The following is a 60948-nucleotide window of genomic DNA, read 5'->3' as shown; positions in this document are numbered from 1 at the left end:
AAAAGGACCTCTTTAAGTTGGAATTAACATGGGGAGAAGCTGAAGCACTTGCCAAAAAAAGGAATTCATGGAGGAGCAGGGTGGCCGTATTCTATGGACTCCACAGTCCAAAAGAGAGACGCGCCTGAACTGAAATATTATATTAATTTTAGCGGCTCGTTGTAACTATATTCAAAGGGGTAGAGTATGGGAAGAAAATAGCTTAAAACCATCTCAAGCCTTAAATTTATTAAATAAAGTAGCATGAAATCATCACAGGACCTATGTAAAGCTTTCTTAAAATGAATTGGTCCTGTATTTATAAAGATCTTAATAAACAAAACAAAAAAACAAAGGATATTCTTGTAATATATATTTATTATACATAAGTTATTAAAATTTATGAGTTATTACAAAATATGACGCTTTACAATAATTAATAAAATAAAATTGTGCTGTCTTATTTATATATGTTTTAAGATTTTAGATAGATTTTGAGCTTTTGTTTAATGAATATTAGAAGTCAGCAATGACCAAAATTACAAACGCTATAACTAAGCAATACAGTTTTAATGATAAATATTAAAACTTTTTAGATATTCCATTTTTTTCATGATTTATTATTACTGTTTTTCATGATTAATAATTACTGTTTTTCATGATTAATATTACAGTTTTTTCATGATTCAGTATTACAGTTTTTTCATGACTTAATATTACAGTTTTTTATGATTTAATATTACAGTTTTTCATGATTTAGCATTACAGTTTTTTTATGATACGGATTTAGGTTTTTCATGATTAGGATTACAGTTTTTTCATGATTTAGTATTTTACATAATTAAGTAAAGCAAATGTTACATAATTTTATTGAAGCTTTTAAAAATTGTACTCAAATAATATAAAAGGCAGTTATTTTATGAAGAGTCCTTTAAATGTATGATTCCATTTTCTAATTGAGTTTCCATAATAGTTTTGGATAAAAATATAATAGAAATTTTTTTTCTTCTACGTTAAAAAACCGGTTTTATCAAACGGAAATAAATTGGATTTATAGCCGTTATGGAAAATTAATCATCTTCATTTTTGAAATATTTATCTGCCAATTTTTCAGCAAATCTGCATCTTATGGGAGGATCTGAATATTTACTCTCACACAGACTGCACGCCTAAAATAATAGTTTTTTTTGCCATATATAATCTTTTACTAACTTTTAAGGGGTCTAAATGTTCAATAGTCTGTATTTTACTATAGATCTCTAAAACAGCAAAATTGCACGACCTAATTATGCATGGTTGCGTTTGTTTGGGCTGAGGCATTATCCCTACTCTAACTATTAATGTGGCGCACCTGGCATAGCAGCACTAAGAATCATTTTCAATGTCTTTAGTTAAGTCATATTGTTGGTATGAACTTCGAAACTATCACCTTCCCGACAACGAGTGGATGCGCTTCGTATTTTGCCCTAGTCACCCGGATTATATGACAAACGTTGACAAAATGATTCCAGGTATGACTGAGCATGTTCAACCAGCTACCTTAAGTAATGGTTTACAACTTGAGCAGATGATGTGTCCCTCCTCGCATTGGTAGATCGGAGGCCGGGATATTTCTATAAAAAAAACAAGGACAATTATCTAGATAAGCAGTGGAGAAAATAGCAAGCTGACAACATTAGTGACAGGAGAAAGAAGTACGATTTTGGTATTGTGTTTGAAATATTTTAACAAGATTTTTAAAAAATTTCAAGGAAAAGTTTTACTTCATAATTTTTAATGATTTTGAAATATAAATTGAATTCCATAGAAACGGATGAAAATAAACAACATATTCAAGCATAAAAACAATACCCAGACAGACAGGACACTCTAATTCAGATTCTATTTCCGATCTTTCATCCTCCGGGAGGCAACTCTCCTTCTTGCTGGCGACACACAGCACAGAGTACTCAGAGCTCTTGTTCTGGATAGCGCGCAGCTCCTCCTTCAGCTCATCCAGCTTCGTCTGGTGCGTGCTGGTTACCTGGAATTAGTTGTTTTTTTTTAAATTAGGTGTTGATTTCCAATCATTATGAGAATAGCGTTACAAAGTAATGGTTTCTAATTACATTGCATAAAAATATAAGACTTTTTAATTGTGAGTTAATAAAATTGTTGCATTTTATTGTTGCATTTTACCCAATAAACACACTTCTTATAAATTGGTCAAGTTAATTAATATAGCTTTGGATGACTCTATCCGTATTGCTATAACTTATAAATCCCACATAAAATTGATTCAACAATACCTTTTCCATGTCTTCAGAAACCTTATCCTTCTTGATGCTGAGTACCAGAATTTCTTCCTGGAGTTTTGCTACCTGTGCCTGCTTACCACGGATAGAACCATCAAGTTCTGATGTCTCTGTGCTGGAATAAACATTTATCAATTATTTTTGGCTATCATTTAGAAATGCTTCTTACAAGTCACGGGGAGCAAGGACGTCAAAGCTTTTTTTGAGAAGGATAAAATGAAAATGAATAATCCCTAGAAGAAACTCCTCCTTTAAAGAAAATGTTAGTGAATGATAATATTACCTTGTCTCAGTTAGGTGGTGTTCATATTCCTGTTCAAGTTTGTTAACTCCTTTCTCCAGTTCCTCCATTCTGTCCCTCCAGATCTCCTGGAGGCGTACCTAAACATTACATAATTCTTATATCACATGTCTCTAGTACCTCCATTCTGGCCTTCCATATCTCCAGGAGGCGTACCTAAACATTATTACTATACTTGTTAGGTATATTACATAATTCTAATATCATATTTCTCTAGTACCTCCATTCTGTCCCTCCAGATCTCCTGGAGGCGTACCTAAACATTAAATACTTGTCATATTATATTTCTATAGTACCTCCATTCTGTCCCTCCAGACTCCTGGAGGCGTATCTAAACATTGAATACTTGTCATATCATAATTCTCAAGAGCCTCTATTCTGTCCCTCCATATCTCCTGGATGCGTACCTGAACATTACATACTTGTCATATCACATTTCTCTAGTACCTCCATTCTGGCCTTCCATATCTCCAGGAGGCGTACATTAACATTATTACTTTACTTGTTACATTATTTTTCTCTAGTACCTCCATTCTGTTATTCCAGTTTTCCAGGAGGCGTACCTTAAGATTACATACTTGTCATATTATATTTCTCAAGTACCTCCATTCTGTCCCTCCCCATCTCCTGGAGGTGTACCTAAACATTACATAAATGTCTTATCATATTTCTATAGTACCTTCATTCTGTCCCTCCAGAATCCTGGAGGCGTATCCAAACATTGAAATTTTAGAATAGGTTTCCATAGGTATGAATTTCAGTTTATATCCTAGAATCACCTCCCCCCCCCCCCCATCCTTAAAAACAGACAGACGGACAAAGTGAGTTAAACAGTAACTCTGCTACTAAGAAATAAACTTACCAGAACGTCCGTTTGTTCTACTTCAGTAATACCCCGAGAATTTAATCTCTGAAACAAAATGTTTTATTTTAATCTGAAATATTCTAAGGCCACTTTTCTAAAGTCTTGCAGTTTGTTTTGTCTAAAACAATTTATTTTTTTTTTCAAGCTAAAAATTGCAAATTTTGAACCTGCAATCAAGCCACTTAAAAAAACTCTGCCCATTGAAACTAACCATCTTTTAACCATGATTATTAATAGACAAACTTGAGTCACTAATAAATAATCAAGCCAATACCAAAATATAGTAGATCTAAGTATTTAAATTAAATAACATATAGCATATTTCCAAAATCGTTTAAAAAACAATTTTGATAATGTAAATGAGGTTTATTGATTAATAAGTTTTTTGAAAAGAGCAAAACTAAAGTGTGTTTTTTTTATGAGCACTTTTTTGAAAGCAATTTTACCCCACTTATAGTTATCAGAATTTAATGATTAATGGCTTATTTTCTTCGTTTTTTAAGGGAAATTATGAAACAACAAAACAGTACAGTAAAGTTGAAAATTAAAAACTTAGGTATCAACATATAAAAATGGTTTTAGCGCATTTTTCTTAAAAAAATGGATTTTCTGTAGTCGACTTTGGGGGGCCAGTACTCCCTCCCTGGTTGAGATATGACCTTCAAACTTTGATATGTTCTAGTACATGTCCCTAATAGTATCTGTATACATTTTTAGCTCTATATCTCAACTTTGAAGTGTTTAGCAGCAATTCTTGCAAAAGGTTGATTATTTGGGCATAAGAAAAATGCGCTAAAACCATTTTTAGATGTTGACACCTAAGTTTTTAATTTTCAACTTTACTGTACTTTTTCAACAAAAACTGTAATTTTTTTTGTTGTTTCATAATTTCCCTTAAAAAACGAAGAAAATAAGCCATTAATCATTAAATTCTGATAACTATAAGTGGGGTAAAATTGCTTTCAAAAAAGTGCTCATAAAAAAAACACACTGTATTTCAATATAAGGTACAGCTTTTTATTTGTGATTTCAGTATTTTTATCCGTTAAAAACAGTTTTTAACCTAAAAGGAAAATGTTTTTACTTTAAAAGAAATTTCTGCTTGATCGACTTTTTTGTTAAAGGAATGATTTTTCAGTTACTGTAAATTGATATTGTACCTATACATATATTAGCGGTTGCGCCCCAAGTCTTTAGGTAGTTTTTGACTCCAACTCTGAATTTTTTATATATGTTTTTTTTTGGGGGGGGGGGGGGGTTGATAATATTTGTAAAAAAATTCTAACATTGCTACGCAATTGGAAGCTTCCCTTATAAGACCAATAAAACACATATTAATCAAGCAAACAAAGTACAGCCAGAATAAATGAATTCAAATTTCTTAAGAGTTAAGTGAACCAAAATTTTTATAATGCAATGTATAATGTATATGTGGATTCGACAATGTTACTTCAACAAAATATAGAATCAAAAATACATTTTTTTCTTTCAAAAGGTTCGTTTTTTGTCCATAAGAGGGAAACCGGCAAATAATTATATAAAAGAGGAGTGTTTTTTTAACATATGTAAAATTTAATGTTTGCTAAAGTGAAAAAATACATTTTAGTAAGTATAAAGGCACACCATTAACCAAAACATGGGTTAAGCATCAACAGTTTTGCTCAGGTCTTTCTTTTATACATACAATTATTAAAGGCAAAGCTTTTCTATAACTAGGATCGGTCCGTCCGTACTTAATGGATAGCTCTAAAATTTTGACATGTTAGTGTTGTCCATCGATTTCAAACTTTGCTTAAAGATTTCTGTAACAGTTTGGAATATTTTAGAAAGCGTAGAAACTCTATAATTGTTGCTATTTAAAACATGCTGTTTTTAAAAACTTTTAAACAATAATTTTTTTGCATAATGTAAAGTTATCTTATGCATTGGATTTTGGTAATGATGATACTTAGGACAACAAGGTACAATATTATTAGCGAAGCAACTCTATTATCAAGTTCTAAAAATGTAAGAATGTCAAAAAGCGTGAACATCTAAGCGTTTTTTAGTAACTTATGTTGACAGACACATAGACGGACATACTAAAGTTATAGATTACCCAAGCTAAAAAAAATTACCAAAAGCAAGATTTTTTCCTCCTCAATCCTGGCAGTGTTTGGTTTGGCAAGCTGGGAGGAGATGTTATTGAATTTAAATCCCCTGGTATTCTCCAGCTTAAAGAACTCCGGGTTCTCTCTCATCTGCCTAACTTCCAGCAGGCGCTTTCGTATACTTTCTTCCTTAACAAGAATGACAACACTTATAAGTAGCGAGGCACTTAAAATAATTTTTTTTGACAAACGGACAAAGTGAATTTTGGAGCAGATGTTTAGTAGCAACAAAAAAGAAAGAAGAAAAAATTCCTCATTAATATAGAGAATCTTAAATGTAAGCCAAAAATCACATTTAGAATATAGTTAAAGCAAATAAAAGAATCCAGTGAAATGCTGAAATAATAACTGGCTGATGTCTTGCAATAAAAGCTTACCTCTGGTAAACTCATTAGAAATGCAGCTGTTTGTAGTTTCTGGGTCAACTCCTCCTCTTCAACCTAAGCATAAACGGGGATGAATAAGTTTTCTAATTTCCCATCATATTATTCTTTTCTAGAATTATAGTTGGTCCGCCCCATTCCGTTGCAGAAAGGTAAAAATACATTTAGGCATGTTAGTGTTGTCTTTTCAATTTTAAACATTGCATGATGATTCCTAAAATAGTTGGGTATAATTTAGATAGCGTAGCAACTCAATAATCGTTACCAAGTCTGAATGGCTGGTATTATAGATATTTTGACATCATTTTCACGTTATATGGTTTTCCTTTGTAATATATACTATTAACATGCACGATTGTCGATATCCAATGTGTTAAGGTTCGCTTTTATAAATGCTGCCATCATTATTTTCTAAAAAGATATAACTGGAATTTAATTTTTCTTTAATATTGTTTAAAATTAAAAACTCACCTCCAGAGGGTCTCTAGGAGGTTGTGATGATTGGGTGGTAGGATCTTGTCTACTATTGTTATTATCCTCATGATTATCATTATCATCACTAGACTCTTCATCACTTGTGTTGGCAGCTCTACCACGTCTACGGATCATCACAGCTCCCTGGGTCAAGTCACTTTTTTTCAAAACTTAATTTTTCATCTACAAATAAGCATCAAGTAAGATTACTAGATCTGTTGGTCTATCGGTGATGCTATAAAAAATAACAATATATACCCATATAAAGATTCTTTCTCTCTTTTTCATGAACAATATAACTCACTTTGTTCGTTTTCCAGCCATGTGCTTTGCTAATTTTGGATATTGTCATCATTGTTAGATAACGAAACTACACTACAACAAGAACAACCTTCTTAGTATAGCACTACAAATATTATTTGTTGTTTGGACATTTATGAATCATGCCTTAGCATGACTAACCCAACATAACCTCAAGTGAAAAGACAGTTAAAAAAATTGAGAGAGTTTACAATCCTAATGATAAAACAATACAGGGAAACTTTTCTATAAATGGTTTGTTGATAAAAAGTGATTTCCTGGTTCAATACCAGCATTCCAGGTTTCCTGCCATGACTCTGCCTGTCTGCCTCTGTCTCTGAATTCTTCATAATTCATAATATTTCTCTTCTCACATATTTGATTTAATAAAATAAAAAAAATCAATAGTTAATTCGAGGCAGAATTAAGATTGCGATAACTACTAAACCAATTGAATCCTATATTTTTTGGAAAGGTTCACTTAGGCACTAAGATTTCGACCGTGTTGCCTGGATATTTTTGTTATGCCCAAGATTTCTTAGATAATTTGTGATTTGTAAATATTTGTAAGGTTTCTAAATATGATAATTGTATGTGAAAATGGAACATCAAATGAAATTTTAATGAAGTGGTAATTTATATGATTATAAATTTATAAAAACTAATGAAAGCATTTAAGTTTATTTTGCTATGAAAATTTGCCTGATCATTTGCATTACCAGAACTCGAGGTTTGAGGAGATATTTGGTCTCTGTGTCGAGATATCTTTCTATCTGTGTCTTCTGATAAATATCTATAATCACGGAGATATGTAAAATAGAAATGCGTTGCTTTAAAATAAATCTAGATTTCATCACACAAAGCTTTAAAATAAAAAAACATTAAATAAGACTACTTTTGTTAAAAACCTATGGAGGTGGTTGTAAGTTGGGTCTGTTTTTTGGCTGAGGCATTGTGTCTATTCTTGTTTTGAATGTTGCGCATTAGATATAGAAGCAAAAACTCTTTAATTAAATTGAGGTTTGGGCCGAGATTCAAACTCTTCGCCACCCCTAAGACAGGCGGATAGACTACAGTCTTCTTGGGTCTTAGATAAATATCTTTTTTAAAATGTTTATTGACCTGTAACTTGCCAATGAGTGTGATGGATAGATCCGTCTTGATGAGGGTGGTGATGATACTCTTGTTGTTGTCGTTGGGGATGTCATTCCAGATCTTGATGAGAGTCCTGACCTGGAGTATCTGGAGGAATAACTGGGGCTGCTATATTCTTCATATCTCGTGTCTCGGGATGTATATCTAAAAACAATTGAAAAGTTTAAAGAAAAAGTGGAATCCCATAACCCTTTAAAGTTGAAAAGATTTTTAGTCCATATGGCTTAATGGAAATTTAATGCATTTTACAACTTACTTTAATTTTACCAATATGAACTGGTAATCATAAAAAATGAAGGGATATTAGTAAACACAAGAGATCCCATGATAATAAATAAAATTTCCTCCTGTGTTGATTTAAATTATTATTTAAAAAGTTTGTCACTTCTAGTTTGGAACGAACAACCACTTAAATTCAATAGAAATACAAAAAATCTTTGGGCCAATGAATAAGATAATACGGATATAAGACTTTGGGTACCGGTGTAATTTACAGTACAATATTTTGTTTTCCCTTCTATTTTCTTTTTACAAAAAAATGAAAATCAAGAGAGGAGGGAGAGGTATCCTCCAACTTTCCTCCCTAACGCTAAGGTTAAGCCTTTTCTAATTCAACAGAAGTTTTCACATAAAAAATTACCTGGAATAATCTGCAGGTGGAGAGTATCTGGAAGTGAGAGACAAGTTGCCCCCAGAACCTGGAGGTCCCCCTGTACCACCTCGCTCTCCCCTGGATCCTGTAAACAATGTCATCCAGTCTCCAGCTGTCCGCACAGAATTGGACATCTTTAACAAATACCAAATTAATTTTAAAAACAAAATAAACCCAATTTATAAAGCCGTTTTTGAGATTTTAAGGAGATCCTATCAGAACTAAAAATTTGGTTTTGAATTTCAGGTTTGCTTAAAAAAAGTATCAGTTAATAATCGTTTTTTTTCGGTATTAAAAAAACTACTTTTCTCTTAAAAGCTTTATTAACTATATTTTAATAAGATATTCTGGTTGAAAAAACTGACAAAACTTGGTTTTGGGTCAAAAACAATTAAATTTGGTATGTTCCTTTTTTCTATGAATTTCAAGTTCACAAGTTAACTAGGTATCAACTTAAATCACATAATTACAAATATTAGAAATATATTTTTTATAACTAAAATATATGTGACAAAATTTTTAACAACTTCTATGTACAAATACAAGCCCTGCCTTACTTACATAGCAAGTGCTTACAAATATACATATGTATACAAATACAAACATGCATCCATAAACCCGGTAACTTTGGATTCTAACATTCTTGTTGATTTTCATTTCTTTTAAATCCTTTCTTTTTTAAGGGACTAGGAAGTAACTTTTTAAAATTAAAATTCTGGATGGAAACACATTTTCATGGCTCCTTTAGCTATGTAGATCAACCAAAGACGTCCTATTAACAAAAATATGAAGCTTTAGTAGAATTATCTTTTGTTTTATCTTTTAGTTATTATGAATAAGATAATGTTAAGGTTTGACAATCAGATGAGAATTATTGTTCTCAGTCCCTTTAAGAAAAGTATAAGGCATTATAAAGACCAAAATATGTATGCATATATTCTGCTAGAAGTGCATATAATTCTCTTTTCGAACATATCTTATATACTTAACAATAAAGTTATTTTAGAGTTTTTGTTAAGTTTTTTTTCCTTTTCTAAGTTTCTGAAATTATCTACACTGTCTTTGATTTTTACTTTGAAAAAGACCTGACCTTTCCCATATAGACCCTGTAACAGCTGTTTTTCTGTATACCTAGAATTCCGGTCAGAGCGTTTGCTGTAAAAAAAAACATTGCTAGACTTAATACATGATAATTATACATACATTATTTTAAATGTTTGGTTGCGACTTTTAAAGGGTAGCATTTCTACAATTATTACTCTTACTTCATTTATCAGGAACTTACAGCTTTTTGGTCGATTAATATTTGAATGTCTCATTTGAAGCATTTTTTCCCCGTCAAATTATTTTAAGCAAAGTCCGCACATTTATTTTTAAAGCCTCTTGCTCTAATTTGTAGGTAAAAAATACGCAATAACCTCTAACAGTCTTAATTTAAATTTTTAAAACAAATCTCATTGTTGGGGTTAGTTAGGTTTTGTGGACTCCCATAGGGATATAAATATGTTTATAGAAGGGGGGGGGGGAAGCGGGGGGGATGTTGATGGTCAACTATCAAATAAAGTTATTCTATTGAATTTTGTTACAAGGAAAAAAACAAATCAATTTTAGAGAATTTACAGTTTTAAAAAATGAAAAGGTTAAAAAGGTAAATAAAGATAATAACATCCATCAGTTACGCAGCTTAGACGTTAAAAAAAGACATAAACAACCAAACAACCACATGTTTTCTAGTTATTGGAACCAGGCCGTATTGGAAGAAAGGCAATCAAAGTAATTTAAAGGGTAGATGCAATATAGGAATCTTCACTAAGAATTTCAGTAATCCATCTTTAATAGCAGCTAATTACTTCGCCTACGCAACATAACAGTCGGACATAACTATGTGCGTTTTTGGCTAGATACTTGATTGTCCTGGTAATTATCACCAAAATATTTGGATCAATATTTTGCAGGCAATAAAAATACGTTTCCATTTTTAGATTAAAGATACAGAAAGGTGGATACACGAACATATGGAATTACAGAGTAGCTTCACTATTAAATAAAAGCGTAACATTGAAGAGAGCCTATAAAATAAAATTAGAACTAGGCATGGGAAAATTTTTATAGACATCAAATACATACAAAGTAGATGATAGATAGATAGAGAGATGGATAGATAATATGATTGCGTGATGAAACCATTTTATGCAGATTTGTGGAAAGAAAAAGGTATAAATTATGGACATCAAAGTCTTCACATCTTCAACCTTGCCACATACATCATTGTCTAAATCACAAAACACAACATCACAAATTTTACCTTTTAAAACCCTAGGTTTTTCTTACATTTTGATGTTAAAATTTCTAGAACTTAAATTAACTTGATGTGGTTATAATCGCTATGTTATTTTCACGTATAAGAATAATATTGAACCATAAGATGAAAAGGAATATTTCTGGAATGAGATCCAGTTCTTAATATTAATTTTAAAAAGTCCATAGTTTTCATTTGTTATGTTATTAAATGACCTTTAAATTTACAAGGTATTGGCTGGGATAAATGTGATAAACCTTAGGATTCTGTCGTGAGTCTTGGGCTTATAGGTTGTACATTTTGCAAGAAAGGGTTTGTTTTTAAGGCGTAATTTAGAAGTTATATAGAGAGCGGGGATACTTTATCTAAAGGAAATAACTGACAAAAAAGTTTGTGGCAAAATGATTTGTTTTTACAATTAGGCCCAAAATTAGAAGGTAATCAGATTTCAAACATGAACCTTCTTACAATTTAGCTAATCAGTTTACTTACAGCCACTGGCGTGCACACGATTTAAGATAGTCATTGAGTGAAGGGGGGGGGGGGGGGAGACAAAAAACCTCAAAAAAAAATTTGAGAAATTTTCACCTACCTGTACGCTGACATTCCCTGGCAACAATATTACATCCAGGTTGACAATAAAAAAATGCGGGCAATAAAAAAATATGATTAATTCAAAGAAAATGGGACCATTACAAAAGTAATAAATGATATGTCTATAAATAATGCAATTTTTTTAAAGAAAAGTCAAATGCAGACGACATTTTCAATATCTGTAAGTTTCTTTACTTTTTACTTTTGATTTATACAATTTTCATTATCTTAGTTCAGATAGTTTATTGATAATTGCATTAAATGAATTAAAAGGATAGGACGTGTGAGCAAAGTACATAATGTAAAAGAAAAAAAAATATATGTAATCATTATATAGCAACTGTGCCCCTGACATCTAGGGGCTCTTTATTCGAAGGGGTGGGTATGGGCTAGAAAAATAGCCCAAAACCACATGGACCTATGTTAAGCTTCTTAAAAATATAGAACTCTTTATATATTTTTGTATATGTATTTTTCATCAATAATTAAATACATATATTCCTTCTCAATTAAAATAATAATTATGGTTATTATAAAATGCAATCAAAATTAAACTATTGTTACGGCGCTACTTTACAAGACTTTCGTATCGGTGTGTCTTCTTCAATAAACACGCTCTACTTTTCACTTCTTCTTTCCATAATTTTGTTTTCCTTTATACACACATACAACCAGAGGCGAGCAGAAGGAGTGTAAAGGGGGGTGTATCCAAACGCCTACACCATTCTACACCCCCCTTGACCTTAATACAACCCTCTAATAACACCAAAGGGGGTGTCAAGGTAAATAAAGCTATACCCTTCTTAAATTTAAATGGGGTTTTAATGAAATATCTTTATACTGGAAAACTTTCTTTTCCTTCAAGCTAGAGCGTGGACACCTGGTGTTTATCTTCCCCCCTAACACTAAAAATACACCTCTCTTGTTGGTAAAACACCAACCTAAAAGCTCATGCACCCCTCTTTAATGGGGGGTGTCAAAATTTTTGTTTGCGCTTCGCCTAAATCCTCTGCACGCCATTGCATAAATTGTTTAAAACAATATTTGAAAACAGCCTCGCTACTTTGGATGTAGCTATGCTTGTAATATTAGTTCTCATCCAAATCTCTCTCGTCCATATAAAGATGAAATAATGAGACTCGCTTGCCAAAAAATCAAAAACCAGAAGTCAAATTTGTAGGCTTTCATTTATCAAGAATATGTCTATGTAAAAGAGGTGTATTAAATGGTGGTTTGATAAATTGAACATGGATATTTTTTTCATGTTGTTTTGTTTCATGTTTAATTTGAATTGTTAAGTCTATGGGCGTTTAACTAATTTTTAATGGGTGAATTTTTAAAAGTGAAACTTTTTTGTAAATAGCGTCGGTTTGTACGTCCATCCTTACGTAAAGGATAGATCTTATTGTTTTCAAACTTTGTATGATGATTTCTTCAACAATTTGGTACGATTTAGAAGGCGTAGCAATTGTATAATCGTTCATACGTGCTGTCTTTTTTGACACTTTTGTTTAGACTTATAAATCAAGATTCTATTTTTTAAGTTTTGACACTCTACGAGTTTACTACCGTCTGATTTAAGACCTTCGCTTTCATAGACTTTGTCATCCTTATTTTGTATTGTTAGTGTTATTTGAATTACAAGAAATAAAGATTTTAACCATTTTTACAACGAGGTTCGAATTTATATTGCCATCCACTTTTCTGTTGAAAGAATAACATCAATAATATTAGAATGGGATAATGTATTGAATCTCATAATCATGCAGTTTAGTACCATACACAGTCAGGTAAAAGAAAAAGGGTTGGTTGTCTAAAAGATGTTAATATAAGGTGTACAGAAAATAATAATGGATTCTGTTTACTTCACTGAAACGCTGAATCCATTCCCTTACCATAAGGAACCTAGGTAAATCTTAGGCTATATTACAGCATAGCTATGGTATATGTTTATGAAGTTTAACCAAGATTGTATAAAACAGCTTTTAACTTGGATTATGAAGAGCTTTTTGGCAGCTGCATTAGAAATAAATCTTTCTTTTTAACTTTGGAATTTATTTTAGTAAAAGTTAATTTAGTGATCAAATATGTATTTTTTGGTTGTGAGCGTTTTCGTATGCAGACCAGTGTATTTCATGGAGTATATAATAAGTGTTTAATCAATTAAGCAAAATTATAATATCTGCAAATCTATGATTTTGCAGTTATTACAATTGAATACCACACCGTAGAACTAAATATTATTCACAATTAGGACTTCCAGATAAATGCATAGCATTCAAAGGGTTCTTTTGGGTGTTTAATTAAAAAACTTAGCTGCAGAACATTACAGTGTCAACACATAGGCAGCAGATTTGAATATACAGGTTATCACAAGGTTATCAGATTAGCGAAGTGTTGCAATTTTACTGTTGTGATAGCTTTTGCCAACTCGATCCAAAAAAATTTATTTAGCGCGCATGCATGGAGACCTATAATAATTGTAGCCAGCCATTGCGCGCGGGAATGTAAATAGGGTGTAAGGTCAAATCTTGGAATTCGGTTTAGGAAATCTCTCACCATAAATTTATCACTAGTATTTCTTTCTCACACACATAAACCATACAACACAAAATCCCCCCACCCCACCTCCTCACCATAAAAATAGATAAATCCCCCCTCCCCCCCTTCTTAATAAAATTCTTACCGCAACGCTTTTTATATTGGTCTCCGCCCTCTTCCCACCTTTACCTAACATTACCCCCCTTGAACCCCCTAAAAAAAATGTGGAACCTCCCCCTGGTATTTATTCTTCACTTCCCTTCTTGGTTACTCATTGGAGAGGGAAAAAAATTCTTAAAAGTAAAACAAGTCATCATAGGGTATTTACCATGGTTCGGGCATTCATGCCGTTTTGTTAGCAAACCGCTTCTAGTCCCCCAAAAATGCTAATCAGCCGAAATATAATTTTTGGATAATCTGCAGGATGATTCATGATTCATGCTTTTTTTTATCAATTGTCGTTCAGAACCGGTTTAGATCCAGTGGAAATTCATTAGATTCTCTGAAAAGTTAATATTTAAATATTCACAGAGTCAAAAAAGCTATTAGTTATTCTTAGTTTTAAACTTCAAAATTGTTATAAAACTTTTCTCTGTCCATTTTAAAAATTCTTACACATAATACTCACAAACACACAGACACAACAGTATTTTTGTGTGAAATGACTTAGGAAAGTTTTATTGGCGATTTGTCTTTTTTTCTGAAAAAAAGGGTTTGGTGAAAGGTTTATTTTTACACTTTTTAAATTTGTGTGGGAAGAAAAATAATATTGGTGTGAAGAAAATTATACTAACGATCACATAAATATGTGAAAACAAGGATGACAACAATCATTAAAGTGAAACTACATAAATCTGACAAAGAGACAAACGAACAGTAATAATTAATATCAATTATCAAACAATCTGGATAAAAAATATCTGGAGATTAAATTATGTTGTAAAATTACACAAAATTCAATATGTTTTATACTTTTGTGTCCTTGTAGAGATGCTACGACGCTTAGCAAATAGTGCCTAATCATCACAGTAATACACATATAATTACATGAAAGAAACAGAATGTCTGACATTAGGAAAACTTGATACTAATCGATGAACCAATATGGTTCTCCATAAGAAAGTGAAGCTTTTCCCAAAAGAAATCACATAAACATTTTTAAAGACTTTGAAGTGGAATGTAAACTTCGACCCCTCCCCTCTTCCCTCAAATGTCTTAAGATGCTTCTAGAGCGTGGCCGCTGGTAAAATATGAGCTTAATAGTATGTTCCTCTCAAATTAAATTTTTCGTCAAAATAGCAATTAATTAAAAGACAGAGGTAATCTTTTTAAAAAAATGAATATGAAATTATATGCTGTCCATATCATTGCAGCAATCATCATAAAGGTATCAAATCATTAGGACAATATTTACATTCTTAAATTTATTAAGAAAGCTATCCGTTACGCCGTAATTAATAAAACAATTTTTCGTATTCATTCGATAGGAACCGGTTCTCATCCATACGAAAAAACTATGTCTAGCATCATATTATATCTAGTTTTCTACGAATATAAAAATGTACAATCATAAGATTAAAACCAGTTTTTATAGACCGTGCCTTCGGCACCTCGGGTCTAAAAAAAACTGATTTTAATCTTATATTTGTACATTCTATATCCGCGGAAAGCTGTTTATAATACGATGCGAGAAATAACTATTACAAAATGTATAGAAAATCTATCTATTATTTTCTTCTTAAATAACCATAAATTGAAGAACGTTGTTTTTATGTACATAAATTTGAACTCCGACAGACAGGAAACAAAAAATAGGAAAGACGGTTGATGGTCTTTACTCTCAAGTGTCAAAGTTCAATATGCACTTTGGCCAATGATTGGACACAATTAAGATCATAACTATGGTCGATATTGGGAAATTTTTATATATATTCGACGGGATGCAGGGTCGACGTATCTTAATTCTATATATTAAGACAAGTTTCAGAACGCTACAAAATATTCATTAACAAGGATGAAACAGCTTTAAAAGCAAATTTCTAAAATTAGACGGGGGGACAATCGAACAAAAACAGAAGCAAAACATGAATTTGTACGTCAAAACAAAATTGTACAAAATTTTTTTGAAAACTTGAGTAAATACAGGATACAGTAAAAGGACGTACGGAACAACCCTAATTATAGAAAAACTTCGATTTAAAAATCTTGTAATTTCAAAATTTTATACAGGTTCAAAATTCAAAATAATCAAGGGATCATGTTACTTGTCGATGCAGCGCTGCACTTACAAGTAACATGTTTAACTTTGCTGCACTTACAAGTAACATGTTAAAGGGAGATTAAAAAAGGAGATAGGCAGACAATGTTAGTTATATTTTTTATTGAAAATAAGCTTTTTAGTCATTTCTAAAGTACTTCAAAACCCCAAACAACTTCCTTCATCTTGAACCTTCTTACAAAGTTATTTGGATGAATACATGTGGAGGGATCGCTATAATGATAATGTATTTTACAATTTGTGCAACCAGATTGCTATTCAATATCATGTGTAATTATTTAATAATATTTTTGCATATATTCAAAACCATTACTAATAAATGTTTAGCTAACGAATTAATCTTAATTGTTTCTATTTATAATTATATTAGCATCTCTACAGGGAATGGAGCGGGGATATTGCTGCATCAACAAGTAACATGTATGAGTTTGCTGCATCTACAAGTAACATGTGATAAGCGCTGCATCGACAAGTAACATGATCCTAATCAAGAATAATAAACGTCGTTATGCAAAAAAAAATTTTAATGGTCTTTTTTTCTATTTTGCAGTTTTTGTCCAAAAATGGAAAATGCATTGTTTTTATTCTGTTTATTTATTAGTCCCAGCCACACATAGGTTCCTGTCATATAAAAGGTCACAAAATTGCTTATTTTCCCCAGAAAAGTAATAAGGCACAGTGATAAAAAAATGGGTATTTAAAATATTGTTTTTTAATTTTTACCTTGTGGTCAAAGTTAAAAACCATCTATAATACAAAGTAGCTTGATGTCCGTCTGTCCCTAATGATCTCGGTAACGACTGAACCGATCGGATTCTACTCTTCAAAGAATATACTTACTGGTCCTGTGGTGGTTTTATGCTATTTTCATGAGGAGTGGGACACCCCTGTTTCGGTACGCATGCCTTGCCGTACACGAAATCTTAATCTCCAAGCCCTCCGAATGACCAACATGTGAATGTTTACAAATGTGTATTTATTACCATGAAAACGGTGAATCTAAAACAAAAATATAAAAATTAATTACATAGCATTAATGGTTTATTATTTTTGTATATCGAGGTTGCGTGATTTCAATTTAATTAAAAATATAAAATTTCTAAAAAACTTTAAATTGGCACGAAACATATTAAATAGCATCAGAAATTGATAATTTTAGATTCAAATGATCAATAAAATTAAGGAAAATATTCGTATGTCAAAAGTTAGCAGTTAAATGGTCTATTTGTTGAAAAATTAATGTTTTAAATTTCTTCGTAAAAATATACCATACTACACTTATTATTAAGAATTAAGATAAATTCTTACCACATTATGATGTCAAACTAAGCAGGAAGGCTTATTTGAGATCTTCCACGGATTAGAGCGCATGTATATCCATCCAATACATTATTTTTATTCACGTAGCTCTTCACATGGGAATCAACAAGGAAAAAATGTGCGCGCCTTTGTTTGTTTACAAGCGAAGCGCGGAGACAGTTAGGAATGCCGCGTAACACACTCATTCTCTGGTGTAAGGAAAAGGGAATTAATGGGTTCGAACTTGCCAGGGAATACAAGAAAATCATTCCAACACACACCCGTCTAGTCACTGGGAATCGAACACAATAACTCATCTTAACATCATGCGTGCAGACAGTGTCCACAAAATCACAATCTCATAACGCATAAATTACAAGAGTTTAAAATGGCATGGCCATCAGGCCTAAAATTAATTATGGTAACTTACGAACACCACAATAACTCAAACCGACTCCACTACCACATAAGGATAGGAATAAGGAATGGGAAAAGCATTCAACATTCATGAAATGCACATTTACCACTCACACATCTCATTAATCATGGCCTCATAATCTCAATTAAAGTTAGAATTACAGACCATGTAATTGCGAATACATGAATTAATAATCAATAGTACCTAAACTTTGATTAGGTACCTACATAATAATAGGCAAATGATTTTTATATTAAAAATCGCATCAATAATTAAATAATCAACTCAAACTTTTAATCAAAAGAAAGAAAGATTAAATAATGACATTTTTTCTACTAAATCTTTTTGCTAGAAAAGAAAAATAGAATTTTCATAAAAAACTTCTCAAAATTAAGCATTTCTCCAGCGGAAAAATACTCGGGCTTACATCTAGACATTCTTAGATAAAATAGGTAAATCCTTAAATCTAACATGTTTAATAAAAAAGATACTTAAATCTAAATAAAATATGACTGTGAAAAAATCATCAAACATCGGAAAATTAAAATCTCATAATTTTAAATCTTCGTGAATCAAAATTGCGTAAAATAAAATTGCAATTGAAATATGCAAATTAAATTACCAAAATAAAACAAAAGCTCAATTATAAGAAAAGAACTTCTCTAAATGCTGAGTTTGCAATTTCTCTCTGTTTTAAGAAGAAAGCAACTTGTACATATTCATACAGTCAAAATTAAGGCAATTTGGGGCCTCAGTTAGAATGAACCCCTCAAGATACAAACTAACCAATCTTTCAAATATTAATAATGCCATGTTCCAGCTATCCTGACGGACGTTATGTCTTTCCATCACAATTTTTTGATACTGCATAATTTCCGACAGGATTTCTGGCGCAGGGCTCCATCAACTGAAAATAAACATAATTAGTGATGTTTAAATCAAATCAAAAATTAAAAGAATCATGAATAATTCAAGAAACTTTAGAATCATCAATCAAAGCAATCAAAATAAAATTATCTTATGCTTTAGTTTTGCCGTTCTGTAGTATGTCTGGCCGAGGTAACAGAGCTAAGATACACTATAGAGCGGTCTTATTAAGCTTAAATCTTCGAACTCAAAGAATCTACTTAATTCAAGACGAAAAAAAATCTGCATTTTTCTTTAGGTACATCGGTTAAAAGGTAAATAGAAATAATTTTAATATATATGTAATATTAATTATCTATGTGATTATAATAAATCTTAAAGAAATATTTGTATGATGTAAAAAATTTCATTGTGTTACTTTTTATCATATCGAATTTCAATTAAACAAGGATAAAAATGTTCGTATTTGCGTAGGTACCTAGGAAAATTTCCGCGAAAAAAATCCCTGGTCCCGGAAAGACTTAAATCATTGAAAAAACTTGCGTAAACGTATAAATAACTTAAGTTTGCATTTCAAATGAAAAAATCTTGCGTCGATTTGAAAGTTTAAACGAAATTGAGTCAAAATTTGCGTTTTTTGTCTTTCGAAAAAAAATATCTGATAAATCTACCGTAAAAATAAATTTCAAAGTTAAACAAGAACGATACTTATACTAAACTTTGGGTAGATTGATCTTGAGCAGACGTCTTGCGGAAGTCTCGTTACTCGTGGCGGCTGCGTCATCTGATAATTTGAACTTGCAAACCACGGTCCTCCCACCTGGGCGCACTTCTTCCACACGCCCCAATCTGAACTTCTTCATCAAATTTGTGCTATCGTCGATCAGCACCACGTCTCCCGGCTCGAGCAGCACCTTGTTGCTGCGCCACTTGACGGACTTGAGTAGCTCAGGCATGAGCTGCTCCTTGTACACCTGATGGAACTGACGGGTCAACTCCTCCAAGTTCTCCAGCCTCCTGGTGATGGGCTCTTTACAACCTGTCTCAAAGGTGCAGATTGCATCGTTGGTCCTGCCGCCTAACAGATCAGCAGGTGAAATTATTCTCCAGCAATTGACGTCATCTCCTTGGGTGGCATAGGTCAATGGCTTAGAATTCAAGACTCTTGCAGTCTCAGCACACAACACCAATAAATCATTGAAGGTTACAGTAGCACCAGCCAACTTCTTGTTCAACACACGCTTGACCAGCCCAACCTGCCTCTCCACAGTACCCACGAACGAGTGTGCTGCGGTGGGCACCAGATGCCATTCAAAATGCATTCGGGTATCCTTCAAAAGTTCATCCATAATTCGCTTGGCACCGGCCATATTGGTGCCTCTGTCTGTGGTAACCCTTCTAGGCATGTTGTAAAACGCCTGAAGTTTTCTCAAGCCGACCAGCACGGCTTCAGTTGAATAATCAGTCAACACATCAACAAACACAGCCTGTGTAAATCTACAGGCCACAATCAACAACCAAACTTTGTACTTGGTCTTGGAACTCCTGGTGCCAACGCCAGGCTTCGTAACTTCGATCGGCCCCGCAAGGTCCATATGCACCTCCTTGAAGGGCACAGAGGGCTCGACACGATCTGGCAGAATATTAGCAATTGCGGGACTCGAACGCTTGGCATATTCAATGGAACATGCAGCACAACTCTTGACCACTTTCATAGCCTCCATGCGGCCATGTGTGATCCATGCATACCTGCGGCTTTGCGCCAACGTCTTACGATGGCCTCCATGCCCCAATTCATCGTGGGACTGTTGAAGGATGAGCCGCGCCAGCCTGTTGTGGCGGCTGAGCAAGACAACACCTGGGCTGTCCTTCATAATCTTCCTGGGGCCTCCAGCAGCGGCCTCAAGAGCCTCATCTCCTTTCCCGGACATTTTCAATATTGTAAATGTCCTAAGAGGATAACATCCATCATGACCCACAATGGGCCAACAAACCTGGACCTTGTGATGATACGGTTGAAGAGAGTCAAATTTCCCCTCGGCGTCCATGGTCATCTCCTCCTCTTGGTTGAAGGAAGTCAAAAACAGGTCACAAACAGAATCCATGTATGTATTTGTGAAACTATAGTTCTCATAATACTTAGAACTATCATTGTTGCTAACACCATCCTCATTTGCTGCAACGCCACGTTTCTTGATAAGCAGCGTTTTAAAGCAGTTGGCAGCCTTAAGAACTGCGGCCACAGTCCTCCTTGCCTGCCTGTAGGTCCTTCTTGCCAGAGACCTCCAAAAATTATTGTCCACTACCTGTGTGAACATTACCTTGAGCTTCGCCATCTTGGGATTTAGCTCGCTCTCGGGAATGGATGCATTTACCTCACCCGCCGTCTTAACGGGCCACTGGTCCTGTTCCAGGCGCAACCAGCTTGGACCTTCCTGGTATGTAGATCCAGGTTGTACATCCTCAATCGTACACAAACCACGCGTTGCCAGATCGGCAATGTTGTGCTGGGTTGGAACCCATCTCCAATCTTCAGGGCTCGTCAACTGTTGTATCTCGGAAACACGATGACTGTTAAAAACATTTAACATAACACTGTCACTGGATAGCTGAGCTAGGGCGCAGCTGCTATCACTAAAAAACACTTTGCCAGAAATGTTGAAAGGTAGGGCTCTGGCAACAGTATCCACAAGCCTTGCCAAAATTAGACAACTAAGCATTTCTAACCTTGGTATAGACTCAATCTTCACTGGTGCGACACGTGACTTGGCGCAACACAAAACTACATCATATCCTCCAGGAACTGGCCATCTCAGGTAGGTGATGGCTGCATAGGCCTGGTTAGATGCATCGCAGAAACCAACAAGCATTGGAAGCCCCAACGGCTTATCAGGAACCATCGAACGTCTGAACGACACATTTCCAAGTGCCGAACGGTCCTGGAGGCTGGACACGAGCTCCGACCTCAACTCTCCAGGTATAACATCATCCCAGTTGCATCCATGTATGCAAACTGAGCGTAGACAAAGCTTGGATTTAAGCAGCAATGGCGCTGCTAGACCCATTGGGTCATAAAGTTGTTGCACGATTCTCCAAACTTCACGTTTAGTTATCAACTCAGGTAGACTTCTCCAGAGGTCCTCCAGATCCAGATCCTCCAGTAACTTTCTACCCTTAATCTTCTCGCCGTGGTTGGCTCTGACAGGTAGGAACAACTTATCCTGTTTAGGGTCCCATACAAGGCCCAGAACTTTTACACTGTCAACATCATCTCCAGAATAAACAACAGATTTAAACTTGAAATTGCCAGGTGCAATCATATCCTCCAGCTCTTGGACCAGCTGGACAGCTTCAGGTTTGCTGTTATGACCGCTCAAACAGTCATCCACGTAAGTACAAGTCTCCAATTTGACCGATGGAGGATCTTGATACAAAATAAATTCGGAACTGAGTGGTTGCTGAACATCTCTCCACACATCCTGCTGGGCTACAACGTCACAACCTCTAATCTTCTCAGATCCATAAACATCTTGAACATCCTGCTGGGAACGTCCACCAAAAATACGACCAGTAAGTCTGAGGGCGGTCACGGCCATATCTCCAGCCAAGGCCTCACCAAAGTTGATGGTTTTGGTAAGGTAGACCTCTGGCTCTCCATCAACTGTATCAGCGAAAAAAACACGTTTCAGCTGAGAATCTTCATAGGTAGCTAATAATGAATTATAGAACTTCTGAATATCAGCCACGAATGCACACTTATAACTTCTGAACCGGATAAGATTGTGCATCAGAGTATATAATGGAACTGGTCCGTCCATCATAATACTATTGAGGCTTAGCCCCTTGCAGCAGAGGCTAGAATTGGCGCATATCCTTAAGGGCGTGGAAATAGACTCTTTATATGCGCAGACTAGGCTCGAATAATACACGGGCTTAGTATAAGCTAGGTCTTCTGGCGAAGCTTTCTGATACACTCCACGAGACACAGCTTCTTGAAACACTTGGCAGAAGGTGCTGTATTCACCTTTTTTAATCATTCTCTGCCGGTCACGTAAGCAGATCTTATAGGCCTGCTCTGAATTGTCAAATAACACACTTGGCGGCTGCTTGTAGGGATATGAGGCCGTCCAAATATGGTTTTCAAGATCTAATGTCAGACCTTCTTCAATCAGCTGCCGCTTACGCACGTCCAAGGCGGACTGCCCGGCGGCTATGGCGGCGCAATGACGGCAGTTCTTACAACCGCTGCACATTGATGGCGGCTGTATTCCCAAACTCTCAGTACTCAGGAACTCCATCTTGCTGACCTCCAACTTCACAGCTTTACAGGCGACAGGATTAGCAACAGTCCTGCCATCTGCAGACACAACTAAATAGCCTGTACCAAATAAGCTTCTGTACAGTCTAGAATCACCAACCATTTTATCTGCACACGGAAACATAGCTGGTGTTAAATGGCCGATTAAAACATCAATCTTGCCGTCGACCATAGAAAAATTATCAGGCTTCATGTTGAAAATATCGGCGGCGGCTGCAGGATCAATAGAACGCAACCCTTCTTCAGTACCAATGCTGGGCACTACCGCCGCCTCCAGAATATGTGAATTCCGGTTGCGGTCAACCAAACAAATCTTGACTGTAGGACACGCTTGGCTCTTTCCATCTGCCAGAGAAATAGTAGCTGTGCGACCAGTAGATGGCAACTCTAACTTCTTGGCAATACTTCTAGAAATCAACGTCAAATTTGCTCCACTGTCCCACATGGCATTGACGGTGACTTGACGTTTGTCAGCCGCCAACGCCGGGACCTGCTGCAACATCAGCATAAAATTGTTCTTGCTAAACAATTGTGATTCATACACTGCCGCAACTTGTCCACTAGCAACTGATTCATGTAATAATGAATTATGAGGCTGGTTGCAACTGTCAATGGTACAGCTGCCAAGCTTATCGGCTCTGGGACAATCGGCCACCCGATGCCCTTTTTGTAAGCAGAGCAAACAGGCGCCTATCTTCTTGATGAAGACTTTGCGTTCAGGAACAGACATATCCCTAAACTTGGAGCACTTAAACAACAGGTGATCAGAGTTACAACCTTCCGACGGGCAAGGCTGTTTCTTCTTGGTCTTAGCTGGAGACCCAGGTTTACCAACGGCTGTAGCTGCGGCCGCAGGATTACCTTTCTTCTTGGAGGGGGTGTCTACATCGATTGAACACCTCATCAAAATGGCGCCACGCTGTTCCTCTATAATCTTCAACAGCTTAGGAATATTTGGGGTATCCATCGAGCCCAACGCCAGGTTGAGCTTGTCCTGGAAATCACGTGGCAACTTTTTGGATAACATTTCCAAAAGAATAATGGTCAACCACTGGCTTGTGGTGACTTCCTCATCATCATCATCTTTAGTCAGCTGCTCGAGCTGGCTAACTGCACCACCAAACTCTGCTAAGACTGTCACAATCTGGTTGGAGTCCGACGGTTTAGGCTTCTTCTCCCATTGGTTGAAAAGGCAGAGCATCTGACGTGTTTTGGACTTAAAACGTGCGTCGAGGTAAGCCCATTGAGATTCATGTGATTGAATCTGAATTAACTGAAGTCTTAACTCTTTATTTTTGCAGACCTTTTCACTGCTCAACAATAACTGTAAATATGACGGGTCCTGTCCTACGGTAAGCTTTTTAAAATTGTCCTTGAAACTTACGTAGGCTGACTCTGAGCCGTCAAAGCTTGGAAGAAGACGTTCGTCGACACGATTCATATATCCTGGCGTGAACATAGAACCGGTGCCGAACTGTGGTGTGCCAAACGGCGACACAAATGGCGATGCTGTCGAAGCACCCGCCGTCGTTGTAGGCGGCTTCACAGGTTCAAGCTTAACCTCGGCCAGCCGTTTCATCAAAGCAGACAAAGTGTTTATAATTGGTTCTGGTAAGGGAAAGTATGACCCTTTAATAACCTTCACAATCTTTAAGCAACGATCATATAGTTCAGCCTTATGGTCAGGCAAATTATCACCAACTAAATCAACAACACTTTGAATGTCACTAAGCTCCTCCATAGCATCTAGAGCATCTTTCAGAGCGTTATAATCTTTTTGCACAGTAATTATATTAGAATAAATGTCACTAAACTCCTCAAGCTCTTGGATTCTCACACCAAGCTTGCTAAAACCGACCATAATGCTATCGAATGTCTCGAACTTGTCATGGACAAGGATTGACTCCTTAGTGAAATGTCTAACATCAAGCTCTGAAGATTCACTGACCAACTTCATCACTTTATCTAGTTCACTGGTTAGGGCCTCGACGGCTGGGCGCAGCCGTAGTCCCAGTTGAGCGCCTTTATTCTTTTTAGGACCCATGATTGTCACAATAATTAACTGTACTGATTACGATTATAATAGTGTGTGGTAAGGTATCACAACCAACACATTCACAAAACTTCACAGATATTTTCTTAGCCGCATCTGTTCTGTCTCGTTTTCATTGTTTCGGTACGCATGCCTTGCCGTACACGAAATCTTAATCTCCAAGCCCTCCGAATGACCAACATGTGAATGTTTACAAATGTGTATTTATTACCATGAAAACGGTGAATCTAAAACAAAAATATAAAAATTAATTACATAGCATTAATGGTTTATTATTTTTGTATATCGAGGTTGCGTGATTTCAATTTAATTAAAAATATAAAATTTCTAAAAAACTTTAAATTGGCACGAAACATATTAAATAGCATCAGAAATTGATAATTTTAGATTCAAATGATCAATAAAATTAAGGAAAATATTCGTATGTCAAAAGTTAGCAGTTAAATGGTCTATTTGTTGAAAAATTAATGTTTTAAATTTCTTCGTAAAAATATACCATACTACACTTATTATTAAGAATTAAGATAAATTCTTACCACATTATGATGTCAAACTAAGCAGGAAGGCTTATTTGAGATCTTCCACGGATTAGAGCGCATGTATATCCATCCAATACATTATTTTTATTCACGTAGCTCTTCACATGGGAATCAACAAGGAAAAAATGTGCGCGCCTTTGTTTGTTTACAAGCGAAGCGCGGAGACAGTTAGGAATGCCGCGTAACACACTCATTCTCTGGTGTAAGGAAAAGGGAATTAATGGGTTCGAACTTGCCAGGGAATACAAGAAAATCATTCCAACACAACCCCCAACCCCCCAAAACAGAAACTTCCATTTAAAAAAAAAATGTGGAGGTTGTTGCAACAGTGGTACTTCACCTATTGGGGCAAAGACCCCCCAAAATTGTTTGGGGGGGTAAATACCCCCTCCTAAATGGTTGGGGGTGCCTCTGGCACCCCCAACGTAGGGGTCAATTTTAAATGGGGGGGAGAAATGAAAAAAATTTTGGGGGTGCCTATGGCACCTCCAAAATCGTTTGGGGGGGGGTAATCGCCCCGTTACCCCCCCCCCCCTTGGACGTCTATGATTACATGAATATTTTATTTTAAATGAACAGAAATATATTACTGTGGTTGAGGAAACGAGGGTACAGGAAGGTCATATTACATATTATGTTCTCATAATTATGTATTATAAAAAATTTGCAAGGATCAATTGGTTTATAGGACACGTTTCACAGAAATTTATTTCAATAGCTGCGACAATTAAATTTTTATTTGACGAAGCCCAATTTGTCCCACTGTGAGGAAGACGATTCCTATATGACGTCATATAAAGGGAAAAGAAAAAGGGAAGGGGGGGGGGTGAAAGAAAATCTCTTCAAAAGAGATGAGAGAAAAGGGAATGGTCTTCCTCACAGTGGGACAGATTGGGCTTCGTCTTTATTTTTACTTTATAAAAAAATCTAATTCACTTACTTAATGTAAATATTAGGGTTGGGCCGGATACTTTTTTGGCCGGATACCGGATATCCGGCTGATTTCAAACGCCGGATATCCGGTAACCGACCGGATATCCGGCAAAAATCCGGTTATCCGGCCAAATTACCGGATAACCAGCCAAATTACCAGATACTAAAGTAGCAAAAAAAAATTTCTTCAGAAATCTAATTCACTTACTTAATGTAAATATTAGGGTTGGGCCGGATACTTTTTTGGCCGGATACCGGATATCCGGTAACCGACCGGATATCCGGCAAAAATCCGGTTATCCGGCCAAATTACCGGATAACCAGCCAAATTACCAGATACTAAAGTAGCAAAAAAAAATTTCTTCAGAAATCTTATATAAATTTACATAAAGTTAAACTTGTTCAGAAAAATGTTCTTCTAGCTTCAATAATAAGAAAATTATAGCCATTTAAAATTTTAAAAAGCAGAGATTTTTGGTGTAAAGTATAAAAAATTATAGAGCCGGATAGTTTCAATATCCGGCATCCGGCCCAACCCTAGTAAATATATGTTAAAAGTGCTGTTAGCTTGTTATTGTTGAGCAAATTTGGATAATGAAATTGATGATTCCTATAATAGTTAGGTACTATTTAGAAAACGTAGCAACTCTATGATCATTACCAAAAAGTCTGAACGTCCTTTTAAAACATGCTGATTTTTTTCCACATTTTTTTTGTATATGATTATCCTATTCATCTGATTTTTGTAATAATGATTCTTAGGACAAGTTATTAAAAGCGAGGAAATTCTATAATCAAATATTAAAAATTAAATTTACGCAATATTGCAACAATTCTATGTACAATTTCGTTTAGACTTAGAAATAAATGTTCTGGTTATACTTATTGCTCGTTTAACTTTCAATCAGATTTTAGAGCTTTATGGATGTTGTCATCATTGTTTAAAGCATATACAATTAGTGATTGTTTAAAAAAAGACCTAGTTAGGTCATAATTTTGAAAAATTAATAAACACAGAAGTATTAATTCTAAATTTATTTGACTGAATGTATTTTCAAAAATTATTTTGATCAGAATGAATATTAATGTAATGATAACTAAATATAATATAAAAATCAATATGGTGAGGGTTAAAAAAATATTTTTTGCTTTGAAAGCAATTCACTTTTGGAAATTGTCTGCTGATTATGAACTTGACATAACAGACTGGTGGTTACAGGATTACATCAAATCCAACAATGTCTATTTTGGACAGTTTCTGATGAATGTCATCAAAGAAAAGCTGGCAGAGAATGTGGCCATGTGAAGGGCTGTCCATCCGTCCCGCGAGGTGAGCCGCAGGTCAGCTCCATACTTGACAAGAACCTTGGCCACGGCCAGGGAGCCACCATCCTGACAAACTTGCTGGATTGGTGTCACTCCTTCTTCACTGTAGTAATTAATATCAACAAGCTTGCCGTTCTCCTCAAGAAACTCGTCCAGCTTATCGGCATTTCCTTCCTTGATAAGATCCAGCAACTTAATCTGGAAAGTATTATCACCTGAAGTCTTTGATCCTTGCTTTAACGGATGGGTATAGCTGCCGTTGTTGGCGGACGGTACAGGTAACGTTATCACTGGGCTTAACGGAGCCAGCCGTTCTTCATAGATAGTCCCAACATATTTAGGAACTTTAGCTGCTGGTGGACATATTAACGGAAAGGCAGAACAATCTCTTTCTTGGTCATGATCATCACAAACACTTTCATCCTCTGAATATTCAGAATCACCGGTAGAATCAAGAGCCACTGATTCAGGTGAGTCGGGATAAACTGATGTTGAATCTTCTAGCGCACTTGTGGTACTTGTGGGTGAGCTAGACAATCTTCTAATGCTCTGGGGTGAGCTGGACGGGCTGCTAAAGCCGCTACGATTGATAGCTGCCAATTCACGGTTATCACGACTTACATGGCAGCCGCTGGAAAATGATAGCTTGCGTTTTCTACTATTCTGATAAACACGTTGATGATGATGTTGATAGCCTAAATGTTGTTGATGATCAGTTGTGGGAGTGCTGGGTAAACAGTAAGAAGCCGGGTGCTGAACCCGAGGGTCCTGGGATAATTTATAAGATGCTACCATCATTGTAGAATTTGTATAACGATGACTGCTTGAATTTACAGAAGTATTGTATACCATACTTGGTATTTTTTAACAGTATATTAGAGCAGATTATCTGCTGTGAGTTTGCACGTCGGAAGTTTGTATTAAACTAACTTGCGGCATATTTTTGTGGCAGAATTTTCACATACGGGATTATGCGCCACTATTTCCCGTTCCCACACACACTCTCCGGTTCACTTACACCCCTACCAGGGGGATGGAGGGTAGTAAGGGAAGCAAGTATTGGGGGGAGGGGGGGGGGTTGGTATGTTGGGGAAGTGCTTTAGTTTCTTAAATAAAAGGGAGCGTCCTATTTCCTTCCCTAAATTTGTTATATCCCCAAATTATAATTTCCCCTCTTTCATTTGGAAAAGGACAAATCCATTTAAATATAATCTAAGGAATTTATGTAACCATATTAAATTAAGATTAATAATACATTTCTGCTAATGTTCAAAATTTATCACCAAAACAAATTAAATTACTAAAAATGAAATAATTATTAGAATAAACTGTATTGTTTCCTTATACCAGAAAATATGGAAACAAAATAATCTATTTCAAGGTGCAATATTCCAGCCCTACTCAAGTTCTTATTATTAAAAATTATTAATTTATAGCCTAAATAACAAGAAAAGCCTAGGTTTTTAAAAATTAAAATTATCAGTCTCTCTTCCTAAGGATAAAAACCTTAAACGACTGAAAACTGTTGACTTAAAATTGGCTTTTGTCTCAGCTGCGGCTGCCGAGCCCTGTTAAGATACTACACAAGTAAAATTATGTTACATCTATGTTTGGTAAAAATGGGTTTTAATTTTATGACCTGATGATAATTTTTAAAGGCTGCTAGTTGATTCGCCTCTATTTTTTATGGAAGGGCACAAAACCATCCAAAGATATCTAAAAAGCTTTCCTGAAAAATACAACTCGTTCGACGAGCATTTATATCTTAATCTTCAGACAAAAAAACCTTACTACCTTACCACTATCCTGAAGAAGAATCTGCCCCCACCCCCTGACCAACTTCACGCAGCACCTGGCAAAACCGTCTCTCTCATTGCTTACAAGATCAAGAAGAAGAATTTCAAGAAAGAAACATTTCTTACCCTGCCTCGACGGAACTTCTGGAGCTGCTGTATGTGGATATTTTTTTTTAAATATTATGTTCAAAAAATCTTCTAAAATATTTGTAGAAATCCTTTAAATTTAAATTTATTTTAAACTTTAGTTTTACATTGACATCTGAAGAGTGCAAACATGCACGAAACAATTTGTAATGTCTCAATAAATATGTAAAATTCATATTTTGTTTGTGAGTTAACCTATTTTACTTTATATTTAAATAGATTTTGAATTATTAAGGGACGGGCATTTGTACTTTAATATGATACCTATATATAAGTTTTATAATCACGCCTTTTAATTTGGAGGCGTTAAAGATTGGGTACTTTTATGAAAGCTTGATTGGTTGGTTCAAACCAATATTTATCATCCATTGTTATATCCCTAAAGATCCCTGGTTGAGTATTCAGTATTGTACTAAAATTATTTATTAGCTCCTTTCTTATAATTCAACAATACTAAACTTTTGGCGTCTGCAATTTTCTTTCACATCTTTTATTCACTTTTAGGGTTTACAGCAGCGTTGTCAGTAGCTTTAGAGGTGGATTTATAAATCTAAAACAATATTTGGAAACAATCAGTGGATTATTTTCAAAACTTGTCAAAATTTAAAAAAAGATAAGTAACTTAAACTTAAACTGCTGTATGCTTGTTTTTGCTGCGCTATTTGTAAGCATAATATTGTTTGTTCTTCAATTATTTACTGCTTAAAATAAAACATATTAAGTATACATATACTATTATATAATAAAGTAAGGTTTTCTACTTGTAGCTTAAGAATTCGATAACTCCTGAACCGATTGAATTTTTAATTTTAGGAAAGCATCATAAAAGGTCCAGGATGGTTTGAGGTTATTTTGTTTTTAGATTATGGTCTTATTATAGTTTCAGGCTATTTTTCTGTCCTTAAAAGAGGTCATTCAACATCAGACAAATTTAAAGCTTCCATAACAGTATATTAGTTAAAACAGACATCAACTCCGGCAATTTCCTATTGGACACAAAATTAAAATAATAGTCTTTCAAATTGTATTTATAAAATGGAAAGCCTAAAATGTGTCAAGAAGTATGTTTAATATTTTTAAACCACCAGAGAAAAATAATTAAGTAAGTAGACTTAAAATTAATCAAATATCAGGTAAAAGAAATAGCTTGGCCTATTAGTAAAACAGGTGTTTGTAAAATGGGTCAACTTCCCCCTGACAAACCCTGTGTGTGTCACTGAGAATAGTTTTTATAGCATTGTATTATAAACAGCTTTACGCAGATATGAAAATGTTTGTTTTTAATAATTTATTTCCAAGAAACAAATTAAACATGATTAATATTTGATATAATTATCATAATATGATAATACAATAGCAATATAATATCTAATTAATACGAAAAATTTGTACATTATTTTTACTAAGCAATATAAATTCAACAAATTTATCAATGAAGTTACAATCAATTCCTGTGTTAGTAAGCATTTTTGACGCAAATTGTGCAATAAATAGTGTTTGAGCAAAACAATTAAAATCATTATATTTCAATAAATGTTCATCCTTGCTTATTTTTAATGCCCTATCTTTGGCTACAAGTGTTAACATGCTAATTTGAATATACTCGTCATTTTGGTATACAGGAAAATGTATATTAAACAGATAGAAGTTTTCTTTCAAAAAAATAAAATCTGGCTTGCCATCATTGTAATAATGGTCTAGAAATAGAGCAAGACAATGCATAAAATACCTAGGGAAGTAGCATTCCATAATTGAGTGATCAGTAGCAGATATGAAAATGTGCAATTATATTGTTGGCCCCGAGATACAGGATTTTTTCGGTATAGCTTAGAACCGGTTCTAATCCAGCGAATATTAATCGGTTTCGAAGCCATACTTGAAATATTATTCATTAACCTGTATCTTTTTCCATGAAAATAATACACATTATATAGTATTGGACATAATAGATTTGACAATTTCTTAAACTTTTATCCATATCATCATACATCAACTTTACATTTATGTACAATTTTAATTGTGTTTTAACAATTTTTATTCAATACGTAGCAATTACTTCTTAACCCAATTGAGTTTTTTTAACCTAGTAAAAGTGTCTGACTCTGCTTATGACGTAAAAAAAAATTAGCCAATGAGAGGCCAGTATACACTGTAATTGACCAATGGTAAAATTTATAGTGGCCTCTCATATGCTATTTTTTTTACGTCATAATCAGAGTCAGACACTTTTACTAGGTTCTTTTTTAAAAAATAACAAGGTTGGATGCATCCATAAAAGCAAAGGTAAACAAACAGACGGTCAGACAAACGAACATCATTAAACATTACGTATATTTATATAACACAGCATCAATTAACTGCAGGTTTCTTAAAACGGACATACTTTATCTTAAGAATTAATTAAATAGATGGGTCACTTATAAATTATGCCTTATCGTTCTAAAAATAAAATAAATTTGATAATAATAATACCACGAACAAAATGTTTTCAAAACAGCTATAGTAAATCATCATGTTAAAGTGGACATGATTTTCTGTACCCAATAGTTATAGGAATTTTTGTAGATAGATCGAAAGAAAAGAAATAATATATTAATTTCAGCCCTATCTATAAAATGTATGTACATTATGACGTACAATTAGATAACCTGAAGATTTTGTTAAATTTCTGCTGGGATGGCTCAAGTTTCTTGTACATGAAACAAATTTTCAATAAAATCCTTTGAAAAGAAGGAATTTCAGATCATTTATATATTTGCTTGAATGCAATAATTTACTAGAAAGTGTGAGGAAGGCTAACCCATGTTAAACCTAAAATGTGTTGTTATGTCGACGGAAACCATAAAAAATTGTAATTCGCTAGAATTTTACCCACTAATTAGTGTAATTTAGGATATATTGAGTGGGGAAAATTTATCGTCAATTAGCCTGCTAATATGGATCTTCTTTATTGGTCAGTTAGTTCTTGCAGAAGGTGGGAAGGGGAATTGGGTAAAGTGGATGGATGTTTCATTATTTTAGCCAGCTGTGAGCATAAATCTATCAGAGTACATGAAAATCTGGTGCAACATCCATGTAATAATATATCGATTAATATCAAGCATTTCTTTTAAAAACTATAAAACTATTCTTGAAAATGATATTTTGTCGTCATAATAACAGGACTAAAGTTTTATAGGGTATGTAAAGATTTGACACTATAGTAAAAGTATAAATTATAGTTGTACAGACCTTTCAACATTTTCAAATTTTTAGTTAATCGCGCTTTTCCTTTTCAATTCTTAAAAATGCTATTATCCAAATTTATTTTGAAGCAAAGTTTTTCTAGATTTTTGTACAGGTGGGTTTACTAATATAGGATTTACTGGTCTGATATGCAAAGATAGGCATCGGATTTTTTTGTGTGAGTTTTCATAAAAAATGTTTTTTTTTGTATTTAATTTTCATATTATGATTTTATACAAGAGGCAAAGTTACAGATGTTGTTAATTTTTAAAAGCGAAGCTTTTCTATAATTAGGGTCGGTCCGTCCGTACGTCCGTCCGTCCGTCACAGAGAGTTAGCTCTTTTCGTTAATTTAAACAGGTTAGAATTGTCCTATCGATTCCAAACTTTGCATGATGATTCCTATAGTAGTTAGGTACAATTTAGAAAGCGTAGCAACTCTATGAACAATACCAGAATGTCCGTACGTCCATTTTAAACATGTCGATTTTTGACTTTTTTGTCAACAAATTTTTGTATGTTAAAATTATCCGATTATTCTAATTTTTTGAAAACTGATTCCTATTACAACAAGGTACAATGTTATAAGCGAAGCATCTCTATAAACAAGTCCCAAAAATGTAAGTATGTCCTTTAACAGTATCATCAATTTATGCAATTTTGCAACAAATTTTCTTCAAATATTGTTTGTACTGATGCATTAATATTCTGCTAATTCAGTTCTGACAATCTACAAGTGTTAATATTCATTTGTCCTTCCATTTCAGAGCTTCGCTTTTATGGATGTTGTCATCCTTGTTTTTATGGAAATACTTTACTATTCAGGTTTTTCACCTTAGAACTAAGAAATAAACACCTGCGTGAACAGAGATTTGCCAGAGGGGAATGGAGGGGGGGGGGGAAGGTGGATAATAGTTCTCCCGAAATTCTTTTCTGAGGAGGTGTTGAAATCATCTTGTAAAAACTTTTTTTTTCAAAACAACAACAACTGAAAAGTAGCTAATAAAATCATAACTTTTATCAAATACCCTATATAGTCAACATAAATCCAAATGTGTCTGACAAACGTATTGACGTACACGTATATATTTTAGAAAATCTTCCATGACAAAAAAAACCAGTAGAAATCCTTTTTCTTATCTAAGAACGTAAAAGGAAAAAAAACTCTTTAACTATGGATTTTCTCAGGCTCAGAGATTTCACACGATTCCACACATATTCCCACGACTACGAGCATTTTCCCACCACAAACCTGAGAAATACTACCAATCGAAATTGTACAATGGACAAACACACACACACAAACACAAACACACACACACACACACATAGTTTCCCCCCTGATAAGATTCCCATCATTAACTAAATATAAATGGAGATGGAGAGGGTTATAAAGGGGGGAAATAGATATAATTATAAAGCGATCAATAAATATTTATAAAATTTTATTTAATTTATTAAAATAATCCTTTTATTTGAAAAAAATATAAGATGTGAAATAATAACTTAAAAGTAACTTCTCAATAGCTGTATAATTAATTTCTAAATTTAGACTGACTCAGAATGGACGTATATTTTGTTATCTGAAACAGTAGCTTTGCTACTTGAATTTTTAGAAACCACTAATTATTTGATTTTGCTTTAATAACAATGGGACAATTCTTTCAGTTAAGAAAGTGAGAGATAGAGAGGGGAAAAATAAAGGGAAATATATGGGGAAAAAAGGATTGACTATTTTCCATATTGTGGTTGTTACATGTAATTGTACAGAGACAAGTATATTTAAATAATTGAACTATAAAAAAAAACAGAAAGCAATGTGTATCTTTTGACTTAGACAATACTAAGGGTTTATGTCGACTATATAACATTAAATAAAGGTGATCAAAATCTTGTTATTTATTGATATATCAACTTAGGAGCTAAAAAGTTAAACGTGGATAATGTTTTTGAACATGTTCTTCGTTCATGAAGGGAGGGGACATCTTAAAATGTAAATTACATTGTTTCTTTTCAATTTACTAAAAGGCTTGTAGTTTGAAATTTTAACTTCTGCATAAGAAAAAAGAAATTGAAAAATGCAAATAATCAACCCTTTGCATATAAGTCTTCTGTGAACAAGGATGACAACATCCATAAAAGCGAAGCACTGAAACGGTAGAACAAACGGACATTAACACTTATATATTGTCAGAACTAAATAATCAGAATATAAACATATAAGAGTCGAAGCAAAATTCTAAGTAAATGTTAAAAAAAATGCTTTATACAGGATAATGTTTATGGACATACCTACATTTTTAGGACTTGATTGCTTTGCTTTGCTTAAAACATTTTACTTTGTTCTCCTAGGAATAAATATACCAAAAATCAGATCAATCGGATGATTTGATCACATAAAAATTTGTTGTTAAAAAAGTAAAAAATCAACATGTTTAAAACGGACGTACGGACATTTTGGTAATGATTATAGAGTTGCTACGCTTTCTAAATCGTACCTAACTATTAAAGGAATCACCATGCAAAATTTGAAATCGATAGGACAATCCTAACATGCCTAAATTAACGAAAAAAGCTATCCGTTACGGACGTACGGACGTACGGACGGACGTACGGACGGACCGACCCTAATTATAGAAAAGCTTCGCTTTTAAAAACAAGTGCAACCATAACAATATACATATATGTCACGCACATGGATAGGATATCTCAACATTAAAAAATTCTTTTCCCTCAACTTTTCCATTAGTTATTTTTATTATTGATATCAATTACTGTGCGTGTCATTCAAATAAGCTAAATGTTATTACATATCTTCCTAGCGGCTACGCCCCCTAGAGGCCTCTAGGGGCACTTGAGGTGGGGTAGTTGAATTTGATAACCTATTATTTTATTTTAGATTTAAAAAGAAAAAAGAAAAAAATTTTGGTGAGGAATTTTTTTTCTAGGGACGATTTTTCTTGGGAGGGTGATGGTACCCTCCCCCAAAATAGCTATATACCTTCCCAGGACCTATGAGAAGCAATCCTGTAAAGAAGAACCATAACGGTTCAGCAGTTAGCGAGATCCTTTGGTACAAACAGACAGACAGACAAACAGACATTTTGTTACTTTATTATAAGGATTGAAGGATAAGGGTAATAAAAGATAAAAAAAATTAAATTTATCTTTTCCCAATTCAAAGCATTTTTTTTTACCGAGCTAAATCATGATTGGGAGGAGCCATAGATAATCTACTGTTGTACACTCCCTCCCTGAAAATAGTTTATTATTGTGCCATATCCCTGGTAACTATATATACGGATGTGTGTATGGGAAAGGAAATGGAATGGGAAGTAACCCCCCCCCCCTCAGGACTTGTGTTGAATTATGATGAGAAAATTTGGTGGGCCCTTGTGAACATTTAAACATTAACATTTTCACAATCACAAAATTTTTCATGCATTAACTTGGTTCCCAACCAAAATTTCACTAGGTTCACAATAGGCTTCACAATTTTCATATGTTAAAATTGATTTTGACTTGAAACAACAAAAAAACTAAATTATTTTTGTATAAAATGTATCTTTGATGCTTATCATCATTTATTGTGTTGGGTTGACCTATCCAACCAATTTTTAAAAGCAAAGCTTTTCTATAATTAGGGTCGGTCCGTTAGTACGTCCGTCCGTTACGGATAGCTTTTTTCATTAATTTAGGCAAGTTAAATTGTCCTTTCGATTTCAAGCTTTGCATGGTGAGTCCTTTAGTAGTACTATTTAGAAAGCGTAGAAACTCTATAATCATTACCAGAATGTACGTACGTCCATTTTAAACATATTCATTTTTACTTTTTTAACAACGAATGTTTATGTGATCTAATTATCCGATTGATCTGATTTTTGGTATATTGATTCCTGGGACAACAAAGTATAATGTTAAAAGCGAAGCAACTTTTCAATCAAGTCCTAAAAATGTAAGTATGTCCATAAACATTATCCTGTATCAAGCAGTTTTTCAACAAATTTACTTACAATTTTGCTTCGACTCTTATATGTACATCTATATTCTGATTTTCCAGTTCTGACACTATACAAGTGTTAATGTCCGTTTGTCCTACAGTTTCAGTGCTTTGCTTTTATGATTGTTGTCATCCTTATTTTCTAAATACTTAACACCCATTAACACAAACTAAATGATTCATTAAGGTGTTAGTTATTAAGATTTTGATGGACAATCTAAAATCAAGTCAACTAATACTTTTTATTTTGATTGTTGTCAGCAAAAACTATTTGACAAAAACAAATAAGGGTAATAAAAATTGCCATGTAGAGTCGCAGAAACGGCGGGGCTAATGTTTAATTTAAGATTAAATTAGGTTAGATTTAAAAAATTTACATTTCCGATATAAATATGGTTAGTCCTCTATGCATGGCGAGGGACATGAAAACGAAAGATACAGGATCAAAAAAGGTCCAAGAGGCTAGGAGCACAGCTACTAGGTAAATAAAGCAAATTATAATAATAAATTTGCTTTTATCGTGACAAGACCTTGATATATATTTTCTTCAAAATATTAGCTCAAAAATTATATTTGTGAAAATTATTGCCATAGAAAATTAAACTGAATAGGAGGATGTGAATAGTGCTAGCCGCTGCTCACCATAGAATAAATGATAGTAGAATACCTATCAGGTTTTGTGGTATGAAAATATTGTAAGTAGCACAGCAACTCCATAATTAGGTAAGCCGGAATATTTCTTGTTATTTTTCTGTTTGTTATTATACAATATGCTGGTAATATCCCGAAAGGGAAAAGACAATGGCCGATAAATTGATGTACATTCCAAATGATGATTTACAAAATTACCCCTTTTGTAGATTACAATTAATGATTAAAACGCTCGGACACTCAACCTAATGCACCAAACAATTAAAATTCTATAAAAGTCCCAAAAGTTGTTAAGACAACAAATAACAAAAAGTTATTACAAAACTTTAGGGACTTGTGTAATAAACAGCCCAATGACCCCTCCCTCTGATATGAAACTATTCTGTGATTGTATTGTACGCATCAACAAAAGATAGCACCTGCATTTCATACAAATATATACCAGCAGATATTTTATACTTAATTTTATTTTATTTTGCCGTTTGCAGTCTGCCAAATATCTCAGAATCTAGTCAATAAAATGTTTTATTAAGATTGAAATAAATAAAACATTTTTGTGCTATATTTTTTTTCTTCTGCGAAGAATTGAATAAATCTGCTAGAATAAAATTAACTTTTAAAACTTTTAGCATTAATACCTTAATTTTTTTCTCCCGTATGGCTTCGAAACCGATTCAGAACCAGTTCACAGCCTTTAGGCCCCTTAACAAAACTTGCTTTAATTTTATAATTTTTCATTTTAATATCCGCGGAAAGCTTTCTATAATACGATGCTATAAATAACAATTAATTGATTTATCTCAGATTTTAAGATTTAAAACATATTTAATAAGTGTAGGTATAATAGATGGTTATTGGAAAAATCAAAAGACTATTTTTATTTGAAGTTAAAAATCTTATAATAAAATAAAATTAAAGAATATCATTTGTATAATTGTCCAAACGGTTTTCATCATATATCATATTTTTTATACCTAGTCAAGTCATCAAAAGAATTTTTGTTAAAATTTTGGATCTACTGCAGTTCACGGTAAAATATTGCTGGTAAGCAATATTTCCAAAAATCTATTAATTTTAATGGCTGCTAGCTGCCAAACGGTTGAACGTACAGATCAGGCCCGCATACTGTTTTAAGCGGCATAAGAAGGCCTACAAATAATCTGGAATAGCCATGAATCAATAATGCATAATTATCTCGCAGTGCAGAGAAATGCGCGAAAAAGACCTATTTTACGCGTTTTTTTCAGTCAAGCTTTCCCTGTGTATCATTGGATCTTGGCTATTCCAGATTATTTGTAGGACTTCCTATGCCGCTTAAAATGGTGTGCGGGTATGGTCTGTACGTTCAGCCGTTTGGCAGCTAGCAGCCTTTAAAATTAATAGATTTTTGGAAATATTGCTTACCAGCAATATTTTACCGTGAATTGCAGTAGATCCAAAATTTTATATTTGTCAATCTTTTTTTTGTGTGTTTGTGTGTGTATGTGTGTGTGTGAGGAAATCATTGTATACGCTTTTAATGTGTGTATTCATTTATTGCCCGTCTTACCATATGTTATACCACACACACACTCACACACACACAGAATTTAATAAGCATGAGTATCAGAGTATGCATGTATTGATTTTCAAAACTGAGCACATTTTATGCTTTACACTATTTTAAAATTAGGATGGGCCGATTTTACACAAAAATTTTGATACACAAACACATATGATAACTTTGCGAAATTAGTTTTTTTTATAAATATTCATCTAAAAATCATACAGAGGGCAGTCTGAAATCTGCACATAAACATTATATCTGAAAATGACTAGTACATATGAACGTCCTCAGTTATAGATCAGCTTGAATCTTAATAATGTATCTATTACAAATTTTTAGTCAATTTATATTTCAAGTGTATGTCATTTAAAATTAGTAAATTAGAAACAAAACTATTCCAATTGTATGAAATCAAATCAAAACATATTCTTTCCTGAATGGTAACTATTTTTGTGGGTCCTAGATTTCCAGCTAGAACACCACCCTCATTCCATCAACCATAAGCTAACAGAATAGGGGGTATAAATATTAAATAACCCCCTTAAAATTGAAATTAGGAAAATCTACCCTTCCCTTTTCTTGACCCCCAAAAGCTGCCTTCCTCTGATAAATTCTGAGCAAGCCACTATTCCTAATCCATACGTTAAAATATAGATATAACAACGATACTGGGATTTTATAGTCATTCTTCAAAATTGTATCGGGTTAAGAATAAATATGTTTTTGTCATGAGACCTTGAAAAATCGATGTCCCCTAAAGTATGAGATCTTGGGTAGAGCGTGAGACCTGAAAATCTATGGGAAAGACGGTTAAACACAAAACACACACAGAAAGAAAGATAGAAAGAGAGAGAGAAAGAGAGAGAGAGAGAGAGAGAGAGAGAGAGAGAGAGAGAGAGAGAGAGAGAGAGAGAGAGAGATGGAATAAGATGCATTACAAAAGAGGAAAATGTAAAGCTAAGAAAGAAACTATATAAAGATAGAATGACTTTCTCATATAAAAATATACTTTTTAGAATTTTCATCATTGTAATGGAATATGACAAAAAAGTAAAATGTTGTATTTGTGGCTTGTCTACTCTAAGGGATCGTTCGTCCGTCCGACCGTAACGGATAGCTGTAATCAAAATTCAGAGACATGTAAGGATTACAAACTTTGCACGTTGCATGTTAATTCTCGTAACAACAAGGTACAATTCTTAAAAAATTTAAAATTCATAACCAGGAGTCCTGTACGTTCGTTCTTAAAATGTTGATTGTTAGCGATGTTTAGACTGATGATCTTAGGACGATAAGGCACAAAATATACAAAGTCTAGTCTTGTCAATGTAAGTTTGTCCCTATTTTACTTTTTACAATTATTGTCAATGTTAATGTCCGTTTGTCCGACTGTGTGAATTATTGAGCTTCGCTTTTATGGAAGATATTACTTATTCCCATGTGAATATCCTGCATTTAAATTCTGGAATGTTTGCATTTAATATTGAATAACATATAAATATAATGTTACAAGGGTTCGCCACTGATGGATATTTGTCTTGAATTCATAATTTGTTGTCACCCTCAGTATTTATCAAATGTCAGGTTACACAAGATTTAAAAGAAACCGAACACACAGAACTGAGAAATGGAGTCCAATTTTTAAAAATAATTGTATCCTTTTTAAGATAAATTATTATGATATTGTTGATAATCATAAACACAGTCGATTGTTTTTTCGGGGAAAAGAGCCCCCAACCCCTTTTATTCAATAACATAACTTAAGACCATTGGAAACAACAGTGGCGTGCAGAGGGTTTTGCCAGGGGGTTGCGCGAGTAGCTCCCCCAAAAAATTAACACCCAGTTACGATTTTTGACACCTCGCTTGAACCAAAATCGATAAGAGTGTTACTTTTTTACCTTGACACTTCCCTTGCTGCATTATTGGGGAGTATCAGAGGGTTGTAGGCCCTTGTTATCCAGCCCCTTTAATTTTGACGGGTGAGGGGTGATACACTCTCCTACACACCCTTCTGCACGCCACTGATTGGACAGCTTCCATTTCAAATAGAACCAAAATAATCAGATTTTTCTCCAGAAGACCAGAAGGATACAAGAAAACCTAACCAGGTCTAATAAAAAGCCTCCCTGAAAAGCAGAGACTAAATTATATTAAAAAATTGCCTTTAATCAAAAAGCCAAATAGATGTGAAAAGGGGCCAACAAAATTTTTTAAAAACCCAACTCATTTGAGTAAAATAAAGAAAAATATTTGTCAGCCCTGTGGAAAGAAATTAACGAAACCCTAAAATAAACACAACTGTCGTTCTTATCAGTGATAAGAAGGAAACCGCCGCCTTCAAAAAGTCTCAGAGTACACACACACACACAAACACACACACAATATAAAAGTCAAATCCACAAATGAACCTGATTTTTAAAATAAAAAAAAAGAATAATCAAGCTCTCATAACCAATAAGAGGTAAACATTAACAAAATTATGTTTAATATAAAAAGTTTAATTTTTTGTAAATATTAAAAAAGAAGTCAGAAGCGAAGCATATATACCTATAATAAATGAAACAATAATATATTACTTTTTAAAATTTAAGAAATATATAAAACAGTCGAACAGACTATGTGATTAAGAATGCGCGCATTGGTTATGGATATCTTTACCAGTAATTTCAAAATGGTATCTCAAACATCAGCCGAGTAAATTGCACAGGGCTATAGACGTACATATAGATTAAGTTAGTAATAGAGTAGCTGGTCAAGTTATTTAAGTCTATCTACTATAGTAGTAAAATTAATCCTAATTATCCATAGTGATACAGCGAACAAGAGAATGTGTGAAAGGATGGTTGGATGGACGGAAAAATTACATTAGTTTTAGCGCATATTCGCTACTAGAAACTTTGCGAAGCATCTATCTTTTAGCAAAAAAAGTATGCGGGTTTAATTAAACACCCCTTTACTATGGGAATAATCTCTCCTTCCCATAATAATAAAATTAAGAGTGAGAGGGGGAGGGGAGGGGAGGTTGTTTCTTGTAATATTTGCGGAAGAAAAGATAAGGATTTGCAACTTTCATTTAGATATTCATGAGAATAAAAATTTTAAGATAATGAAATATATACTGTTAAACAAGGATGACAAAATGCTATGAAAGAAAACGAAGTAGTGAGTTTCGCCATATTTTCACAGTTGCTTTACTCCTATTTCTAGCCCCTACGGGGGGCTCTGACCCCGCGGGGCAACCATTAACATTTACTTAACCTAACCTAAAATAACCCATAAAAAGCTACTGAGAAAATACGACAAAACCCGCTACTTCGTTTTCTTTCCATGATCCAATCTTTCAGACTTCGACAAATTAGACAATAAGACAGTTAGAAAGTAGTAAGCAAAATACATATTTATTGTTCACTTTTCTTGTTATTTATGCTGCACAACCTATGAACACAGTTGTCCTTGTTTAACATTTTTTTATACAAAATGTATTAAGTATTTTTATTCTTGTTATAAATTGAAATTTAATTATACTTCGACACGGTTCTTAAACTTATATAAAAATTTTAACATTAAGAGAATAATAGAAGTGATCTAATTTTTGAGAAGCTAATCCAGAAAAATATTAAGGATTAAAATAGATTAAGATTACATAATTTACAGGAAATGAGATGACATTATTGTCCCTATAATTCTTCTAATACCATTGGTAAAGTAATTAGCATCCTTAGACTAAAGAATCCGCAAAGAAGGATTGGTCTTTATATGGCCATCAGCAGTGTAATTAACCAACTTCCTACTAAAATACCATCCCCGCCCCTTTCCGCCCCCTGTTGTATATACCCCCTTTATACATAACATTTCATTACCAACATCCCCTCTTACAGATTTTTGAAGCAAAGCATTTCTAAATTTAGGTTTTGTACGTGTCCAGATAAAGCACTAGCAATTCTGTAAGTTCTAACTAAAAATTCCAAAATTCTAACATCCTCTACTTTTTGCTGAAATTTATGTTTTGTTTTTGTAGATTTCTATATTTCATCGTCGTAATACCAAATGTCTTTATTTTATTCCAAATAATTCGTTTAGGCTGCGCTTTCATTATAGTTGTCATCCTTGTTTTTTTTTCAATTCCCACATTTAACCGTGGTCATTATTTGATCATTAGACTAAATGAATAAACAGGACCGACAAACATTATTAGGCTAAATATAAGGCAGGGATCGGTAGTCGCAAATTTTCAGAGAAGATCTTTTTGCGGCTTAGGAATATTGACTAGCGGACACGGTGTAATACAAATCGATGCAGGTACAGTTAAATTTTCTGAATTTAACCGCTGTCAACCAAGATCTAAGCGGTCTTTACTCAATATAGTTCAAGACTAGTTTGCTTGGATGCAAATTTAATGAGTCACTGCTGGCTGCGGCTTTTATTGGTGATAGATGAAAATTTGATAGGTTGCTGCGGGCGCCAAGCCCTGACGTTGGTGCGGATGCCAAGCCGCCCAGAGGTTGGCACGGATGCCGGGCCTTGAGTTTGAAGCGAGTGCCTAGTTTTTAGGTTATTGCGGGTCCCGAGCCCTGAGGTTCATTGGAGTGCCATCCCCTGGGGTTGTTGCGTGTGCCGAGCCTTTAGGTTGGTGCGGATGCCGAGCCCAGAGTTGGTTGCGGGTGCCAAGCCTTTAGGTTGGTGCGGGTGTTGAGCTTTGAAATATTGTATTATTATTAAATACCAGTCACATCCTTTGTGCTAAGCCGACCATAGAATGACCACGCAGGATGCAAATTGGAAGGGATGTTGCATCGCAAGATAAACCAATAGCATTTCCACCAGCTACAGAACCTATTTTTAAACAAAATATATTTTTGGAACTTATATAACATTATGATATTGTAGGTAAAAAAAACTTCTTATTCTAAAGTTATTTTTTTCCCTTGAAATAAAACTTCAAATATGTGATAAGCATTAAAAAGAACCATTGATTTTTTTTAATGATAGTAATTTTTCAACATGGCTTTGAAACCGATTAATATCCGCTAGATTAGAACCGGTTCTTCTGTCCATACTGAAAAATCATATGTAGCATCGTATTACAGACAATTTTTTTATGAATATTAAAATAAAAATCATGAATTATTACCAGTTTTGTTAGTTTGTTAGCTCCGTAATTTTCATTTTAATGTTCGCAGAAAACTGTTTTTATAATACGATGCGATAAATAACTATTTATACTAAAGACTTTAGTTTAAAATCTGTTGGTAAATAAGAAAGTTTAAGATTAAATGCTTGACCTATCTCTCCCATCTAATTATTTATAGAGTAGCTGTATAATCAAAACATACATGTGCATTGCAATGTATAAAAGTTTAAACAACTCTACATTTGTGCATTTGCAGGCCCCACAGCTTATCTCAAGAATTCTAGTTGAATTTTGAAAACGTATATTTCTTGTTTTGGTGTGCCTGAGATAAGCCAATTTTCTCACGGTTCTAGAAGAAATGAAGAGACAAACATTGGGCTGTACAAGTAATTCAGATTTTTGTTATATGTTGCAACGAAAGGTCTCCTGTTTCTTTGAATAAAGTTGTAGGTGTTGGACTCGATGGAGAGGGTGGGGAGGGTGATGTTTGTTGGCCCTTTGAAATTTATTTAGCTTAATAATAACTCAATAAGATATTTACTTTTTAGGAAAAAAATATTTTGGGAGGGAATTTTATTAGTACAATAAAGATAAAATAGGTGAGTAGGGGGCTCAAAAACACCCAAAATACTTGACTTACAATCTCTTCAAAATGTCTATCTACAAAATAAAACACCTCCCATCCTCCACGAATTGCACCTAAATGTAGTTCTACTTCTTCATTTAAAGTTTAAAATTGAGTGAAGCCTGATGTTTGTCCAATGGCCTGAACAAGGTGATGCGTGAGAACTAAATTTATAAGGAGTTTTGACCAGAATTAGGCGAGGCTTAATTTCAACCAAAAAAAGAGGAATAAATACGTGTATTTTATAAATGTAATCTAATCCTAAATTTTATTTATATTCTTATATAAATTTACAGTAAATTTAGATATAATCCCCTGAAATTACTGTGAAATGCTCTTGGCTAAATAGTGGAATGATTTCAACGATCTTTAATATAATTAGTTTAATGGGCCGAATCTGAATTGAATCTTAGGGCTACTGTAGTTGGAACAGTTCGTTAGGCTCTAACATCACTTTATTAAAGTCTACTATAGAATCACAATAGTACATCAGTTTTGGTGTAACAGAGATTAAATTGGCTGCTATTTAAGGTAGTGTGTCCAAAGTCTTTTGAATGTTCTTTAGACAGAATTTTCATATATGTAGTTCATATACTTTCTTAAAAACATTTCGCATTTTCTAAGAAGTTTTAAATGCAATAACACCAATGTTAATCAATATTTAAAATCGTCAACTTTTCTTTAAAAAACACACTAGAATGCAACGAAATAATCCTATATCTTTTAAGACTAGCCTAGAATTTAAGGGTTTTATAAGACTATTTCCTTTTATCTATGCTAGATTAAGGAATTTATATGAATTTGTCCAATGTAAATTTATGAGAATAGACTTTGATTTAAATTATGTGCACTAAGAAACTAGCCATATGAGGGGCAAAACCTGTTCAAACTTCAAATTAAGCCAATTAAGTAAATACTATTAAGACTAGGTATTTTATACCAAATATACGCTACTCCTCTATAGCTAGGATCTTTCCGCCCGTCTCTTCTGCTATAAGATTTTTCAGTTTCTATTTTATAAAGAATCTGATATTTCTAATTTCGATTAAATAAGACCATGTTTTCTTTATCTGTATTTCTTAAATAAAAAGATTTTTGCTGTTATTCTTATTTCTGGTTTAGTTAGGTTAGGTAAAGGTTGGAAGAGCCACATAGGGATAATACCCCGATGGGATAGTTCCTCGTAAGATTAGAGCACCCTCGCAAAAAAAGTTTTTTCAATAATTAAAGATTTTAGTGTAGGGTGGGCTTGCATGCAGATTGGGTGTCTATGATCAAAAAGTAGGTAAAATATTTTATATTTTCAATGCCTCGCTATTATATGTCTTTGTTTTCTAAAGCAGTAGTTAAGTTTTACAGATCTTAAGTAACACACACACACACACACACCCCGTATTATTGAGACCATGGGAAAAATGGTTGAAAACTAAATTTCCTAAGAATCTAGAATAAACAAAAATTTGAGAAGAATGTTTAGACTGTGGAATATGTGGACAACAAGGACAGTTAGGTTCATGAGTAGCGCAGCTCTAGTGGGTCCTAAATATATTTTACATTTATTGTAATTGTTAGGAAAAGCTCCTTATAGTGCCTATAAAAAACGATGTCATACATTACAAATGACCAATAATAGGCCAATACACAGACTAAATTATAAATGGCAGGCCAGTATTTATTATTATTCACCAATGGTAGGCAAGTATAATGTTATTTTTTATAGGTTCCATAAAGCTTCTTGTTAGGGAGAATAGGTTTTATTAATTAGTTTTGTTGAGGCTCCTCTTAGTTTTCTGGTAGTTGATTGTGTGTTTCATAATTTGTACATACACAATTAAACTTATTTTCACGTACAGACGGACAGACGAACATATCCTTGTTGTATAGTAGCTGTGATACAAACAACTTTTGTATACCTTAGCAACTAAATATGGCAAGTATTTGAAAAATTACAGATAATTCCTTAAGATTTGGTTAACTATACTTAGCAAAGTTATTGGCACAATCCTCTTAAGTTGAAACGGACCAGGCAAGCCCCCCCCCCCTCCCCATCCAATTGAAATTTAATCAATAAAGAACATATCTTTTTATGATTCTTTTATGAGGATTAAAAATCAATATTAATCATTTATCAGGCAAATACAAATTAATAATTGTTAATTAATCACTAAATATGACATTAAATCAAAATATATGTATATAATTCAATTTCGACAATAAACAAGAAAGATTCGAAAGAATACAGAGCATAGAAGTTTAAAGGCTACCCCCCAAAATAAAAACAAAAATATTCCACCTCCCCTCCATAATTTTTTTGTGGGGTCAATACCCCCCCCCCCCCCCGCCCGCAAAAAAATAATACTCTATACCGCCTTTCTTAAGATTCCCCCCCCCCTCCAAATAAAAATGCTTAGACGTCTTTGTTAGTGGGGTGGGTTGGGATGTTCCACTAGCAACAAAAAGAAATGTATTAAGGTATTGAGCAGGCTGATTTACAAACATGATAAGCAGATAAATGTTTAGAAAAGATATTTTTAGTACCAAGCCTACTCTGCACTTTACCTTTGTCGGTATGTGTACAACTATCAAAATAGCTCACATACATGACTGATACAACGCTTCACTATTCCAATTTTTAATATTAATTATTAAGAAAATTAGATTTTGTTAAAAATGGCGGGGGTAAGGGGACACAGGAGGGGGGATCAGGGGGTAGGGGGCTACAGGGGAGAGGCGAAGGGGTCAGAGTAATGCATAACGGAGTCAACGGAGGGGGAGGTGTTAGCAGTAGAGACGGTGGCAAGGGAGAATGGATAGGGGCGCGGGGAGAAGGTGGCAGGAGAAAAGGGAAGGCAAAGGTGTTTAATTACACATCTTTAGGTCAGCCCTATATTCATGAAAACAAGGATGATAATATGCATAGAACACCAAAATCAAGATATTCAACTAAACCACAACACAATGACAGGTTTAGAAATAAACCAAAAACAAACCTAAGGCAGAATTTAGTTAACCAGCAAGCCTGTAGCCCACCAGTCTGCCACCCGCCAACCAGCAGACAGCCACTCCGCAGCCCGCCAGCACGCAATCCGCCATTCCGCAGCCCGCCAGAACGCAATCCGCCACTCCGCAGCCCGCCAGCCCGCATTCCACCACCAACACATCACTATGGAAGCTATCAGGAAAATCCTAACAGCATGGACTTTTTATTACAAATAGCACATGCATTCATCAATCACAACACAAACTAGTTATTAATCAATTTTGTCAACTGTTTTAAAAAACAATTTCCTTATTCTAGTGAAAAAGTTATATGATATTAAGCAGTTTTAATAATATTTTTTTAAATGTAAAGCAAGATATATGTACACAATTTTAGAGAAGCTATGCTCATATGTCTGTAAATAAGTAAAATATAAGTTGGGGCGGGGGGGGCAAGGGTAAGAATTAGTTTAGATTTATACAGATAAGAATATATGTACATAATTTTAGAGAAGCTATGCTCATATGTCTGCAAATAAGTAAAATATAAGTTGGGGGGGGGGGGGGGGGACAAGAGTGATAAATGTGCTTAATGTTAATATTTCATTGTCTTTTAGGCCGGCTAGATGAACCTTTAGAATACAATTACACAACTTAGGGAGGTGGTTTCAACCCTTTTTTTCATACTAAGTAAGAAACCGAAGGGCTTATTCATTTAGGCTTATGCTAAAAGTCAAGTCAAATTGATTTTTAGAATTTTTCTAGTTCTTTATTTTAATTAAATTATCATTTTTTTTATTGTTTTATAATTCGTAATTCGCATGTCTAATAAAAATATTCCTTTAAATATTAAATTTACCAATATTCGTGGGCTTGGATTTTTTTCAAAAGGAAAATTAAACTTATCTAAGGTTCCTTTTAAGATTAAAGAATTAACGTGTTCAGCTAATTATGTTCCTAGCATTTTTGTTTGTCTTGAAACAAAATTAAAAAGCTCTCATCGTGAAATAAAACTTCCCAAGGGATGTGTATACGGGGGAGAAACAAGCGGAAATGAACCAAAAGCGGGTATTTTTGTGTACCATGACAATGTATTTAAAATTTTGGAGACAAGGACAATAATTTCCACGCATTGCATGTATTTGAAATACAAAATTGGAGACAGTATATTTCATTTAATTCCTACATATTTACCATCTTGTTCAACTTTAGAGCTAAAAGATATGTTAAATAGAATTGCTACATTTATAAAAGATCATAATCTGACAGCATTCACCTTTTTTGGGGATTTTAATATTGATTTTAACAACCCTGGACATTTTTACAGGGCTAAGCTTTTGCATGATTTCTTATTTAGACACAATATGATTAATTTAGCCAATAAACTTTCTGTCAATCCAATCTTTACCTGGCGCGGTTCAGGGCAAAGATTTAACTCTAAAAGCAATATTGACTATTTCTTTTGTAATTTTGACTACTTTAATCATATAGAATTTAGATTTAATAGTTTTTCTGATCATAAAACTGTCACAGTTGCCAAAAAAAGTAAATTTAAATACAAAAATCCAACATGGAAACCGTTTTTGTTTAAAGATAAAAATTTTCTAGATATTATGAAAACAGAAACAGAATGGTTTCTAAAAAAGAACTCAGATGACAAAAATATAAATTTGGCAAATGTTTCAGTGGATGATTTATCCTTTCTAAACGCAAAGAATCAATATACAGGAACCATGTTCAACCTTATTCAACATTTAAAGCAAAAACACGATGTATTTTACTCAAAATTGAGACACAAAGAGTTTCAGAAAACAAAAGATTTTGATTCACAAATTAATATGTTATATAATAAGATTGAAACTTATCCTGATAAAGATTCTTTGCAAAGCATTCAGGACATTATTCAGACGCAACAAGAATATTTTAAGAATTTGGTTAGTTCAAGGGCAGAAATATATTATATGAGATATCTTCTGCTAGATGGTAAACCAAATTATCTTACATATCAAAATATGAAACCAAAGAAAAAGAACAGTTACAATTTACTAATAGACAATGAAATGACTGATTGTCCTGAAAAAATTGTAAATAAGCTAGGCAAAATTCATGCTGCATCTGTCTGTCCTGATGATATTCCTAAAGCTGATTTAAACGGACTTTTAGAAACTTTTAATTTAAAGCTAGATGATATTTTTCCTAAAATACAAAATGCTATTTCTCCATATAGTAGTACAAAGGAGTTTCTAAAAGTCATAAAATCTCTTAAAGATTGTAGTAGCCCTGGACCAACATCACAGCCAAAAAGTTTATTTATGTTTCTTTTTCAAAATGTCCCTAAGTTTGCAACTAATGCATTTAATCAAATGTACGACATGGATTTAGATAATTCAGATTTTTCATTTATTAAGATCAAAAATGTTTGTTTTCTTCCAAAAAAAGATTTAGATTCATCAAATCCGGATAATTTAAGGCCAATTTATTTATCTGAAAACAGCCAAAAAATTTTGGACAAAGCATTAAACAATAAAATTGCTCCTTTCATGAGTAAAATTGTACATTCTGATCAATTTGGCTTTATTAAGAAACGGCACATGGCTACTGCTACAATATCTATCACTGCTATAATGAACTATATAAAGTCTAAAGAAATAGATTCCCAATTAGTTTTCTTTGATTTAAAAAAAGCATATGATCAAACGTTATACGAAGTATCTGATAAGATACTAAACCACATTTTTTCACCACAATTTGCCAAAGTTTGGGCATCTATTTCTAATGGAGGCAAATTTAGGGTGGTTGTAAATAATCATATATCAAAACAATATGAAATTAAGTTGGGATTTCCACAGGGTGCCCCTAGTAGTGCAAATAAATTTGTTATTTATAATCACTTATTTTATTCTTGCTTAAACAGTAAGTTAATGTCACACTTAATGTTAAAGATCAAAAAACACAATTTGCCAGCCATATTTTTTGCCGATGACGGCTTTAAAGCTTTAACTCTAAAAACTGAAAAAGATGTGACTTCTTTATCTGATTTACTAAAAAAACTAAAGTCAACAGTAAATATAGAAATTAACTTCAAAAAAACAAAAATTTTAACATATGGCAACTGTCCAGTAAATTTAAGTTCTTTGGGAACACCCTGTAATATTGTTAAACATTTAGGAGTTTACTTGTCTTTTGAATTTGCAACTTCTCTAAATTTAACATATAAAGAATTATTGAATAAACTTAATAATCGTTCTAAAAATATGCATTTTAACCATGGAACAAATATTTTTAAGAGAAGAAATCTGTGCCTTTCATTCATGAATTCCTGTGCTTTGCACATATATAGAATTTACTCACCAAATAATGTGATATGCAAAAAAATATGGAAAAGTACTTCTAAATTTCTTTGGTCAAATGGATCAAGTCACAGATACAAAGTAGCTAAAAAGAGAATTGAATCAGAGTTTCACGATGGCGGTTTAAATATGCTTTTACCAGAACAGCAAAGTTTTTCTATTTGGATAACAAGCTTTTTTAATATCCTCAAACATGCCAACGAATACCCTAATTCAAATTTAGCTATAATTCTAAAACAAAAGCATGTACCTATTTCTTCTATTCTTAAGAACTTTGGCTCTAATATGTTGAAAAAATACAGTAATAAATTTATGTCTTTATACCCACCTCAGGGGAAAACAATGTTTAAAAAATCTAAAATTTTTCTAGAAGAGTTAGAAAAAAATCCAAAGACATTTTTGCAATCGCCCATTACTTCATCCTATTGGTCTAAAGACATTAAATTTAGCAGTAGAGAAAGTATAATCCTTGATAGATGTAATTTAAAGACTATTGCTTCTATATTAAAAAGTATAACAATTCAGCAAAAATATCTTTATATCCCTGTTATTAAAGAAAATTTGATAGAAAATTTAGCCAATCACCAGGAAATTTATGCAAAACTAAAAGAGGTGGTTATAAACATTTCAAATGAGTTTGAGTTTAGTTCCTTACAATGTTTATCTTTGCATAAGAATAAAAATGCAGAAAAACCTCTTTTTTATCTTACATATGAGACACCATCAATTTTTTCGCTTTTTTTCAAACAAATGCATAAGAAAAAAATTGCTAGTATTCATCCTTCAATAGAAACTAGAAAGGTAGATAAAAAATGGTTCCCAGATATTGAAAGTTTTCAAAATAGTTTTAAGATTGTTCTTGATCTACCTATAACTTTATATTATAAAGGATTCCTTTTTGAACAATACATACGCACACTGGTAAGTTGTACAAAATTATTCAAATGGAATCTAATAGATAGTGATATTTGTACTAAATGTTATGTAAAAAATGATTCAGATCATGCAATTTTTTTCTGCAAATTTCCGAAATACTTCGCCCATTGTCTTGCTATTTTTCTAGATGAAATTTATTTCCAAGGTTGCCCTGAGTTCATTTTCCTTAAAGAAAATTTCTTTCTTTTTAACATCTATTATGAATGCTTTAAAGGTGACGATTTTGCTCAAATTTCGATGCTCATTTTAGCAGCTAAAGACAGGGCGCTAAAAATTAGTAAAGAACCTTGTCTATCAAGATGGAATGAAAACAATTATTTTTCTCAAACATTGCTTTTAGCTCAATTCTGTTCAAAATTATTAGATAAAGGTGGTATATCAACATATCTCATTGAAAAATTTATTAATTTTGTTTTGAAATATAAAGACAACACAAAATATTTTAGTATCTGATTTTTAAACTGTCTCCAAATATAACTAGATAATTTTTTACAATATATTATAATATCGCTTGTTATTATCAATTTATGTGCTATTTTATAAACTGTATATATTAATAATCCAAGACTATGTGATTTAATTATGTATAGTTTGTTCTTAAAGGAATAAATTATTAAATAAGTAAATGTATTGCATTAGTGCAATAAACATTATCTATGCCTGTCCCCTTTAACACATACATTAATTTAACTGCCTTACTTTTAGGTCCATATATTTCACATAAAATTACCCATTTTCACTGGTTTTGGTTAATTTCTTCAACAGTTTCGCTGATATAAACTTAATAGTTCTTGTTGTGTTAGGAATGAGTTATTTAGTATTTTTTTTCTTGTGTGGATTGAAATGTGAATAGGTCGTGGGAATCAGAATCCCAACCACTCACCACCTTTCCCACAATTTCAAAACTGGTGACATTTTTAAAGTAAAATTTTTCTACAGCTTAAGTTTGTCTGTCAGAACATCACTTAGTCAGAAACAGATATATGTAGAAGTAAAATTATTGCTATGAAAACTATAGAAAACTATATGAAAACTAGCATAAGCGTTTATATTAAAATTTTGCTTTAATTGGATATTATTGGAGTAAGATTTTTTTAAAAGGCTATTACTAAATAAATTTAGATTGAATTAATATAAATGAGATGCTTTTCTGATAACCATAGCCGTTTAAAAGATCTTAAGTATCATAAAGAAACACAGCAACTACTCCATATAGCATCTATGAATCAAGATAAAAATCCCTTCTTTTATTTTTTAGTTGATTACAATATTTTATTGGACTTTAGTTCATTTCTTAAAATTTATAAATTTGCCCAAATTTCAAGTGATTTTTATTTTATTTTACATGTTTAAATATTTTATCTAAAAAATACCTTGTCCAAATTATGTATATTAACCCTGACCTTATCAAGATAGATACATCAATGAACTCATGTGTATTAGAATTATCAATTCTTTTTTAGATATTGGTTTATAAATATACAAGCGGCTCCACTCCAAGGAGACAATTGAGGAAGGGGGGTGGGTGACGACGTTCAACTTCAATTTTAGATTCATAAAGGTGATTTATAATTGGAGGGTAGAGATACCCTTCCCAAAATTAGTTAAATCAATCTCTGGACCTATTAAAGAAGCTTCAATGTATAGGAGAACCATATTGGTTCAGTGGTTAGCGGGAAAAGGTTGTTAGTAGAAGCTTTGCTACTGATAGGCAACACGACAAATTAATAATTTTCAAAAGAGATGGTTCAGAAAAGTAAAAAAAATATTCATACTAAGTTTTCATAGATTTTTTTGTATCTTGGTATAAAGGAGAAAATTCTCATTTCAATAGTTAAAAAACAAGTATGACAACAACCATAAAAATCAGACAGACGGACAAACGAACATAAACACTTATAGACTTTCAGCACTTGAAGAAACGGACAACACATTGGAACTACTATAACACTGTAATCCATTCGTTTATCTAACTTTTATCAATTTTCAAATAAAACTTTATGGCTGTAAATTTGGTGAAAAATTTCATTTTCCACAGATGTAATTTTCAAATAGCGAGAAGACATTTTATATAATAGATGTAGAAAAGAGATTTAAAGTGTGGTGTTAATAGTTGGATGTATTTTTGCGCAGAAAAGTCATGCAGTTTTAAAGCTTTAAATACCGAAGAAGAAGCTAAAAAGCGAGTAATACACAATAACTTATAGAGAAGTTTCGCTTCTAAATTTTTTTTTATTTTTAGAACGAAAAATATTTTTTTTTTACGTGAATATCTACTACATCTATTCCCACAACAGTTCTTCTATAAAGTTCAAAAAAGGTTTAAAAATTGGTTGAACTGTGTGGGTATGGGTGTGAGTGTGTGTAAGTGTGTGTGTGTGTGTGTGTGTGTGTATGCTATGTTAGGAATGTTGTATAAAAAAAGAGTATCACAATTCACACGAAAAACCCTCTACTCATTAACGAATCCTTTTTTTAACAAAATAGTGACTTCGCCCCCAGCCTGCAGCTAAACTATAAGAAATTAAACAACAAGGGATCACCCTGCTATGGTTTTTGTTCACAAATAATATTTGGTACATTATGTGCTGTAAAAAAACAGCTCAAGGTAATATTGACGAAAGAATCGATATCTTTAAAAAGTAACTCATAGAGCCGCTATGCTTTTAAGCTTATACGTTGTTAGAGGAATCCAAAGTTTTAAATCAAAAGATATTCTATCAGAGCAAATAATAACAAATTGAAGGACAGGCGGATGTACACAGCCGCTCAATTTAGAATAACTGTGCTTATAAAAATGCTACTTAAAGATAATATCGAAAATAACAGGGCTCGGCAGCCATGCATCAACTGCGACTAAGCCTCCAATTAAAACCTGTTTGGATGTTTTGAATTCTTTTTAATAGAGGGATTGCTAAATTTAGGTTAGGTTTAGACTTCCAGCTATTTTTTAAAATTGATTTCATTGATGCTTACGGGCGGCCGACTCGGGCCGCCGAGCCCTGGACATAAATACGTCACAATATAAAGATTTTAATTATAAAGAATATATTTTTGTGCAATTAAAATTATCCATATGAAAATGGATGACATATTTTAATATACATCTGTCAATAATACGTTAAAATCGTTCATTTTTTTAGACCGACATGCAGTCCATAAAAATTAGTGAACTATGTTTTATGGCTTGTTTTAAATGAAAAAAATAGGAACGTTCTCAGTCTGTTGTGAACAAGACATTTTTTCTAGTTATTTTCGCGCCTGGTGTGTTCATTTTTGTCCCTGTTTACTGTTTAATATTATACGCTGCAAGGCAAACAAAACAGTAAACTCTGAAAGTGCGAATATGAAATGAAACTGAAAGAGGGAACACATTTTCACATAGTTTGAAATTGACAAGGAAACTTTTGTCTGGGAAAGAATCTAATTGTGCCACCATATGGACGAGCACACTGCTAAGCACGGTGACATTGTGTTGACTTGTAATTTAGGTAAAAATGACATTTAATAAAAGTGGTTACAACTGACATTCTGTCACAATTAGCTAAAAAAGTTAACCAGGATGATATTAACATGACCAAACTTGATCAACCTACATAATATATTACCTTATTTTTATTGTAATTTTATATATGTTGTGTTGATATACAGCTAAAATATCCAGAAGTAGTAAAGCATAAAAGTATCATGAAGGACAAACGGACACAGTGAACTGTAGAGTAGATGTTGAATGGTTATGAGAAAGTGGTTTAGAAAGACATAATATTAGAAGTCTAACCTTAATAGCAGCCTAGAAAATCCTACTACGGACTGATAGATAGACATACAAAGTGAATTACAGAGTAGCTACGCCTATAAATTTTTACATGGTTACTACTATTTTCAAATATTTTTGATAACAAAGAAATCCTACAATCTGTCCTTGTTGGTCTGCATGAAATATGTACAGGATGATATGTACTGTCATATTTAATAGGAAAATGTTCAAGATTTGATTTGAAACAAAATCCATATCTTAAGATAGAGTTAAACAAGGATGACAACATCCATAAGTAGCGAAGCACAAAAAATCGTTGATGGGAATACGTACAGGTAGATTTAAAAGGTTTTTACTAAAATAAAGAATAGATTTATTGGATAAAATAAACATGAAACCTTGTTTTATTTTGCATGATGACGATGGTCAAAGTAAATTATATTAAAGATGCTCATAACAATAGGAAAAATTATTATGATACTGAAATCCCATAAAATTTTGAAAATTGCATCAAAATAAACAAAGATATGGGGAAATATGTAAAACATATAAAAATAGCCAAAAACCTGATAAAAGGCAGTCTGGCCGTCATGGTAGTTTTATTAAAACGACAAAAAATTTAATTTTTAAATCCTTAACTTAAAAATTTGGAAAATCGGACCATATACACTGAAGATATGGAAAAAAGTGTTAAATATATAAAAATAGCCTAAAACCTGCCAAAAAGGCAGTCTGGCCGTCATGGTTATTTTGTTTAAAAGACGGGAAATTTAATTTTGATATCTATAACTGAAAAATTTTGAAAATCAGACTATAAACACTGAAGATATGGAGAAAAATGTTAAATATATAAAAAAACAGCCTAAAACCTGCTAAAAAGGCAGTCTGGCCGTCATGATTGTTTTATTTAAAAGACGGGAAATTTAATTTTGATATCTATAACTGAAAAATTTTTGAAAATCGGACCATAAACACTGAAGATATGGAGAAAAATGTGAAAAAAATAAAAATAGCCTAAAACCTGCTAAGAAGGCAGTCTGGCCTTCATGGTTGTTCCTTTAAACGACGGGAAATTTAATTTTGATATCTGTAACTGAAAAAATTTTGAAAATCGGACCATAAACACTGAAGATATGGAGAAAAATGTGAAAAATATAAAAATAGCCTAAAACCTGCTAAAAATCGGTCAGAACGCCAATGATGTTTTATAGTCAATTGTGCTCCTTAATGATGGGAATGATGTCAAAAAATTTCAGCATTCTATCTTTTATAGGAGCTGAGTAAATCCCATTTCCCCCATAGCGTTACGGACTGACTGACGGACGGACTGACTGACGGACTGACGGACTGACGGACGGACAAAGTGAATTATAGAGTAGCTTCGCTACTAAAAATGAAATCCTTTCTAAAATTCAACAGAAAATTATATCATTTAACTCCATTTGAGTAAAACAAATCCTACAATGCAATGACTAAAATGTGGCTTAAATATTTTTAAAAGCGAAGCCTCTCTATAATTAGGGTAGGTCCGTCCGTATGTCCGTGACGGATAGCTTTTATTGTTAATTTAGGCTTGTTAGAATTGTCCTATCGATTTCAAACTTTGCATGGTGATTCCTGTAGTAGTTAGGTACAATTTAGAAAGCGTAGCAACTCTATAATCATTACAAGAATGTCCATACGTCAATTTTAAAGATGTTGATTTTATTTACTTTTTTATCAACAAATTTTTATGTGATATAATTATCCGATTGATCTGATTTTTAGTATATTGATTCCTGGGACAACAAAGTATAATATTATATTCGAAGCAACTCTATAATAAAGTCCTAAAAATGTAAGTATGTCCATAAACTTTATTCTGTATCAAGCAGTTTTTCAACAAATTTTGTGTCGACTCTTATACATTTATATTCTGATTATTCAGTTCTGACACTATACAAGTGTTAATATCCGTTTGTCCTACCGTTTCAGTGCTTTGCTTTTATGGATGTTGGCATCCTTGTTATGAAAATTTTAGATATGTTGATATAGAGCTAATAAAAGGATGAAAATATCTAGAAGTAGTGAAGCATAAAAGTATCATGAAGGACAAACTGACATAGTGTATTATAGAGTAGATGTTGAATGTTCAAGAACAAGAGGATCAGAACAAGAATATATATAATAGTTAATCACGAAACCTTTAATATTAATATATAAATGTCTTTTGCAGGATGACCGACATTTGTAAAAAGGATGCTCTTTAGAAGTCTAACCTTAATAGCTATTTTTAATTCCATTTTATTAAAACAAATCCTACAATGACTAAAATGTGACTTAAATATTTTTAAAAGCGAAGCCCTTCCAAAATGAGGGTAGGTCCGTCCGTACGTCCGTGACGGATAGCTTTTATCGTTAATTTAGGCATGTTAGAATTGTCCTATCGATTTCAAACTTTGCATGGTGATTCCTGTAATAGCTAGGTACGATTTAAAAAGCGTAGCAACTCTATAATCATTACTAGAATGTCCGTACGTCCATTTTTAACATGTTGATTGTTAACCTTTTTAACAACTAATTTTCATTTGATAAAATTATCCAATTGTTCTGATTTTTGAAATACTGATTCCTATAACAACAAAATACAATATCATAAGCAAAGCATCTCAATAATCAAGGTTTAAAAATGTAAGCATGTCCTTAAAGAATATCCTGTATTTAAGCAGTTTTTCAACAAATTTACTTACAATCTTCAACTTTTATTAATTTATATTATGATTATTCAGTTCTGACACTCTACAAGTGCTAATGTCCGTTTGTCCTACCGTTTTAGAGCTTCGCTTTTATGGATTATGTCATCCTTGTTTTTATGTGTGTATCCTTGAATCATGCTGTTATTCTTTTACATATAGATGTACAGAGTGAGTTAATGATTAATTATGCGATCGGACCCAAGTTACAGAGAAGCTGTGCAACCCTATAATGCTACACATGTGTGTACTTAAACTTATAATTTTCACAAAAATTCAACAATTCCCAAAAAAGTGTGAGTAAAATTTTCAACAGTTTAATGTTATAAAGGTAGCTTTAAGCTTTTATCTGATGAAAGGCTGGGAAAAAATATAGAACAGTTTTTAAACGAATAGATTGAAATTAATCATTGTTGTTTTATTCTGTTTTTAAAAGCGATGCAACTCTTGAAGTCACTATAGTCCGTTTTCCATCTTTTATTTCTTAGATCATGCTCCCCCCTTTCCATAAATTTTAAAAAATCTTAGTTTGTCTTTCCTCCCTCTTGTCTTTTTTCATTTTTTCCTGTGAAAACTATCAGCTAGCGAGTGGACAATGGGCTGTTTATTCAGTAGTCCCCAAATTCTTATAAATAACGTTTATTTATTCGTTGGCTTAACAACTTTGGGGACTAAATTTGATTGGTTGATTCATTAAGTTGAGTGTCCAAACGATTCATCCAACATTGAGTATGTACATCAATTTATAGGCCTTTGACTTATCCCTTAAGATCCATGGAAAACTATAGTCATTCAATCGAATTAAACTGATTTTTCATTGACTGTATGTTATCAAAAATAAAATGATCTTGTGTGACATTTTCTACATGACATTTTTGGCCATATTTTTTAAATGTCAGAATATAAAAGTGACCAAGGCTGACATATTAAGTTAATGCGTAACAGCACAAAAGGTAGACATTGATTGTCACATACTTAAATATAGGGTTTATTTTTTAAAAATCTTTTTTTTAAGAACCGGACTGAAAAAGTTCCCGTGAGAAATGATTGAAAATTGCACGAAACTGAATCTAAATCTGATAAAGACAAATGTTAATTTTTATAATTTAAAACTTAGTGCCATGATTTCAGGTTTATTGAAGCAACGGGAATAGAGATTGTGGCTAGATCTGGGAAAATTAAAGTTTTATAATGGATAGAGTATTAAAACCTTTAGACTTTTAAACAGATAAATTTTTATATTAGAACCATAAGTGATACTGTAAAAAAAAAGTAATTTTTATTTCAATAATGATAATTTTTTAGTCAGCCAAATTTATTTTGATTATTGTATTTATGAATATTAAATTATAAGGAGTTTTACATAAGTCGTCTTTGTATTCCACTTTAAATTTGATCTAATTTGTAAAGAAATCATAATTTATACAATGATAACATAAGGCCATTGACTTAGATGGCTAACTGGTGCTATAGCTGCGGATTATATTCACTGCAGTTGATATACACGGCAACTAGCTGCTGGATATGAATGCGGCTGCTTGATTAGAAATATTCAGGCTCAATGTTTTTCTTGAAAGGTAGGAGCTTTTTAAAAACTTATTTGGCATGTTGACAACAGCGAAAAAATACTTCCTAACAGCTAAAATCTAATATTTAGCTGCTTCATTCAAGGATCTGTTTTTATTAATTATTATCAATACAAACATTCAACTACATACAAGAGATTAAAAATATTGTTGTGTATGCCTAACAAAATTCAATCATCTTAATCCAAAATTGATAAATGTGAAGTTTTGATAAATATTATGAGAATCCACATTTTTGAAAACCAATTAATCCCACCGACAACCTTCCCCACTTGATCTCTGTTGTTTTCAATTTGGTCTTTTCACTCAAACCTGTTTCTTGACCACCGTAAAACCTTTGTTTTACCTAACATAACCTTAAAATAAGCATCATTTTTATCATCAAATTCTTTGCGGTCCGGATGCAATGCGGGGGAAACCACCTGCAATTTAAATAAATTGTTTTTGTAATAATCCTATTTGGCTA

General features: G+C 33.1%; 3 protein-coding genes across 3 annotated transcripts; all 3 read right to left on the bottom strand.

Moving 5' to 3' along the window:
- Positions 1–339: 339 nt before the first annotated feature.
- LOC145318320 (uncharacterized) lies at positions 340–8688 on the bottom strand. The gene is made up of 13 exons (XM_080159624.1): positions 8542–8688; positions 7869–8045; positions 7449–7539; positions 6981–7090; positions 6444–6603; positions 5967–6029; positions 5557–5718; positions 3437–3484; positions 2557–2654; positions 2268–2388; positions 1831–2002; positions 1519–1592; positions 340–1148 (listed from the first exon to the last, which is right to left on the bottom strand). Exons 1-13 carry the CDS (start codon positions 8685–8687, stop codon positions 1050–1052), a joined length of 1521 nt encoding a protein of 506 aa, XP_080015750.1. The 5' UTR covers position 8688; the 3' UTR covers positions 340–1049.
- Positions 8689–14460: 5772 nt separating this feature from the next.
- LOC145318316 (uncharacterized) lies at positions 14461–25469 on the bottom strand. Its single transcript, XM_080159620.1, has 2 exons — positions 22676–25469; positions 14461–14489 (listed from the first exon to the last, which is right to left on the bottom strand). The coding sequence occupies exons 1-2, from the start codon at positions 25209–25211 to the stop codon at positions 14461–14463; spliced, it is 2565 nt and encodes an 854-aa protein (XP_080015746.1). The 5' UTR covers positions 25212–25469.
- A 2243-nt stretch (positions 25470–27712) lies between these two features.
- LOC145315960 (uncharacterized) lies at positions 27713–28934 on the bottom strand. Its single transcript, XM_080156197.1, has one exon. It carries the CDS (start codon positions 28868–28870, stop codon positions 27935–27937), a length of 936 nt encoding a protein of 311 aa, XP_080012323.1. The 5' UTR covers positions 28871–28934; the 3' UTR covers positions 27713–27934.
- Positions 28935–60948: the final 32014 nt, after the last annotated feature.

Source organism: Acartia tonsa, chromosome 4, assembly GCF_053477335.1.
Source record: "Acartia tonsa isolate MP-2025a chromosome 4, ASM5347733v1, whole genome shotgun sequence".
In the NCBI taxonomy this organism is placed as follows: Eukaryota; Metazoa; Arthropoda; class Copepoda; order Calanoida; family Acartiidae; genus Acartia; species Acartia tonsa.
This window is presented reverse-complemented; position numbering and strand designations above follow the sequence as displayed.

Excerpts from the sequence above, each read along its gene's own strand:
- LOC145318316 (XM_080159620.1), bottom strand. The coding sequence starts at position 25,211 with ATGGGTCCTAAAAAGAATAAAGGCGCTCAACTGGGACTACGGCTGCGC. Across the intron at positions 14,490-22,675 it reads CAAGGGGCTAAGCCTCAATA|AGAATCTAATGAATTTCCAC; the intron begins GTATTATGATGG and ends TTAACTTTTCAG.
- LOC145318320 (XM_080159624.1), bottom strand. The coding sequence starts at position 8,687 with ATGTCCAATTCTGTGCGGACAGCTGGAGACTGGATGACATTGTTTACA. Across the intron at positions 7,091-7,448 it reads CTGGTAATGCAAATGATCAG|AATTCAGAGACAGAGGCAGA; the intron begins GCAAATTTTCAT and ends TGAATTATGAAG. Across the intron at positions 2,655-3,436 it reads TAGAACAAACGGACGTTCTG|GTACGCCTCCAGGAGATCTG; the intron begins GTAAGTTTATTT and ends TGTAATGTTTAG.
- LOC145315960 (XM_080156197.1), bottom strand. The coding sequence starts at position 28,870 with ATGGTATACAATACTTCTGTAAATTCAAGCAGTCATCGTTATACAAAT.